The sequence below is a fragment of the Vanellus vanellus genome (genome assembly GCF_965231255.1).
Source record: "Vanellus vanellus genome assembly, chromosome: 13".
NCBI lineage: Eukaryota > Metazoa > Chordata > Aves > Charadriiformes > Charadriidae > Vanellus > Vanellus vanellus.
Window position 1 is genome coordinate 19,316,743 of NC_138918.1, and position 72,089 is coordinate 19,388,831.

Genomic DNA, 72,089 nt, shown 5'->3' on the forward strand with positions numbered 1-72,089 from the left:
CAGAATAGTTACGGCTGAAGGGAGAGGGGGTGTGAAGGCATAGAAGAAATCAAACAGGGAAAAGCCATCTTTCCAAGACATCCAGTGTCCTCCAATTCTCAAATTTCAATCTCTCAGGTTCCCTCTCCTCTTCATACACAGCTCTATTCCCATGTTCACTTGTTTACTTAACATGCCACCACTCAGACTGCATTTATTCACTCAAAATCAAACAGCTTGTTGTTCCTCCTGGTCAAGGATACTCCTGGGCAGGAGAAATGGTGATACGGAGCAAGTGATACAGCTCCTGTGCTGGAAACTCTGTGTTTCTACCACCACAACACTTGCCAGCTCTATCGATATATGTTTAAATATCATCATATGTTATTCAGGATCTATGACATAAGATATAAACATCTCAAAGATATCTTAAGGCTCAGACTTTCAGAAAAAGCTCCGGGGACAGAGCCTACTCTGGAGCTCCCCCAGTCCCACCCCCCGCCAGAGCAGAGGCACCTCCAGCAGTGGCACAGGACACGTCCAGGCAGGTTTGGAATGGCTCCAGAGTGGGAGACTCCCCCCCTCTCTGGGCAGCTGTGCCAGTGCTCTGCCACCCCCACAGGAGAGAAGTCCCTCCTCAGGTTTAGGTGGAACTTCCTATGTCCAAGTTTGTGCCCGTTCCCTCTTGTCCTGTCACTGGGCACCACTGAAAAAAGACTGTTCCCATCCCCCTGGCACCCTCCCTTTAAGGATTTATAAGCACGGATAAGATCCCCCCTCAGTCTTCTCCAGACTGAAAAGCCCCAAGTCCCTCAGCCTTGCCTCAGAAGAAAGATGCTCCAGTCCCCTCATCAGCTCCGTAGCCCTTTGCTGGACCCTCTCCAGCAGTTCCCTGTCCCTCTTGACCTGGGGAGCCCAGAACTGGACACAGTGCTCCAGATGTGGCCTCACCAGGGCAGAGCAGAGGGGGAGGATGACCTCCCTCAACCTGCTGGCCACACTCTTCTTGATGCACCCCAGGATGCTATTGGCCTTCTTGGCCACAGTGGCACATCGCTGCCTCATGGGCATCCTGTTGCCCACCAGGACTCCCAGGTCCCTTTCCACAGAGCTGCTCTCCAGCAGGTCAGCCCCCAACCTGTACTGGTGCGTGGGGTTATTCCTCCCCAGGTGCAGTACCCTACACTCACCTTTGTTGAGCTTCAACAGGTTCCTCTCCGCCCGACTCTCCAGCCTGTCCAGGTCACGCTGTATGGCGGCACAGCCTTCCAGCGTGTCAGCCACTCCACCCAGTTTTATGTCATCAGCAAACTGTCTGATGATACACTCCATCCCTTCATCCAGGTCACTGAGGAGTATATTGAACAGGACTGGACCCAGTATTGACCCCTGGGGGACAGGGACACAGCCCCTGGAGACCTGCAACACCTCCTTGGACACTGGTCTACATGCTCCCTAGCTGGAAGAAAGTTCTTGTTGGTTTGTTGTTTGTTGTTTTTTGTTTCTTTTTTATTTCTTTTTTAAATTTATTTTTGGGGGCTCTGTAAAACTGCCAGAAGGGACAGAGAAAGCAGCTAGTGAGGAGGAAAGAAACACTGGCGGCAGCATGTGAACATTGTGCAAGAGAATCTAGAGTTGGAGACTGTTTGTAGCACAGACACCAAGCGCCCCGTAAAACATTTCAGATCTCCCGAGCACAGCTCCAATAGGCTTTGAAGTGTTGACATCACATAAAATAAAACGCATCGCAGTATCGCAGTCCAAATTATCGCATTGGTTTTGCCCTCCCCCCCTCCCCCCAACTTTGATGGCTTCTACAAAGCATTTTATATGGTCGAATAAATTTGAGTAACTCTTTACAAGTAAATCAAACCAAAATGTTCTTTTTAAAAAAAAAAAAAAAATGTTGGACGGTTGCTACTAGCCTCCTTTGAAAAAATAGAGTGTGTTTCCAAATACGCTGGGTACAAGATGGTGTGATGCAGCCTGATTGGTAAACAGCGATGAAGATGAATACCTCTCAAACGCACTGTGATTTTTTCATCCTCAGACAATAACCACTTCCCAAATTAATGACCGGTTTGTCGATTAATTGACAGCCCCAATTTAAAAATCAATTGTCTCTTCCTCTCGTTTACGTCCTGCCTTTTTGTGCAAGCGGCTGCATGAGGTTTGCAAAAAGAAAATTTGCAAATTAAGATTAATTTCTAACGGGATCCTTGGCCAGATCTCCCTCTATGTTGCAGCAGATGGACTTTTGTGTGAAATATTTTTCCTTAGTTGCTATAGAAACATGCCAACATATTTCTGCTTAAGTGATTTGCTGGAGAGCTGTTTGTTGTGTTGCCCAGCGCTGACAGGAGTGAATCATTTTTAGTCTTCAGTCGAGGCTGATTAAAACCTGGTCTCTGGGTGTCTTACCGCTGCTAACTGCTACTTACGGGAGGGACGTACTGGTAAAGTCATTACGTCTGGGACATTTGAAGCGTGCCTTGAAGTAAACCAGGCAGGTGGAAGGTTAAAGTTACAAAAATGACTAAAAGCGGAGAAAAACCCGAGGCTTGCACACAACTCTAGATGAAGAAAAGGCAGAGAAAAGTTAGGATGACCTTTAAAAATAAATTTTATAAGATAATTGGATCTAGAAGCCAATTGTGATGGAAACAACCCCCCAGGTGGTATTTATGATGCAAAAGGAGAGGTCATGTGCTTTTTTGAAAGGTGCTGTTTAACAGAGTGGACCAAATTCAGCCACGCCAGGTGCCGGCGAGGCCCCTGCCCGCGCCAAACGGCAGCAGGTCCGGTGCCACGCAAGTCCCACATCACAAACACACAGCGCGGGGGGGAATCCCCCCGGTGATTAGAGCTGCGCTGAAATCCTTTGCTGCTCAGACTACATTGAACAACCTCAACACCGCCAAGCTGAAGAGGCTGGAGACACACGGCTCCAGCGGCCTGGGCCCACCCTGCTTGGAGGGTGAGAGCAAGACCCTCCATCTATCCCAGTTTCCCTGCCCGGCGAGCCAGTCCCAGCCACAGCGGCCGTAGCCGTGGCTCAGCCGCGCAGCAGTTGGGCTTTCCGGTCCGCTGCCTTGTCCCTAAACACCAGCCAGGGCACACCACGCGCCCGTCCCCAGACCTGGCAGAGAGTCAACGTGAACGATCAAAGCAACCGAGTTTCTATGAACCTGCATTCCAGGGAAAGGTGGCACAGGAGATAGAGCCTCAGAGACGGAAATGACAAAGCTTTGCCAGGGAGCTGAGAAGCCCTCCCCCCTCCCCCCCCCCCCCCCCATTTCTACAGAATTGGTAACAAAGACCATTTATTTCACCCCTTCTTCTATTCTCAGTTCTTCCACTTGTAAAACCCGGCAGAAGACACCGACCGCAGGCCGATGCCGCCAGATCTGCCAAATAAAGTTTTCTGTAAGAAGCAGATGTAATTGCACAGCGACCGGAGGCTCACAGCATTTCAGGAAGCTGCATGAAAAGAAGCAAACCCTGAGATTAGACCGACGAAGCAATTCCCAATTCCCTCCGAAGCAAAACTGCAGATACGTCTATGTTATTCAATCGCCTGTTAAACTTAAGAGATAAATTTCTCTGTTTTGGAAACAATACGATCTAATTGAATGTTAAAAGGTATGTTTCTTAATAGCATTTTATCCAGAGCTAGCGGCCTAGCCTTCCTCCTTCTGTTAGTTAGCCATGAGATCTGCTGCTCAGTATTAGCACTCGAGCCTGACACTGCTGAGCCTTCGGAGGTGTTTATAACAGGCTCTTTAGCTGGCATTTTCTCTCCATTTTAACATTTTCCTCATTTCTGTCCCTATTTTTGAAGCACAGTCCCACAGTGGCAGCTCTCCAACTCCTCTTACCTCCAAGTGAAGGGCAGGCTACCAGCTACCTTTATAGTTAAAGCCAATTTTTTTTTTTTTTTTTTTGCTTGGCCAGCTTGCAGGGGAGCTTAGTCCACGGAATAGTTGATTCTCTGCCCATGGCAAGCATATGAGTCATCCCTCTGAAAAGTAGAACCTCTGCCATCCCTCACCGAGATGTCTAGGAGGCCTGAAGGGCCAAAGGGCTCTCTGGATATGTCTAATGTTATTTCAGGATGCCCAAAGCCGTATGATTTAAAGATAATTTGCAGGAGATGGAGGACCAGGGAAGTTGACCTTAGAAAGTAGTTTGGTTCTGGGTCCCATGAAGTCATTAAGTACATTCTCCAGAGAAACAGAAGCAGAAGCAGCGAGGACTCTGGTAATCCAGGTTCCTTCACTGCCCAACTTGGAAGCCCTCAATGAGTTACTTGGATTTTCATCTGGTGCCCTCATGTCTCCCAGCACACGCAAACTCGACCCTCCACCCTCTGTGCTAATGAGGAAAGTATATTTTTAGGCCTGAGACATAAGAATCTGGCAGCAGGAGACAATCTCTTATAAATAAATGATTTGATGTGCCCATCACCGCCTTGCTGAGACCGCACGTCTAGAAGAGGGTATATTCCTGTTAGCAATACCTTCACCTCATTGCAGAGTTCGTAAAATCATAGCAGGGCTTCCAACCTGGGGATTCGAGTTCCCGTTGTCCGGGGGAAGAGGCAAGTTTTGGGATATTTCACATTTATTAAATCTATTCTCCAGGTGCTTCTAAAATAGTAACAGTAAAGAAGTCAAAATCCCCTTCCAGCCATCATATGATTTCTGTAGTTGTGGAGCATGAACTTTTCTGGAGGCTCCAACAGTGGAAAGTGTTATGCCCATTAATTTGGACAGGTAGATAGTACTACTGAATTCAATTAGACGTCTCGCAGATTGATGGAAAACACTGCTCTGCTTTCTTTAGCATTGGGCAATAGTTTAGAAGTATCTTTTGAGATTGTTGTTTTTTTAAAGTTGGCTGAATGTCCTATTTGCGAAAAGAAATGATGCTTCACATGTTCTTCCTCATCGAAGACTCCCTCTCTAGTAGAGACAGGGACTAGGTAGACCCTTGGATCTGGGATGGGATTCTCATGCTCCTGGGTTCTTAAGTTTGCTACAAATCAATGTGTCTCTTCCATGAGTTTCAGGGAACACTTGCATTAATAAAAGCGTAGTTCTGGTTTTGCGCTATTTGCCTTTTGGCACTGATGTAGACACAGATGACTGAAGACAGATAAGGGGTGGGTACAAAGCAACAGGCTCCAAATTTCCCATGTATTTAATAGCCAATGATTTGGAAGGGTTGTAATGCTCCTGTAACAGAACACAGAGCATGGAGTAGGTCTTATTTAAATTACCACAGGATTCAGCTTGCTTTTAAAGGCTCTGCTTGTCTCCTAGTGAGGAAGACAAAAAATACCAAGTGGAAATAGTCGTTGAAAACTCTGAGGTTTCCCCTTGGCCATAGGTGATAGTAGATCTTGTGAAGTCAAGTTCTTGATCCTTTTCACTTCTGCTGCTGTGCTTTATCTACCATAGCTTCAAGATGTCGTGAACTTCCGGGAAAGTCCTAACAATTTACATCTCCAGCCCTGGAAGTGCATTATCTTGCTTCCCAGCCAATTCTAGGAGAAAGGTAAAATGGTTTCCCATCTCCTTCATCCTTGCTCCTGCCAGTTCCTCCCTGATTCTCCAAAAGCCCAAACCCACCCCAAGCCAAAACGCCTGATTTATCGGACCTACAGCATCATGAAAACACATCACCTACAAGCCAGTTACTAGGTGGAAGAGGAAGGCACTCACCTACACTAGAAGACACAATATCCCAAGCATTCGTTTCAGTTTGGTAAGTCTCGCAATGCCTTTTCACTGCCAAGAGGAACACCACCTCTTTCGACACCAGCTCTCTGTGAAGCAGCGATGACTGTCTCTCGTCCAGGAATATTTCGGAGGTAGGCAAATAGGAAGCATGCTTCTAGGCTGACTCGACTGTTTTCCATGAACACACAAGTCAGAATTTTTCAAGACAAGAGAATACCATCTTTTTCCATGTTTGTGCCCATCATGGCAACACTGAGCTGCAAAAACGGCAGGGGAAATTTAACACGAGAGAAATCCATAAACAGGAATGACCTTATCCAAGGCAGAATTATTCTTTATGTGTTTTGGAGGGTAACTTCGCGACTCTTTACACCTGTAACTTCCTGAAGGGTCAGCAGTGGCTGTGGGAACACTGGCCCACCACAATACAGCCCACTGGAGAAGTCTCCCTAGTCTACATTATCAGACATAGCAGTAGTCATCTACGACCAACAGAAGGGAATCCTCATTTCGATTTGGGTGGGAGGCTCTGCTATAAATACAAATACTAATAGAGTTTTCAGGATAAGAGTGATGAAGAGGAGCAGTGCAGGAGGGATAGGGGAGCTTGGCAGAAGAGACCTTGGGTTGTAACTACCTGACCCATGAGCTGTCTCTGCAGAGCCAGGGTGACCCACCTCCAGAAAGGCACAGACGGTGTTGCGATGCTTTCACCCTATCTACTACGACCCACTCTGCGTGGAACAGCACCGAGACCACACTGCAGAATAATCTCCAACTCCAGCAACTGCAGGGATGCTCTATTCAGGGGTTTCCGTTGGCCTCTCAGAAGCAGAACCAGTAATGAAACGCATATAACAGAGGAGAAAAAAAAAAAAAAAGGCATTTTAAAGATTGCTGCTGGGAATAGATGATACTCTGAAAAATGCCAGCTCGCTCAGTGCCAAGCAAACCATGAGATGTGCAGCCACGTGCCGAAGTGCCGTGTAGGCAGGTAGATTATTAGAAGAAAAACGCAGCGCTCCGGTGCCGGTGGCCCAGGTGTGGCACTACCTGGGACGGGAAAGCCAACCACCCACCTGCAGAGCCAGTGGCCTCTCTCCCTTCCTCCTCCTGGCGTACCGCGAGACTGATGCGCAGACTGGTGCGTTTGCGCTCGAGCGGTCGGTGCGTGGCACTTAGCCACCTCCCTCCAACTCATTTTGATGCACTTAAAGGCAGGTCGCCGCCACGTTTCACGTATGTCATCAAAATGAACAGCTGACAATCACGGCGAGAACAGCAAGTGTTAGTTACTCCCCCTTCCCCTTCCTTTTCCCTGATTTACAAATTTATTTCGGTTGTGCTTATGCTTCTATTGAGTTTACTTATATTCGCTCAAATGTTAAAAACATAGTTTAGTTTCACGCGCTAATATTCACATGAAAAACGCTACATGAGATGCAACACCGGTTTCACAAACCTACTGCCAGACTCTGACACGGAGACAAACGATCCGGACGGGGATTTATCCAGAGCTCTCCCAACAAGAATCACGGACATACACGCAATTACATTGTGCGAAAGCAAAAAACCGCAACCTTTGTTTTAAGCTTTGCTCCAGCCAACACACTTTATGTTATTCGCCTAATTTTCCTGGATGCCTCTGGGGAAGACAGCCTACTTCTTCCAGTTCTCTTGGTTATAACAACTATGCTTTATCCAGCCTGGGAGCAATGACCCGTCATTTGCATTAACCACAACTAACCAACCTATGTGAAATTTCAAACATACTATGAATCCTCTTAGAAAAGTATTTCCCAATGAGACATATAAACCTGCTTTTATTCACCCCGTGCTTGTATGGCATTAAGAGAACGGACCCCCTCCCCCCCGCCCCAGGTTATAAAAGGGAACTGATGAGCCAAAAACTGGGGCAGTCTCTGCAGCAGGGTACGCAGGCGAGGCCATCGGCATGGCTATAGATTTTATAGGTGACCCTCTCCTGAATATGGACTGAGTAATTGTTCCCAGCCTGGCAAGGAGAGCCCACGCTCCTGACGATGGTTAGGGAAAAAACGTCAGCACCTGATCAGCTGTGGTGATGAAAAACACCTGTGACAACAAAAAACCTGAAGAGTTTTACTGAGTATCTTGGCTGAAGTTTTGTCTCCAGTACCTTGGGCAACTGGACAATGTTCAGCTGTATCCTCGCGGCGGGTTCCCTTCCAGATGTAATCCTTCCCAGCCCAAGCTGCTGGGAACCGCGGCTGTGTCAAGCTAAAAGGTGGTGTTCCTGCTCTTACATATTTTTACAACCTAACGTGACCTGCCGTTCAGGTAGACGCAAATTTGAACCATTTCTGCTCCAACTGGCTGGAGAGCCATGGCAGTGCAGCGGGTATGACACGGGTGTCGCTGCAAGATATGCAAAAGCGAAGTAGGACCCGGTGCCCGAATCTGTGTTGCAGATGTGCTTCCAGAGGTGTGCAGAATAGTTTTCCTACAGACAGCTCAATGGCATCTGTAGTGCTGCCACTACACTTGTGCACAGAAATGTCCTCCAAGGAAGAACAACCTTGAGACAGGCTGTAGTTTCATAGAATCATAGAATGGTTTAGGTTGGAAAGGACCTTGAAGATCATCGAGTTCCAACCCCCCGGCCATAGGCAGGGACACTTCCCACTGGACCAGGTTGCCCAAGGCCACGTCCAGCCTGGCCTTGAACACCTCCAGGGATGGGGCCTCAACAACCTCTCTGGTTGAAAGGTTTTGCATTAATAAAAGCCATTAATTCATGCTTAACATTAATAGGGAACAGAAAATGCTCCCTTCCCCCTCTTTCGCTTCCACTTGCCCCGTTTCCTTAACTTCTGTAACGTCTTGACCATTGCTGCTAGGAGATTAAAACTGAGACGCTGAATGTATATCGTCCATACGCTTTTGGTGTCTCAGCGTATCCAACGCTTCACCTAAGCTGGGGGCCAACGGCACATCCTGCTACCTGCTCTGCACTCCAAAGTTCAGTCGCAACAAACCTTTAGAAATCTGAACACCTTAGCAATTAATTTTCCCGTTTTTAAACTGAAACAACGCTATCCTATTGTGGGAACTGTGTTTAAAAACACAGCGTAGCTTGACACCGTTGTCCACTGGTATGTACAGACATCCAACAAAGAACTCGGACTGAGATGAGGACACTTGTAAAAGGTTCCAGAAAGAAGTAAGTAAAACAAAAAACCCTCTTTTGGAGGTAAACTGAGTTTGTTCGTGGTGGTGCTCTCTCTAGAAAGAGAACAAAAATCACAAAAATGAGGACAATGTCAACTTCCTCATATACAATGGGCCTCAACGCCATCTTGGAAGAACCAGTGCCTCAGATAAGACCTCCATGCTAATCAGCTTCCTCTGTAGGACAGTAGTTAACGTTTTGTCACCACTACTGTGCTAGAAAATAGGGTCCAGGGTCTCTCCTTGTGTGGCTCTATCGCACATGGGGGAAGCTTCTAGCAGCTTTTCAGAGAAGCCACTCCTGTAGCCCCCCCGCTACCAAACCCTCGCCATGCAAACCCAGTAGAGCACCTCAATCCTGAATATTTACCGTCCTGCGCCGGGGCGTCCCCTTGGGTGTGGGAGGAACACCTCCCTACCACAAGATGAAGTTTGGTCCTCATCAGCTGGAGCTGGAATTATACTAATAGTCCCTTAAGTTCAAAGACGGTAGGCAAAGAGGTTTGCATTCAACACGGAAGACAAGCTTGAGAGAAATCCTCAGCTCATGCAAGTGTCCGTGGTTCCCCTGACTCCACCTGAACTGTCTACTCTCTTCCAGCTGAAGATCCACCCCATCGCTTTAGGAAAGCTCATGAGTCCAAGCTGGTGCCGTTTACTCTCCAAAAGCCAGTCCGCCGATGTAAATCCCTTTTTCACGACAATAATTTCTATGAGCAGAAATCTCTTTGTCTTTAATTTACACCTCTCGTGCATGGGTTACCCATGTTACTGAAAACTGAACCCTCAGAGCATCCCATGGTGTTGAAGATAAGCTTAGGGCTAAAGTAATAAAAAATATGGGTTTTTAAACATAAACAGTTCAATAAACTGTATTTATTAGTAGACCCTGAACCTACAATCCTCAAGTATCACAGTATCACAGTATGCTAGGGATTGGAAGGGACCTCAAAAGATCATCTAGTCCAATCCCCCTGTCGGAGCAGGAACACCTAGATGAGGTTGCACAGGAAGGCGTCCAGGCGAGTTTTGAATGTCTCCAGAGAAGGAGACTCCACAACCTCCCTGGGCAGCCTGTTCCAGTGCTCTGTCACCCTCACTGAGAAGAAGTTTCTTCTCAAATTTAAGTGGAACCTCTTGTGTTCCAGCTTGAATCCATTACCCCTTGTCCTATCATTGGTTGCTACTGAGAAGAGCCTGGCTCCATCCTCATGACATTCCCCCTTTATATATTTATAAACGCTAATAAGATCACCCCTCAGTCTCCTCTTCTCCAAACTAAAGAGACCCAGCTCCCTCAGTCTTTCCTCATAAGGGAGATGCTCCACTCCCTTAATCATCTTAGTTGCCCTACGCTGGACTCTCTCCAGCAGCTCTCTGTCCTTCTTGAACTGAGGGGCCCAGAACTGGACACAATATTCCAGATGCGGTCTCACCAGGGCAGAGTAGAGGGGAAGGAGGACCTCTCTCGATCTGCTAACCACCCCCCTTCTAATACAGCCCAGGATGCCACTGGCCTTCTTGGCCACAAGGGCACAGTAGTTTACAAAGAGCACTGAAATAAAGATGGTGATGCTACAAATATCCTTCCCTCAACCTGGTCCTTAAATTCCTTGCTCCATCCTTGGAAATCTTAAACAAAATATTATTTATGAGGTTCTGCAGTAAGAACCCAGTCCGGGTGTAATAAATTACTAGCAGTAAGCTAATGTTTTAATTTATTTTTTTTTTTCCCCCAAACACAGCATCCACTCTCTCCTATTAACTCTCTCTTCTCTGTGGCTTTGTTGGAGAGGGCTGTCTGCAGGAGCGTGTCCCTCCGTCAGCCTCCCCTGGCTGCCAGCAGGAGATGCCGACAACCACGAAGGGGGTGAGTCACAGCCTCAGGGGAGCACCTCTTGTAAGAATATTACGAAAACCAACTTCATAGCGAGAGGGGTCATAAAGCAGCGAGGGAGCAGGCAACGGGAAGGAGGGGACATACTACCCCTACTTGGAAAAAATGTTCTCATATGATGGCTCAATACATCTCTGAATCTGACACACAGGCAAAATCCAGAGGTAATAAACAGAGCTACGGAACACATTTTGGTGGGCACGGCCAGCCCAGCTGCCAAAGAAGCCGGGTTTCTTGAAAGAAGCTCGTACTATCAGCGGTTTATACGATAGGAACAAGCAAAGCGCCAGGATCCGTATGTGCCAACCCTTCCCCAAAGGAGCTATGCCAGCTTATATCCACCGAGGATCTGCACAGCACTTCAAATCTAACGGTAATATTAGAAGTATTCTGCATTCAATACAAATATGAAGCTCTCGTTTGTGAAGTAAAACAAATGTCAGGGCCCTGAATAGCCATGCGTTAAACACTGCAAAAGCATCCCTCCTACTCAAGCAAAGTTCTCACTGAAGTCGTAGCGCGAGACGACAACCAAAGCTAATACTGTTTGGTGCAGTTACGACCACAGGAAGAACAATTCATCACAGTGAATGTTCAAAATTAAGGGCTACTGCCACCTCTAAACTCATTCCGACGCTCATTTTTTTGGCCATTAAGTTTCGTTTGTTCTGGGCCTGAGTCATTTTCTCCCCTAACTGAAAAGGGAGCACTACATGATAATATATGTGGTTTTCACATTCATTTTTTATTATTTTAATACGGTTAGTATCCTATGTGTATATAAACTAGGAATCCAGGTAAGAGAACCAGGAAACTTTCCAAACGCAGACATACTTCATATTTCATTTATTCCGTGTGGTTATGAAGTGGGATTGAATGGAAACGGTACGGGAACAGAACGGGAAGCGCATATTCTGCACCCATGTAATGGAGAATATGTAGGACTGGAAAAGGACAAATCAGACCTATGATGTTTACGTGTTCTCGGAATAAAACTTCGACTAGAGACTACAGAGTTGCACTGTTAAGTTCTCGAGACGACAGCTTAAATCCATTAAGCTCATTAAAACTTTCATGTGTGTAAGACACACTGTAACACAGCTGCATTGCGGCGCAACCCACTACTTCTACAATACCGTTTTCCCCTTCCCTCCAACGACGACAGACTCAGAGTAACAAGCTCCTAATTGAATAATATATAATTGGCATAACTTTCGGCATGAAAAGAATCGGTTCCTATCACTTGAACTATGCAGAGTAACTGGTAGGTATAGATGCAGCTCGTGTTGGACGAGGGACAATATACACTGACGCAGGAGAGTTTACCTGTGAAAGTATCCGTCCTCGCTGAGCCTGCTTCTTTGTCAGCCCCGTGAATGGTGGTAACGCCGGGCTGGTACCAGTGTGAGACACAGGGGAGGAGAATCAAACCCCCCGTTACCACAAAGTTTAAAGAAATTACTTTTTCCTTCAGAGAAAAAAAGTACTTTTCTAGGCGGTCCCCCTTACTCAGACACTGTCTCAACCCCGTTTGGTCAGTAAGAAGGTCAAGTCAACGTTTCTTCTATAAGTATTTTGGGTTAGCAGGCACAGGGGAAAACCTGAAGAAATGGACTTGGGAGTCTCCCGAGGACAAGGGGACCCTACTTGTAGAAGGGGAAGGCAGGACGATGCCTTTGGTTCCAGCACAACTTCCCTTGTCCCTGTCTGCAGGCTCAAGACGAGCCCTAGCTCAAAGGCAGCCGGTGCCAACTGCCTTCCTCCAGGCATCGCGCCTAGAAATGCTTCATCTCCACCAAGTCACCTCCTTGGCATAATATATTCCTCCAAAGGAAGTCAATTGTCCACAGACACGTAGCTCCGCTCAAAGACACCTTTTAAAAGAAGCCCTCACCCCAACACCCGATACTGTCACGCATGGTTGGGATCCCAATATTCCATCTCTATCCAGGTAGATCTGATCATCCAGAGTGAAACCCTTCCTTAAACGGAACTGGTTTTCTCCCAGAGACCAAGAGCTTTTCTGGGAATTCATCTTTCCTTTTACGTTAACTGGGAATCACTGCAAAACCTCTTGAAACGTGAAACACCCTGAACCTGAAAACCTCACTGGACTGCACGAAGAGACCTCCAAGCAGGAGCTGATGTTGGGGAAGCGTGCTGGGCTGATGACAATCCTGGAGACGGGGTCCTCCACGAAGCCACAGAGGTACGCAGCGTGAGCAGCGGCGATTCACATCTGCAGCAGTACTCTTCCCTAATACGGCTCACTCTCGCCCTGGTGGGCTCAGCGGAGCGTGGAAATTAATTCAAACTATTTTTATGAGACTGCTTGTTGCTATACAACATACCCATCCATTAGGAAGAGGAACATCGTAGTTCCTCTTATCCCCTTCCAGAGGCATTTCAAATAGGTGGAGGTTTAGATACCACAAGTGAAAGCTACAGACATAAATTGCATATTTGTTTGTGGGAATCCGCACACGGCTAACCTTACAGAATGTAAACCAAACCCCAATAACGGGACCCAGACCGAAATGGAAACCAGCTCTCCACAATGAGATACAGATTCTCATGTCTGAGAAGTTTGCAGTCAGCTACAATAAATATCAAGAGCTCCAGCCCGGCCAGCCCCCGAGTCTCCGTAAATATCAATTTTCCCTTCTTTTTTTTTTATTGTTAGCAGAAGCAGCTTGGCAGTGGCATGCCACCACGCTATTAGTAAACACACGTTATTATAAACACACAACAGAGATCACAATAACCGTCAAGAAAAAAAAAAAAGAACGAAGAAATTACACAACCAGCCGACTCCTAAGAAAACAATTTCAGGAATAGGAGGCCGCTGGAGCTGGAAACGCCACTGGTGTCCCCTGCACCTGGCGCCTTGTGCCACCCCTCTCCGCACTTTGACGCTACGCGTGAAGCCAGAAAAGAAGCTGTGAAAAGGACCTGCTGGGTTCCTGCATTCTCCGAAAATTACTCCAGATCACGAGACAATTTCTTAATTGCCAGTCTGGAGGATACAATCAGGTTTACAAGAATCAGACTATGATCTTTCTGCCTTTTAACTCCCACAAATAACAACAAGATGCGTTAAGAGAATTAAAATAGGACAGCGCTTCTATGGGATCCATCCACGCAGGGGACCAGAAACTCGTGGCTATCCAAGAGAGAGCCTGATGCTTCCTGCAGAATGGGATTGCACTTCAGGACTCGGAGTCAACTCCCCCAAATTTATAAAGATTAAAACCGTGCATTCCTGATGCTGGTGTGCTCTCCCACCCCCAACCCCCCTCCCCGGCACTGCCAGCCAGAGGCGGCAGCACCGTCACCGCTGCTGCACCCATCGCATCCCTCTCCTGCAAGATCACCTCCTTTCTCTCCATGTGTGTGGGGTCATGGGAAGCATCGAGTACAAACACGTCCGAGGGATCAATGCTGAAACCACCGTACCACCTGTAATCCCGTACCCCATGGCTGTCTTCATCGTGGGCTACAGCTGCACTGCACTTTGCCAACGCGAAATGAAAGGGGAGCTTCCATGTCTTGGTTTGACTTCTTTTAGGAAGGACTACATGTAAGACCACAGACAAAAAAAAGCGAGTACAGATCAGAGAGTACAAAGGAACAGCATGAATTTGTTCATGCGGGGAGACCTTATAGCAGCTTTCCAGTATATGAAAGGGGTCTACAAGAAACCTGGAGAGGGACTTTTTACAAGGGTATGAAGTGACAGGATGAGGGGGAATGGCTTCAAACTGGAAGAGGGGAGATTTAGATAAGATATTAGGAGGGAATTTTTCACTCTGAGGGTGGTGAGCCCCTGGCGCAGGTTGCCCCGAGAAGCTGTGGCTGCCCCATCCCTGGAGGTGTTCAAGGCCAGGTTGGACGGGGCTTGGAGCAACCTGGGCTGGTGGGAGGTGTCCCTGCCCAGGGCAGGGGGGTGGAACTGGATGGTCTTCAAGGTCCCTTCCAACCCAAACCACTCATGTGATTCTATGAATGGTACTACTCACTGCTGCAAGCTGTTGCCCAGCGCACTGATAAGCATTTTTAGGATTTTTGTAAGCGCCAAAGAAAAGCGACTTTCTGGAGTCAGAGTAGGTGTGAGAGGCTGCAGTGTCCTCTAGAGACAAGGAGAGAAAGGAGAGAAGATCCCCACAGCGATCACAGTACGGACGGATCAAAATTCAGTTGAGTAGATGCCAGGCAATAGCCCTACCATGGATATGTTCTGCAGAGAGAAACTGCATGATTTTTGACAAATGTAAATATGGAAACCTGCAGTGAGAACATCGAGAGATCAAGGACTGAGTCAAACGATAGATCATGATGGGTGATGATGGATCTCTGATTCTGAGCTTCAGCCAGAAAGTCACTCCTAAAGATCTGAGACTGTACAGCAAGAAACTGGAACACACTAGACAATGCCCAGGATGAAGAGGAATTCAAAATTTATAAGGAATTTTAGATAGAAATACCCAGAGAAAACTGACAAGTTGAGGGGAAGAAGCATTATCTCTCCCTTTGCCCAAAGGGGACTGAGAAATAAAACTGTATCGTGGAGGTAAAAGGAAGGCTTAGAAAAGGGCGGTAAACTGGAACTCCTATTTCTGAGAGAGCAAAGAAGCAGAAGAGACTTAAAGTGGGAGAAGGAAAGATATCCCAAAGAGAAGGAGCGATCACGCCGTAATTTTTCAGTCGCCTTTTAACGCATCAGTAAGGTCGTGGATAAGAAGGGGAGGGCGAAAGCAGCAAGTCAGAAACACCTAACAAGCGTCTGGGATGATGCAGACGGAAGATGCGGAAAGACACGCTTAGGGGGAAAATCTACAGTGATTTTCAGTATGATAATTAGAACTTCTTGGTATTAAAAATTAGTTGTAAGGCACTAAAGTAACTCGCTCTCACTTGGCACCTGAGAAGCCAGCAAAACAAGCGCGCTTTACACAGCAAGGCAGGGCCAAAAGGGAGCGTAACAGAAAGAAGGGCACGTGAGTTGTACTCTTGGTAGCGTTTAGGAAAGTTTATTCTTACCTACATGTTTCAAAGTCCTTTGGGATCTGTTTTAAATAGATTGCCTTGCACAAATGTAAGTCAATGTCTGTCTTTATTTCTATAGAAAAAGAGAAGAAAATACGTCTGAAAGTCCTCTCTCTCTGCCTGGGGGGGGGGAATATTCCACGACTCGTTAAAGTTCTCAGTATTGGATGCAGATGAGCAAAAATTGCTCAGCAATTTTAGCAACATCCCTACGGAATCTGGAAAAACGGTTAGACGTGGTAGTTCACAAGAGGAATTGCTGGAGACAGCTTATAAAGTCAGCATCTGCAGTTCAAAAAGAATACCACTACCGGCCTCGGCTGGACCGACCCAACCTCTTTCTTACCTCCGTCCTGCCGCTGGACCACGCCGCCAGCAGCAATTTCCTCTGGAATGCCCACTCTGGTGGAAGGAACATCTGGTCCGTCCATATGGGGCTGGACAACAAGTGGGTTTGTTGGACGTTGTGCAGCAGGAGAGGTTAACACTAAGCCTTTAAGCGGTCACAAGGAGACTTTGAAGTTAACAGTCTATTAAGATGAAGGGGGAAAATTCACACCTCTCGGCGCTATTGTTTTAGTTGGTCTCCAGGCTCAAGACGACAGCAGTGGGTTGATTTACATTAAGAAGCCTACAGTAATGTTGGCAACCAAACGAGCTACGGAACTTCAAAAAAAAAAAACCAACCCCATTCAAAATCTGGAAAATAGAGCAAGATCTGCAGAAAAATGCTAAATCGAGAGGACCCGTAACCTTTCCGGTAGAGCAAAGCTGGATGTCCTCAGTCCCTACTAAAAATAAAGGCTAAATAAAGTACACAGTTGTTCAGGGCATGATTTAAAGTTGATATAATGTGCAATAAAGTGGCTGCTGCGGTGTCTAGCTGAGGGGGCTGAAGTAATAAAGGCAGATGGCAACAGATTAGCAAACGGTTTTTACTACTTACCAAATGGTATATACTTCTCTGACCAGCCCAAGAAAACCCAACATTTTTTTCGGTTTCACATCATTTTCTCCTCTCACTCCCTTTGACGACAAAAATACTGTACTCTCAGGGGAGGGGACACATTCGTAGGGCGATGCTTACTCTGAATTTTGATCAAAATCTCAGTCAGACCCTGAGCTGATAGAAACTGATGAATCGCACTAATTGAGCCTCGAGAAACTATTGTTGTTTCACGACATATTTATAGTTGTTCTGAATCTTACCTCAACAGTGCAGTTTAGCATTAATACTGGATTCAAAAAAACTGAATTTTTCACAGTTTCGCACGGATTCAGCTATAACTGTCTGGAACGGACTCACCGCAGAATTCAGGAGACGGTGCGAACAGGGAACAAATTCGGACGTGGATTCTTGTAAGGATGGCTGCAATGTGAGAGAAGAGAGCCGGTAATCAACGCACACATGCCGCCGGCTCCCAAAACGCTTAGGGCTCAGGGCAGATGAAAATACTGGCACAACAAAGGGTAAAGAAAATGGATTAGTGACTTAAAAAGAAAGTATATTTGGCTTTAACACTGTTTGCGGGGTTGGTGAGTCACCCAGAATAACAGACCCAAGACACCATCAGTGACAGGCGGCACGTGAAGGTACTTCAATTTAAAACTCTCTCAACTTAGACACAGAGTGAAGTTGAACCAAGTCAACGTCTCAATTTTCACAATAATTTGTGATTTCAAATGGACATTCTGCACACATTTCCCATTTAGGAGGAAAAAAAAAATAGCATCTACATTGAAAACCTATACTGAAGATCCTTTCCCGCTATTTTCTTATTCTGGCTACCATATATAATGTCAAAAGCTGGAAAAAAATATTTCTGGAACATGATTATTGTGCCCTGTTTTGATAAAGTCCAGATTTCCCAAATGCAGCGATGCCTCAGTGGTTGGGAATGCCGAGAGTGGCTGGCACAGGCGGCTCCCGGCAGTTTTCCCCACAGAGGTGGTGCTCAGCGCCATGGGAAAGATTTTCAGATAGACGAGATGAGCGTCATCTCATTTATACAAGTGATGCTGCGGTAAACTGAGCATAGGACCAACTAAAACCGCATCTTTCCGCCTGGCCCCTTCCCTCTCCCGAGGTCCAGTTGGAGACATGAACAGCATAAGGGTTACTGAGACTTTCGTTTATTCTCTGGCACCCGTTTATTGTTTAATTTCTCTGATAAAGAGACTAAGATATGAGCAGAAAGCTACGTTTCGCTCAAGGAAAAAGGAGTAAAACTAGAGCGGATGTTTGCGAATGTGGGGTTAGGAAAAGCCTGGCAGAGCAGACGGTATCTCTAATGCCATAATGAAGATAAGCAGATGAAAAGGGCCACTGCGGATTGCCACTGGCTCACAGTTAAGTGCTGGGTTTGTAAAATAATTCCTTCTGATTCATTTTCTGGTTACATTATGGTTCTTCAGTCAATTATATTACCACATAGGGTTTTAAACCAGATTCCTGAGTAAACAGCGAGCAGCGGACAAATTAGTTGAAAAACCCAAGCAATGTTCTTTATTGCACAAGTTTTGACGAGCTTTACCACTGATAATAGACAATCCCTCTGCTTCCTACCGGTGTGCCCGTGTCCTTCAGACTTACAAACGCTTTGTGTGCACAGAGCCCGGAGGGGATTTTTAATTTTTTTTGCAACTATTCTCAATACGTTCACAGCTGCAGAACCCCCCCCCCCCCCCAAATAAATAAATAAGAAAAGGAACTAATTTTTTTTTTTTTTTCTGCGGAAAAAAAAAAGGGAGAGGGTGGAAAGTGGAGAGGCGCAACCGTCAGCCTATACAAAAATGTGCTTTGGCATCGGAGGAGCGGGGTGAACTTCTCTTTGGGGGCAGGGGGAAAGCCAGCGAGACTTGTTCCAAGCCCCGAGAGGTCTCACTGGCTTTCCCTCCCCCAAAGCAACCCTTGTGGCCGTACCACCAAAGCTCCTCCTTTGGCTCCTCCTTTGGAGTTTTTTCAGAAAGAGAAATGATCTCATTACTGTAATTCCCTTTGTTTGAAGAACTTTCTCTCCGCTGTAATTAGGACGCTTAACCTGCGTGGTCTTGCCCCGTGCGAGCTCGGTAGTGTGAACAAGCCGGGACTAGGGGGGTGAGACAAGGAATGCAGACTCAGGGAGGGATCTCAGCTGGTTTTTGTTCACCCCCAGGGCTGCCAAGAAAGAGAGCCCGGGCACCTGGGGGATGTGCCAAACCCACCGCCTTCCAGCCTTGAGCATCTCCATCTTTTCGGGGTTCAGATAGCTCCACCTCCCGTGGTACACCCCATGGCCCCGTGGCGGTGAAGGGTGTCTCGGGGGACAAGGAATTTGCCCTCGCAAGTCCTGCCCCTACCCGAAATGAAAGCAAGCACGGGGCAGCCCATCCACAGCTCCCACGTAATGTATTAGCAGCGCTTCCCCGATGAAAGCATTTGGGGCCTGCACTGAAATATTCTGGTTTGCAGCTGAAAAAAAAAAAAAAAAAAAAAAAGAGAAGTTGAGGTTTCCAGGGGTTTGTGTATGAAAAAAACCCAAAACTGCAGAAGGCAGGCAACGCTAAGCGAAATCTTCTCCGTGTTATTCAACCTATTTACTAATAAAGGTCTACCTGGGAGCTGCCGCTTCTCGCCAAGCCTGTGCGAGAGCTGCAAAGCCCACGGTCGAAGCTCCGGAGCTATTCCCTGCGATCGGAGGAGTACGCTGCAGCCCGGCATGCCCAACTGCCCAACGTGTCCCCACGGGGCAGCGGCCGCTCACCCGGGGCACTGCACGGACACGTACAGCCCCGGGCACCGCCGCACCTCGCGCCGCACAGCGCTCTGCCTCTCCACGTACCGGGTCTGGTGGGCGTTATTTCATCCTGTGCTCCCTGGGGAACTGCTACAACGCCATGTTGGAATCTACCCTGAGTTTTTGAGATGATTTTTTTGGGGGGGGGGAGGGGGGGGGCATATTTTTCTTCTTCCTTCTGGGAGTCACCATCTCATCCCTATTAAGAAAACCTTTTAACATCTCCTTCAGTAGGTTTTATTTACGAAGCAGGGGAAGCGCTGGTGCGTGCTTCTAGCTTTAACCCCGTCCTTCATCTCGCTCTTCTTCAAGAAGGCGCTGCCCTTCGGTGGGCCGTAATTATCCGCCTCTAGACCCGAGTCCTGACGCCATCCATCCACCCGGCGCAGAGCGTCCCCGCGGGCAGGCCACGCCGGCTGCCTCTACGCGTGCAGACGCCGCTTCAGCGGAAAGGATCACCGCGTACGGCTCCGCTCTCCGGTTCGTTTGGGAGACGGCAGAATTCATCGCGCCAGCACGTTCTGGCCCCACGGTTTCCTCGCCGGACTGCTCTCATCGTTTGAATTCATAGGAAAGGACATCATCTCAGGACGCGGTGTTGCTTCCTCACAGCCGATGGGCAGAGTTTTACCCCACGGGGCTTAGTCCCGACACCCCAAACCGCTGCGTCGTTAACTTTGGAAATCACAGCTCTTAATTTGTACTGCCCTTGTGAAGGGCGGGACTGGGCGTTTAAAATACCCACCGTAAACTGAAGTCACTGATAAAGCTACAGGGCTGTTTTGCTCGCTTTGCTACGCTCAGCAACGCTCTCGGCGGTTTTCATTACGTCATTTTCACTGCAAAATATGAATTAATCAAAACAGAAAAAGATAATCACCTGGTTTAATGCAACTTTTAATTTTTTTTTTTTTTTTTTTTAAGATTCACTGTGAAATTTCTCATTATTGAGAAAACAAAGGCAGTTTCTAGAATAACCAGCTGCTCCACGGTCCCAGTTGCCACCTGGGAGACAGGAGATCCAACTGCAAATTTATTCACTGCTGTGCATCTGATAACCAGGATGAAACAGCTCTGCTGATATTCCGGGACTGATACTCCCTGTTTTGGTGAACACATCGAAAAATACCGACATATATTGGCCCCTAAAACTAAAAATCAAGTTACAGTAACAGCTCAGGAAGACCCGCAGAAGGTGCTGTCCCTCCGGGGACGTTAGCAGGGATTCCCAGACCCCACATCCAACGTCCCAGCCCAGCCCACTCTAAACATCAGGACGTCAAAGCCTTCTTTCTCTCTCACGGCCACAGGTCCAGCTCCTGTGCAATCCTAAGCAGCCGAGTTTAAATGAGACAGCGCAAAAGAGAACGGGGCCAACATGGCCAGAGCCCCGTCCTGCCTCCGGTCCCTTCCCCATGTGCACGGACCAGTTGATGTATCAGTGTTTTTGCCATGGCCGTCAGTTTTGCCAGGACATCACCAAGCGTACCACAAACCAGGCAGCTGAAAGGTGTCCCAAAAACACACCCTCTAAAGAAACAGGGCTGTGAGCTTTGCAGCCCGGCCACCGAGGCTTCCCAGGGGGCTCAAAGCAACGTATTTTCTGCTGAGTTATTTCCTTAGAAACAACAACAACAAAAATTAAAAATGCAAAATCACCTCCTTTCTCAGAGAAAGAAATACTTCTGCTACTGAGTGGACCTCTCCTCGCCGGGGCCGAGCGTCCAACCTCTCCATCAGGCACCCGAGGGCTGCGGGAGGAAAAGAGGGCGAAGGCTCCGGGAAGAGGGGGCTGCTCTGCCCCTGCTGCGCAAGCGGCCCCACGGGGAAACAGAACGGGGGAAGGGAAACCCGGGTCCTAGAAAGATTTCTGCGACAAGGGGAGTAAAGCCCATAGACGACGTGTGTACCGATTCACAAATAATACGGGTACGCTACTGGAAGGGGATGTCCCTTCAAGCCCTTCAAGAGGGGTACTGTGTTCAAGCCAGGAAGGATCTGAGCGGATAAAAGAGACCCAAAGCGAAGATGGTGAAGAACGAGGGTGGAAGCGTACGGACGTCAACACGTTTATAAGTTACCAGATGACACAGGCCACAGGTTAGGGTTTAGTCCCTGACAACGCCGCACAGTCTGAGCTATCTGAATGTGTTTTAAAACATCCTTGATAAATGGTGCTTCTTCCTTATAAATCCTTTCCCGCTTTGAATGGTACTGAAGATATACAGAGATATCTGTGCTCACGTAAATTATCACCTCTTCCCCCCCTCCCTCGCAGCAATAACTCAAAATAACCTCCCAGTAAAGCCAAGGATGTGTTTTTGTAATTTCCCTCAAGGAGAGACGGCTCACAGGGACAAGAAAGATGGGAACCTCCGTGACGCTGCGAGCCGACGGTATGGCTCACGGCACGAAAACCTGCTCCCAAACTACTCCTGCTTACAGGCACTGCGCCGTGGCTATTTGTACGCCTGAGCCACCGCAGCCGCACAGCGCGCCGCTCCACCAGCTCAGGGATGCTACAGTCCACGGACCACCCCACAGCGCCTTTTCCCTCATTTACATATGCTTTGCATTAACCTGGACGACGCGCACACCCAGCTCTGCTCCCGAGAGTAAACGGTTATTATAACCTCAGCCCCGGCTGCCCGCGCCAGCATCACGGTTGGTACCGACGGGGCCAGAGCCTCCGGTGATGGGATGTGCTTTCAGAGCCACGTTAAGATGGTGCCTTTCCAGGGCCCTTCGCACTCGGCCAGCCCGGGCACCGCACCGTGGGGGCAACAAAGGACGTCAGCCACGGACCCGCGTGGCATCACCACAGACTGCGTCACTGCTTGAGGAGGGTACACATCAACCGAGATTCTGGTTTCTAAGATGTACAGTTTTAAAGCTCAGAAGAAAGGGGTTTACATCCCAACTACCATTTGTAAAAAATATTTTCGTATTTCAAGAATGCTGAAGAAATAAAAAATAGAATAAGAGGGCTTAGGGATGTTACTACAAAGTCGGTATGCCTGCAGCTCCCTTACTAGTTTTTCCACTGGCCCCGTAGAAATTGTTGGGGTTTTTCGGCAATGCTTTGCTGGGCCGAACAGGAGGAAACAATCCGTCCTTGGCGGCTGGCTCTCAGCAAAGGGGTGAGCAGCTATGGCAGCCAAGCCCCGTCCCCGAACCCCTGTGCAGCCCCACGGGCTCCCAAACCAGAGCACAGTCCCAGGGCGAGGAAGGCAATAAATACACACAGGATTGTGTCCATCCGCTGGGTATTAGACTCCTCAAAACTCATTACGCACACGCATCGCACCTGCGGGAAATAGAGAGCTCAGGGAAGGGTCTGGGAAAAGCACAAGGTGGAGAAAACTTGATATTTTTTTAAAAAAAAAAAAGGGAACGCATAAGTAGAGAAAGGTTTGCGTAAGATCACAAACTGGTCACCCAAGCAAAGGTGAGGTTGGCCACGCCAATTTGTTTAGACAGCTCTGAAAAGCTGAAGTCTGATTGCCATCTACTTTAGAAACCTCCCCTCAGTGTGAAGGCAAATTTCAAATAAATAATTAAACAACACTGACGGAGGACACTCAAGTGATATCAAAACTCTACATTAGACTTTGAAGAAACTACACTTGTCTGCAAAGAAGTTTGGTATCGAGAGAGTGACACCAACCGAGCGATGCCCTTTAGAGCACAGGAGCTGAGTTACCACTGACAAACTCAAGTTATTTACCGGGGATCGGCAGGAGGACAAATAACCAACTCCGAATCACTGCAGATACCAAAATCCTCAACTGAATTTGGAGAAAGTCTCCTGTACTCCTTCTGGCCCCTTCAGCAAGTTATCTGCCTCTTTGCACCTTCCCATGCATAAGGCAACTCTGCCTCCCACAAAACAGTAAACGACTTTCTTTGCAATCTCATCTATTTTTTTTCCCCCTCCTTTCAACCCTCTTACGAAAAACGGCTGCTGGCACCTCTGCCAGCCTTAAAGCTCCTTGGCTGACCTAGTGCCACCACTGGGACAGCAAGAACTTCCTAGTAGCACGTACGGGATTCCCAGCTGTGCCCCGCTGCACCGTCCCCAAATTAGAGGCCGTCTAATTACTTCCTGCCAATTTGCCAAGTCAAGAAATAGCTGCCCCACGGTCACTCCATCCTTTTAAATGGCTACATTGGGGAACTTTCTATACAACAACACTTTAAACTGGGTTCAGGAGAAATACTGTAATAAAAAACAGCGATAAAACATTTTAAATGATACCTCGGAAACACTTTTCCCCTCCCCCCCGCTCAGTAATAATTTTTTTTCAAGATTCTTGCCTAGATTCCCTTTATCTTTTCATTACACATTTGAAGTCTTTTACTGATGCCTCATTATTACTAGGGCTTAACAAGCAGTAATCTCACAATGCACAGGCGGGAAAAGTCAAGCAAAGACACGGTGAATAACTTCCCCTGTGTCTCAGTTGCAATCAAAGAAACTTAGAGTCAGCACTACATGTCCTCGGCATGATGTTCAATAAGAAACCCCGAAATCACACATCCTTTACTGTAACACAGTTGAATTTTTGCCTTTAATTAAAACGTTGTGTCCGCATCAGCCAATATCAATATTTGTTTCCACTGCTCATCCAGAGAGAGCGTATTGAGAGTTCCTACCTCCAACATCCAGGACTTTGCTTGGTCTTTGGTCTTGGTCTTTGCTGCTGGAGACAGCAGTCAGAATATTGCTGTAACACGTATCACCAAAACCACAGACATTTGACCTCAATGTCCTTTCAGCTACGCAACTGACTTCAAAAATCCCGGAGATTTTCACTCATCTCTGCCAAATATGGGGAGGAGTAATGAGAACAATAATGAAGGTGGGTGAATCTTTGGGCAAGAAACTAAGGAAATATAGGCTGGTGTCTATCTTCATTTATTTCGCCACAGCACTGTCGTGCTAATAGCTGGATTTGATTTTCTCTGTTGATCCCTGAATTGGAGGCGGTGACGGGAATATACTTCAGAAAACTCAATGGCTGAACTTTGTTTAGACTAAGGTTGGGACAAAAATATCCAGTAGGATTTGTCTTTTAGGGTTTTTTGAGCCTACCTGGTATTAAGACCCATTAGGACAAATAACCGGCGCAGAGAATTAAAAGCCGAATTTTTTTACGCAACGAGATACTTTGGTATCTGGGACCCCGTCGTGACTAATACACTGCCAGCACTGAAGTAACACATACTCATGATCTGAAATCGTGAGAGGATCCAAGCGCTATTCTAATGGAGAAACGGCCACTGCAACGGGACAAGGCAGCAACACATGGATTTACGGGTGAAAACGTACAGGTAGATCAGTTCCTGTTGGCAGGAATTTAGCGTTGGCTGATGTTTCCACTCAGGCTGTCAGGGGACTTCTGACACCTGGTGGATCTAGTTATTTTATTAAAAAAAATAACCCCTCCCCTCCAGGTTTATAGGATTGGGCTAGGTAGAAATGAAAACTTGTTTCTCATAAAACATCAAAATGGGTCTGCCAATGTTTTTTTGATGGCTGATGGCTTGTGATAGCCCTCTATGAGCGAAGGAAGAGGCACGGGCAGGTAGACTGGGACTGACATTAGGGACTCCTTTGTCCTCGTCCTGCCCATGCCCTTATCTTCTTGATGGTTTTGAGCCCATCACGTCAAATTCCCCGAGCTTTTTTTCAAACAAACAACTTCTAGGCAGCGTCTTTCTTAAATAAATATTTTTCTTGCTTTGTAGAATCAACGTTCCTTTCTCGGCTTGAGATTTTGTGACTTGCCCGTATTAGCCTTTTTCCCATGCCAAAGCATTTTATCGCCCCAAGGTTCTGTCTGAATCCTCAAACAACGTTATAAGCAATGACATAAAGGCTGCAGGAATTGCAGAGTGCCTCTGTCATTACTAGTCTGGCAAAGTGACGCTCAAAGACCATTAACCAGCCCAGTTTTGTGCCTAGAAATACAATCTAACCACCTGGAATAATCTGGCATCCTTAACTACACTTTTCTGCCCTAAAACGTTCAGCGCAGAACTCGTCCTCGCGAAAGGAATGTACCTGACAGAGAGAGACGCTCTCGGCTGCAGAAGGGAAAGGACATATTATAGCAGGATAATCCAAACCTCACTGAAATACCGCAGTCACGGAGCCCGGCACTATTGCTGCCTGCGTTTCGGCTGTACAAAGGGAGTGCAAAACTGATGGGGTTTATCTCTTGAACCCACGCAAACGCTTAGAATCCTCTTTTTTTTTTTTTTTTTTTTTTTTTAAGGGGTCATTTAAAGCCAAGAGGGAGAGACACATTGCGATCGTGAGATACGAGTGAGACGTTTTAATCGCTATTGGCTTCTGATTGATCAGCGTTATTCATACACACAGCGTTTATTTTCCTACGGCCCGTACTTTTCTGGCGAGCTGGCTGATGCCGAGGGTAGGCTGGGAGCGACGAGGCCAGGGATCCGTTGGCTTTAATGCACAACTGAAAGATGCTTTCAGTCAGCCGCGGGCCCGGGTGCCAGGTTTTATTTTTTCAGTGCTCTCACTTTGGGGCGGAGAGGGCTGGCCCTCTCCTTCCTCATGCTTCCTTAGCTCTCGCACAATCTTCGCGGAGCTGCAGAAAAGAATTTTCCCATAAATAAACAAAATATTGAGTTACACACCATGTAAGTGACGACAGAAGAGAGCCCCAAGTCATCTTCTTAATTTCTATGCACAACACGACGTGCCAACTCTCAGATAAAAGATGCATGAAAGAAAATTACACTGCTTCCAAGTCCACATAGTTTTCAACTAAAATCACCAAGGCGTCATTTTCCACGTACTCATGTGCACGTTAGGGTTCAGCCATCTGCCTGCCGACCTCCACCTCCGCCGGCACGCTCCGAGCACGCTCCCGCGGGCTTTCCCCTTTGCTTCCACCAGCCGTAGGGTGCTCCGAGGCTTCAGCGCGCTCACCGGCCTCCAGATCTCCCTAGCTGAACTCTCGCAGGCTTGCAGGTGACTTCTTTTTTAAGGGTCAGATGGCAAAGTGGTAATTTTGAGATCCGGTGCAGGGAACATCCACGTCCTGCCGGAAGCGCAGCTGCGGCTTTCCTTCCCTTGGCGGAAAGCAGAACGTGGCTCTAGAAACTTGAATTGGGAATTCATTGCTGCGAAGGTCTTCATAAAGCCCTTTTGCACAGAGGTGGTTTCTTCAGATTCTACCGGGCAAGCTACAATTAGGCTACTTTTTCAAATAATTTGATAGCAGAAACACTATTGAATAAGTTTAAGGCTCACTACTATTACTCATGAGAAACTGATTCAGAATATTCAAGACAGAAATATAACATGACCCTGGTGGATTTAATTGTCTACACACGTCTTGCTGCTTCGCTTTGGGGCTTTGATGGGATGGGGGACTCTAATATAATTCGGCTGTAAGCGACCATCCTAAAGGTCGACGTTTTTTGCAGTCAATGTTGTTCTTCACAAACCTTTGTGGCAGGAGGGTCTGGGGTAACGCTTTGTACAGCGTTAACCGCCTGTCATGGGGATGCCTCCAGGCGGTGGGCTGGGCAACACAGGACAATACCCAGTAAGAACGTCACTGCACTGGAACGTCAGTGGAAAGGTCCAGTATGAATCCTGGCTGGGGTGAAAAACGAGTATCTGGGAAATGAAACCATTTTCAAGTGTTCCTAGAGAGCCTTTGGAAAGGCAAAGAACTCAACCGCTGCTCCAGTGCAGCATTTAAAACCCATGCCTCATTACACCTGACTGTATTATACCTAAAATCACAAACGGTATTGTAAAAGCTTTATAAAAGCTGCCCTTATTAGGAAACTCTCACATTGCTTATGAAATATCAAGTATCATATCGCTCTCTTCTCCGGAAGAAGCACCGCTACCAAGCACTTAGTCCCTGTCTCCTGAGCGAGCAGTTGGGAAGGTGGTGCCGCCGTTCCGCGCTGCTGTTGCTGCACGTGTCCCCTTCAGTGCACACATGGCTTTACCAGGGAGATAAAACCCCTCACGCGTGCAGGCCAAGATACTCATCCAGCCCAGCACAGCTCCACAGCAGAACTTCTGAAGGGTTTTCAGTGCCACGGCTCCATAAGCAAAGTCCAGAGTGACTACGTAGGCATACACCAAGCAGAAGGTGGAGCAGGACTTCCCTAGGTTAAAGTGGTCCCTGGGATGAGAGTTTCACGTTCTTCCCAAGGCCCTACACAGAGATGAAGATGAACTTTTGACCAAACAGAGAAAAGGTTGCCAAGCACTGGCACAGGCTGCCCAGGGCAGTGGTGGAGTCACCATCCCTGGAGGTATTTAGAAGATGGGCAGACGTGGTGCTGAGGGACGTGGCTTAGTGGTGGGTTTGGCAGTGTTACGCTGACGGTTGGACTCAATGGCCTCAAAGGTCCGTTCCAACCTAGATGATTCTACGATTCTATAAATACACGTGGTCTATTATCCCCTGTGTTTACTCGCAACTCGCTCCTTATTAATTTTTCGGATTACTGCTTGAGTTCAGTAACGCTTCGCTCGGTAGTCCCCTGTACATATATCACAGGACTATTTGAGAAATACGTTGGCTGTGTCTCATCTCCAGATGACCACAGATACCATCCCACGGTGGCATCAGCTGGAGAGGTCAGAGCTGCAGCACCCACCAAGGCAAAACCGGGAACCGCTGCCCGCTTGCACAGCTCGGGGGCCAGACTGCGAAGAGCTGGTGACCGATGAAATAAAGGAAAGGCAAAAGAGTAAAGCCCAACATTTTTATTATGATTTGTTCTAACCGTCTTGGAGCTTTCAAGACCTTTTTTCTTTTTTTTTTCCTTCTCTTTAAAACTTCTTTTACAGCAATGAAGAATGGGAATATGCATGTTAGGGGGGAAAAAAAAAAAAAGAAGAGTGAGATCTGTTGATAAACATACGAATCCAGAAATGGGGATTTAAGCTGTAATTTTAATGAAATGGTGCTTACTGTACTTTGTGAAAATACTCCCTTTATAAATTGTTATAAGAGAAATGACACAAGACATTCATTTTTAAGGATCCTTTACACAGTCAGTCAAGTATAAAAAAGGGCTTAGTGTAAATGAAGACCAGTCCCCCTCTGTATCTTTTGATGGATCACTCCTGACAGCTATGGGGGGATCTCTGGGTCTTGGGGGGGGGGGGCAGATTCACAAGAAAAGATTAAACAACAACGGAGCTGGGCCAAAACAGCGACTAAAGAGCTCGGTTTAGCAAGTTGAGTAATTTCAGTTGCAGAGCCACCCAAGACAGAGGTGGAACCGTTTCAGATGGTTCGAGGAAGGTTACATAGCAGGCACTGGACTCACCCGAGTCTGAGTTTCCTATGCTGGAGGTCTATTAGACACTGAAATAGTTTTTCCAAGTCAAAGGTAACAGAAGCACCAGGGCTTGAATTATTCAAAACTAGGCAGGATCGGGCTCCGGTGTGAACACAGCACCGGGAATAATTCTGTCAAAAGCCAACAAAATGAATGACCTAATAGGTCTCTTTTCCACTTCTGATTTTCGGTGCAGGAAATGCAGTACTATGGCTTTTGCATCTCATAGCAATGTGACCACGTGCTCCAAGACCGAAAAAAAGACCCTCATAAGCCTGTTTTACAATACAAGCATTGTTTAGGAATGGCAGTCAACTGCATCATCATGGGTTATTATTATTTCTTTATCTAGATGTTTAATTGAGATCAAAGCCTCATTGTAGCAAGCACTGTGCAACTGCACTCTGAGATACTTCCCGCCCCAGGCAAACAGTAGAGATAAAAGAAAGTTAAAATGACTTCTCATGCAATGTATTAATCGGGAAGCCCGAGAGACAAACTAAAGTCTCGTGAGACGGTGTCTACCTCCTTCATCACACCACCAAGTCACCTCTCACCCCACCAGAAGAGCATCCGGGCTGCGCTCTCCCGACCCCTACCACGAGCTTTAATGCCACAAGCTTTAAGTAGTCACATCTACCCAGAGCTGCCGAGTGCATTTCCTGTAAATACTGGCCTTTTTTAGTAAAAACGTCTTTTCAGAAGTGAGGGTTTTCTTTCTGAACAACGGGCTTCAGGACATTTCTTAACAGCTTTCCAATGGCTCCTCCTTCCACGTCCATGAACGTCAGTCATGATACACCATGTGTGTTACATGTTCCCATAAGGAAATTGGCTGCATGGGATATACATAGTCCCAGTAAGACAGGTTTCATACATTAGCACAACTGCCAGCACATGCTCTGACAATCCTGAGTTTCCGTTTCCCAACACCACAGGAGCACCGACAGCCCCAAAGGGCCCAGGGAGCCTCCGTCGAGCACCCCAACAGCGCCCACCACCCAACTGCCATCTAGAGCTGAGCTACCAGTACACGTACAGCTAAATATGTGCCTCCAAACCAGCATACAGGTGACAGTAAGATGCTCCAAGCTACAAATCAAGACCAACTATGTCCCCACTGGAAAAGAGAGCTGAGAATAATTAAAATGAGCTTGCAATAAGTCTGCGAAGCACTCAGTGCATCATGGACATTACCCTTATCACCGTCGGCCAGCCACAGTCGTGTAAATAACCAGGGTATTGCGCTCAAACCAACTTTCTTAAGGGCTTTTCAACATTGAGGCCAACCTTCTGGGTTTTTTTCAACAGGGCAGACAAAGTTCTAGAATTTGTTCTCTCTTTCAGCAGAACACAGTTAATTGTTGGACAAAAAACGATAGGCAAATTCTCACAGTTAAAAGAAAGCTGAAAACAAGATTAAACATATATAATGTACATACAATGTTCTTCCACCCACTCTCGGATGAAAGCTTAAAACTTGTAAAAAACTTCTTACCGTGTAGCTACCCCACGTATCAACAAATAGGCTTGCTAACATCAAAGCGCTGTAAAGATTTGAAACATCTCAGAACCCGTGGGTCATAATTACACACCAAAAGCATTCACCCACGTTTACAGATAGGAAAATTAAGATATATAGGGCCATACACTTCCTCATTTACTATATCAAATGGAATTACAGGAGCAATGAATCTGGCTCAGAGAAGTTCAAATGATTTGCTTAAGGTCACAGAAGAAAGTCAAGGACGGAGCCAGAAGGAGAATTCAGGAGTTTCCAGTCCTATTTGTAATCCACTTGATCATACTGACTTTGTAATTTGTCAGAGGGATGAATGTTCAGTGCTGCTGTTAGTACTCAGAAAAACCTTCTGACATGTATTTCCTTTAAAAGAGCTGATACTACCCCAGACCCGGGCTCAGCAGACCCGCGGTCCCATCTGGTACAGTCGACCTCATTCAGTACTTGCATTTAGACAAACCTCCCTGTTCTCTCCTAACCTGACATGGTTTCTTAGCATGTTCATCAAGCCTCGGCGCTTCCTCATTCTGAAATACACCTTCTCCAAAATTACCTGCAAAGGAAGGTTATAGGTGCAAAATGGTTCATAATTAACAGTCCGGCAAAGTGACACTCAAAGATCATTAACCAAATCAGCCCTACACCTAGAAAATGAACGTACCAGCCTTGACAGCTGTATTCCATGTCTGATGATGCCCTCATTACAAATGCCGAATATCCAACCACTTTTTCCTGGCAATAAAACCTTGACACAAGCTTAGGAAATCTACTGTACTTGTGAGAAAAGTGAGGTAAGAATATGTTTCCATTTACTCTCTGAAAGAAAACAAAAACAAATGACCTGCTACTGAATGTCCTTTTTATTCAGAAAAATAAATCAGCGGCAGTCGTTCTAATTTATGTTTCGCTAACTTTTCCTTGAGATTATTTAAAAGAAAAAAAAATGGCCGTTTCTATGGTTAGCTGGGAGAACATGAAGGATTTTCTGGTCCTGTTTGTTCTTGTTAGGGGCCATAAAGTTCTACTTCTTGCTCAGTTCCAGTTCCTGCAAGCCCTTCCAAATTTCAATGATATTTCATAAATTAAATTTAAAAAGAATATAGCTCAGTATTAGTGACAACTTCACAGCAGAAAAGAAGGGGCTGGGAGTTAGCTTCATCCGGGCTTCTCACTCCTACTAAATCAATAGGCTTCGGTTTCCTTTTTCAATTAAGTCAATACCAGAATTATTTTTCCTCTCTTTAAGAAAAAACTGAAAGGGGAGAGAGAAAACTGAAAGAGGGGGTAGGATAAAAAACCCTCATACATCCCATTCAGCTGCTGATGTATTGCGAAGAACAAATGGATACTGGGAGCATGTTAACAGGGTGTCAGTGCCTTTCGAGAGGAAATTTGGGGGGGAGCAAGCCATGGGGCAGTGATGCTCCTGAAGGACATGGGGAAAGGAATAGCACTGTAAATTAGACAAAGAAAAGGAAGAGAACATATTCGTCAAGAGAAAATGATGGTTCAAACAAATAGAATAAAAGAAGTACCGAAAATGAAGTAGCTTCTTTCTATTCTTCTTCACTTCTTTCTTCTTCTATTGGGGGTTGGACTAGATGATCTCCAGAGGTCCCTTCCAACCCTGACCATTCTGTGCTTCACCGTTATGCAGCAAATGCCTTCCAGTCGACGGTGTGATGGGACCCCGTGCTCACAAGGATGCCCTCCCTACCAACTCGGTGGACTGGAAGACAACCACGCACGTTGAGAAACACGTACCAGATACCAGGTAAAAGGCTCAAAGCTAGAGAGGGACTCCTGACGCCACAAGCGCTGTGCAGAAGCAGGCAGCTCAGGGGAACATGCAGCCAACACCTCCTTCTTCTCACCGAAGCCATTTTGCTCTTTCAGGAGAGAGAGGTGCCCCCGACCACCAGCAGCCAGCCTGAAGCGCCTGTCACCGACCACATTCAGAGACACACCGTGATGGATTCTTGGTCCTACAGCTGCTAACGGCAATTTTCTCATAGCTCCAGGGCTCGGGGTCTGTGTTTTCTATCACCCCCCCGTGGTTTCCACCGAGGTAAGCAAGTGGTAGGGGGCTGCTGGCAGCCCACCAAGGGGACCAGTCCTGAAGCCTCATTAGGACACTGAAGTCTAACGAGGAGATTCGTCCCTCATCCCAGTGTAACAGCAGACATGCAGCACGAGGCTTTAACGAGAACAACATGCCGTTATTCATTGGGAGGACTCTACACACTCTGTGTTGCTGCAAAATTATTAGAAATGTGTAACTGTTCCACCTTCGATGTAACCAAATGCCTCATTGCTTAGGGACTTAGCTCAAGCCCTCCAGTCTATATTCTGTGCAAAAGCCTTTTATATTTTATCACTTTTTTAATTTATTTTTTTTTTAATTTTTTCCCTTTTATTTGTCCCTACACTATGGACATGACCTAAAAACATCTGAAGCCAGGAAAACCCTCTGTGACTAACTATAGGCACTTCTTTTTGACAATTTTTCTACAGATAAAATATTAAATAATATGAATAAAATCTTTCAATCTGAGAGCATTTCGGTAAGAATATTTGAAGCGGTGGAATTAGTCCATTTGCAACTATACGCATAGTCTATAGGTTGATTTGTCTATCAACCTTTGTTAGTTGTTTTTTTTCCCCTTCTAGCTTGGGTTTGGTTTTTTTCCAAGAATATAAATTAAAACATACGCAGTTAGAGGAAAATAAATTCCGTACTATGCAGCATGCATATTTTGGATATTTAAAACTTAATTGTATGAATACAGCTTGCGCCTTTGCACTTCAGGGTTCAGGTTTAAGCCCCAGACTTCCCTGCATCGCTGTGTGATACCGCATTTTTTGCTTTTTGGCCTCACAAATGCAAACAGATCATCTGCAGTTGGGACTGAATATGGCGGGACTGAATCAGGCCACAGCCAAAATTCAGCAGGGCAGACGATGTACCCGTACACAAATTTTTTATAAAGAAACTAGAAAACTGTGTTGTAGTGCAACACGCCATTAGCTAGGCTGTTCGAGAGACAGCAGATGCTCTTAAAAGAAAAACAGCATCATACTGAAGGATACCTCCCAGGTGGCATGTACAACTCTATCTTAAATATTCAAATGTAATTTTTTTATTTGAAAATGTTAATCTAATTACAATGAAACAATTTCCTTTATAAAAAAAAAAAAGACAACCTTAATGACTGAAAAAAATACTGCTTTCTTCTACGTTTTTCATACAGGGAAAAAAAAATAATTTCCTTATCGGTTCTATTTAGCAGCTACATATAAGGTGTATTAATTGGAAGCATTCAGTGTGGAACTGGACTAACAGCCCCCATACCAGTGGGGAGCTCTGGCAGAGCGGCAGGGTGCTCCAGGAACCCTCCCTGCCTCTGCTGGAAAGACGGATTCCTAGCCCAACCTCCCAGCTCCCAACCAGCCCCTGGGTCTCTGCCTCAGACCGGAGCCTTGCTTAGACTTTCAGGGAGCCCTACACCGCAGCGGGGCCCTACCCATAACTCCTAACAGCACTGCCGGCTCGGCGTCACACCACAGAATCACAGAATGGTTTGGGTTGGAAGGGACCTTGAAGATCACCTCATTCCACCCCCCCTGCCCTGGGCAGGGACACCTCCCACCAGCCCAGGTTGCTCCAAGCCCCCTCCAACCTGGCCTTGAACACCTCCAGGGATGGGGCAGCCACAGCTTCTCGGGGCACCCTGCGCCAGGGGCTCACCACCCTCACAGGGAAACATTTCTTCCTCATATCTAATCTAAATCTCCCCTCTTCCAGTTTGAAGCCGTTCCCCCTCATCCTATCACTCCACGCCCTTGTAAAAAGTCCCTCTCCAGCCTTCTCGTAAGCCCCCTTCAAATACTGTGAGGCCGAAATAAGGTCTCCCTGGAGCCTTCTCTTCTCCAGGCTGAACAACCCCAACTCTCTCAGCCATCACTGGATAAAGAAGCGGGAACAGGTTGAGAAGCAAGAGCCAGGACATGGAGACCCTCATCTCAGTGCGTACCTTGGCCAGGCTTCTGCAGTCAGGTCTCCAGCGGCCACTGTCCTTCGGGCTCGGCGACTCTGGCATTTCTGCTCACACGCAAAGCTTTCCAAGGAGGAACGTACTTTGCCACAGAGCACAGCCGAGTCTGGTTCTAAGTGCCCTCTCCTGCAACGTGGATCCAAGCCCATGCCGACATCCTAACAGGGCCATACGGCCTTAGTTTTAATTAGCATAAAGTTGTGCCATGCCTTGTTACGGTAACGCATGTAAAAAAGGTGTAAATTAAAAAACAGGCCATCAAAACGAAGAGGATTCCCTGAGATTTACATCCTTTGTTAGGTGCGCCTGAATTTATTAGAAAATCCAACCTCTGGCATCTTGACTTGGGCATTAACGACACCCAAAATGGCAAAGTTTTACAGCAGCAGCAACAGTTTTGTTCTGCGTTTCAGCAGCTGGGCCGCGGAGAGGCGAAGAGCCGCGGCTGTGTGTGGGAACATGGGTTACATGCTGTTGCAGAGGGTTTCACGTCCCTCCTACCACTGTTCCTTCCCCATCGGCCCCGGTTGGCGTCGAGCGGCACGACCCGGCGCAGCACCCGACCTGCGGCCGCCCATGATTCACATAATATATAGCCGAGCGTGCCCGAGGAACCCTTGCCATGGGATGTCAGCTGGCCACCTGCCCCACTGCTGGCTTCTTCCAGGGGAAAGCACTGCAGGGAAATGGCAAAGCTGACTTCATTTGTTTTTGTACACGAGAACAGATGATTTTTGGGAAATGGCGGCTGAGGAACGTTTCGAGCACACATTAACGAGCCCACCGTGGTGATGTACAGCGTGAGACGCAGCCCCACGATTGCACGCGCAGGGCTGTTTATGATCTTACGGCGTTTACCTCTCCTTTCTTTCTTCACCTTTGTCTTCAGCCTCTTTTAGAGCAGAAAGCAAAGGAACGCCCCGTCCCCCAGGCCCCTGACCTTTAAATTGAGCTCTCAGCAGCGTTCCCCCATCCCAGCTCCGAGGAACGCTGCATTTCCGCTTTGAAGGGGGAGATTTGAAAAACAGAAAATATATTAAATGGAAAACACAACTGGTCAGAAAAGCCATTCTATAAATTATGGGCCTGGGCAAGAGAGATATTTTTCTTTGGGAATCAGTCACTCGCGGTCTCCAGGCTACACTATGTGTAAGAAACAAAAAAACCAAACAAAGAGAAAAAGTGGAGGATTTTTAAGCTGGCTCAGGAAAAGATATTTTTTTTCCGAAGTGGGGAAAGGAAACTTAAAATGCAAGTGAAAGATCAACAGCGATCGGGACCATCTGGGTACTGAGACACGGCCATGGAAGCGAGCACCCCTTGACCCTTGGGGGACACGGAAGGATCTCCATCCCACTTCCATTGCTTTGGTGGAGACTATCTCACTATAACCCAGCTATAAACCATACTTTTACTGATACCGATGTCATCCCGTTGCCGTGAAGGAGATCCCCATCGGGCCTGACAGCATTACCTCTACTCCACATTGGCCATGTCCACCTCTTGCAGCAGAGCCCTCTGAGTCCGTATCACCATGCGTCTTCACACAGATAAACCAGCTGGAGTTTAAACCCAAATTAGTTTTGCACGGTGCCAAAACTAATAAGCTCTGCCAACAGCAAAGCCTGTTCTTTTGCATATAATCCTGTATGAATATTGCTAGACAGCTCTGGATGGGAGGGAGCTCATGGAGAGCCTGCTAGGTGCCCCTGCAAGCATGGTGCAGACAGCCTCATAAATATAACAGCACTGGGGCTTTCAAATGACTTAAAGGAAGTCAGACATTCAATTTCCATTAGATTTTGGTGTTATTCGGATACGTAGCCCGTCAGGCTTCTCTGGATCACTTAGCTTAGTATTTGGCTCCTGGAGGCCACCCCATCGCCTGAACCAACTGGCAGATGTTTCGGAGCATCTCAAGACTCAAGTTGCTCCTCAGCTTTTCTGCAGGAATTTGCTCAGGCCTTCTGAACTCAAGTCACCTGCACCGTTCAGCAGTGATTAAACTGACACAGGGATGAAGACAACTCAAACAGCAAAGTGCAGTCTGGCTGCATGTATGGCTTCTGATGGTGACCAAGGCAGGTTTGAGCCCCCAGGGCAGAAAGCAAAGAGTATATCCCATTTACAGCTGCAGCTGCTCTCTGGCAATCCGTGACACCACCCTCCTCCTCTGGTGTCCTCTCACTTTGGTTTATGCCCCTCCACAAAGTCACCAGCATCAGAACAAGGCCAGTAACGACCCAGCAAGTCAGACACCTACATAAAAAAAGGCCTCCTCACAGTACCACTTCTGAGTGCTGTCACAAGGCTTGATTGGAAATTATTTTATCCTAATATATGCTGCTTTAGATACTTTTCATCAAAACTCATTCACCAGAGGTAAGAATTACTGCTTGGGTTTCCTCTATCTGGTCTTGAAAATGGAACTGAATAAATCCAAAGTGCATCAATTCTCTGTACGTGCCTCCGTGTGACCACCGTTCTCCTGCAACAACAGTGAGAGCAAACGCTTTGTGAGCAGGAAGTCAAAAAGGCTCTGAATTATTTAACCGCCCTGAAGTCACATCGCAATTCAGCATCCGAACGAGAGGAAAAACTTGTGTCTGTTGATTTCCTCTCTAGAAATTCCTCTCCGGGAGCACACCGCCTGCCCCCGCCATTATCGACAGCCACCACAGCGTCTCAGCTCTGAGCAGCGCCGCAGCTCTGCACCAAACCTTCCAGTGGTTCCCGTTTACCGCACACGAGCTCACTGCGAGTGCTGCCACGGGGCAACCACGCTGGAAGCCCCATTGCAGGCATGCTCCAAACGTGCTCCGGCCTGCAGCAGGCCCTGAGAGACCACACCAACGCCTGGTCCTGCCGGCAGCCTCAGGCCACACGCTTGGCTTGAAGGAAGCCGGGCTAACATTAACCCCCAAATACATTCAGTGGAGGTTTAGGGGGCTGAACATCAACTGTTTTTATCTAGTGGTGTGCTTCTATTGCACCAAATCACCTGCAGACATGGCCACTGCTTCCTCCCCACATACCGGCCTCCATGCCTTCAGCTGCCGAGATCGGAGATTTCACTTCGGCTCTGCCCGACAGCAGCCACCGTGCAATCCATCTGGGAGCTCTGCTCAGCACCGGCACCTAAATATTCCCCCCACGGCTGGAGTCCACCCTGTGGCCCTCAGCTGCGGTATCTAACCAGGCTCTTCTCCGGTTCTTCCAAATGCAGCTCAGGGATCACACTTTGGAAACACTCAACAGCTTCACCCAAGTTTTGTGATAAAACCACATCAGTCTGTCACTATAAAACTGGAAGACAGTATAGCAATGGATCTGTGCACAGGGAGAACCTCAAGTCTCCACCAAAACTGCAGCTCCTGGTGGAGAGAAATGATTTTTAAAGCTTTTCTTGCTATTTTTTAAGAGATTTTAAGGTGGTTTGTTTTTTTTTTTTTCATCAGAACTTTACTTAGCTCATCTCTGTGATTTCGAATTTCCTGGATAACAAGACAATGATGAGTCAAAGACAGACTGGACCTCTTGACGTGGTACTCCTGGCTTTGCCGAGGAGAGCACTTCTCCCAGGTAAGGCTTGCTTTGCCGCAAACGCTGGATATCGCAGCCCATTGAAAGCAACTACTGTCCTCTCGGATAGAAGCTGCAGGCCTGAAGACAGCTGAAAGGCGGACCCTTGCTTCCATCCTTGCATCCAGCAGCAACGATATCAATACGAACGCTCCCTTCTCACCGCTGTCTCGCTGTATACATTTATAAAGAGGACACAAAGAAAGAACTTAAGACAGTAGATGCTTCTGGTTGAGCTCTCTTCCCCACGACAGACGAGCTCCTCAGAAATTAATGCTGGCACGAAACCGGAGTAACACGGTAAAAAAGGGGATCCCTTGAGTTGTATTTTGTGTCAGTTACCCCCATGGAACCTCATTAACTTCACTGAAGCTGCAGAAAAATAACATATTGCAGAATTTGGCCTTATTTTATTTTTGCAAATGCATCTTTTCAAATTGCGCATCTGGAATTTAAGTTCTCTTCCAAATGCTGCGTGTGATTTGTTCTTGCCAGAGCAGCACACCTGGGACTAAGAAGGGGGTTTAGATAAGTGCCTTTCCATATGGCCCACTGATAAATGATTCATTCTGCACAGCTTAACTTTGAAAATAAATTCAGTCTCGTTAAGATATTAAGATACCAGCTTCATATTTCACCTCATAATTGCACTTCACATATCACAAAAAGAGCTGGCCTGTTGTTTTCGCTGCTGCTGTTTGCAGACGCAGCCTGCCGACCCGAAGCGGGAGCTCCTGGGTATTGCATCACAGCCTCGCTCGCCCTGTCCTCGCGTTCCAGCACACATTCTGCTCTTCTTCGGAGGGTAATTTTTTTACGTGGATTAAAAAAAAAAAAAAAAACCAACCCTTTTCTTCTCATAAAGTTCAAGATTCAGTATCCTCAGATGAAGAACCAGCTAAATACAGTTTTTAGGATAATGCTTAATTAAATATGCTGATGTGATTAAAGATCACTGGGGGTGAAAACACGATCAAACAATGCAAAATGCTTCCTCAAGAGGTGAGGAGCTCGGCTGTCCTCAGCCCAGCCTTTTGGCACTCAAGGCAACAATGACAGGTTTGTAAATCTGCTATCCCATGCCCAGTGCAGGGTTGTCATCTTCATCCTCGCCGCTCTTTTGCCCACGAACTTCCAGCGTCACCACTGGCACGCTACGGTCCTCTGCTGGAAGATTCGAACTGGTCAAAAGATTTTCCAGTCAAAACTAGAACATCATGACATGTTGCATTTGACCCCTAAACACAAAGGAATAGGCACGCCCAGCCCTAACAGACTCTAGGGTTGAAAGGCACCTGGGAATGCAGTGGGTGATGTTCTTGTCCCCTTTTTAAGGGAACCGTAATGGGAACTAGTAGACAAAGAGAGACACTGGGGCAGGAACCTACATCTCATCCTAAGCCCACCTCCTTAACCACCAGAACAGCCCACCCCAGGGACAGCGTGTAGTACACTACAGTCCAGGAAAAATAAGGCATCGTGAAAACTTCACACGTAGATGAGAACCATCATTATGCCACACCTCTGGACCGTACCTGAGTACTACCATGACCAGCATGACATGGAAACAGGAGCACTACATCAAATTCAAAAGTGCAGTTGGTCCGTTGGTCTCATGAGACCGCCTGGGTCTTTACAGGCAGCATTTACCTACCATACACAAGTAAGGACCACTAACGGACTCCTGCTATGGATGAAAGGACCCCGGTGTAAATCAGCATAGCTCAGGTGATGTCAGTGCATTTATACTGGTTCAGGTTGTGAAGAACCAGTTGTGTGCAGAGGAAAGAGCACGGACAAAACCCAGGAGATGGGCCGAATCGCTGCAGTGCAGACAAGTGGTTTCTGCTTTTTCATCGGATTTAGGAGCCAGACGAGTGGAGTTTCTGTACGGGAGGAAGAGCCAGTCTCCAAGTGCTTCCAAGTCCTTAGGGACAGCAATTCCTCCCCAGGGGTTTGGTTTTTTTTTTAATCTTCAGCCATTAATTCTTTTCGGAGCGGGTGAAAATACTTCCTTTGGTCCTACCAGGCTGCACCACTTTTGCTTAAACCCATCTTCCATGAAAACCATACTCAAAGCAACTGGGCCGAGCGAGGAGCAAAGGGGGAACGTGGGGGGCAGCTCAGGCTGCACATCTGGAAAATATTCCTCCTGGTAAGATCTGCTGGAGCGGGGAAGGGGCTCCCCAGGGAGCGAGAGGCGACCCACGGTTGGCGTCGTCATAAACTGGACGAGGCCAGAGCCCGGAGGGAGCCGTGGCAGGAGCAGGAGCTGTTTGATATAGTAGGTGCTGTCTTCCAGCTTTTGCGGGGGGATTAGAAAGCTGCCCACGGCATTTTTCTTGCCTGGCGCACGGGGACGTGTACGGTTTCCCCGTTAAGAAGGATCGTCTGAAGGAAAGCGGGGAAACAAAAGGCGGCGTGCCGCACGCACCCTGGCTCGGGGCGCAGCGGGGAGCGCGCCGGGCACAAGATCAGCGGGCACAAATCAGCGTCACCCCGAGAAAAGGGGATCTACAAGCGGCACCCGCAAGTCGTGTTTTTCCAGTTGTCAGGAAAAATAAGCGAGAAATGGCTATTTCATGCATATTCCAAGTGTTTACTGTAAACAAAATGCTAAGTATTGTGTTAATTACAAACGAAAGCCCAAGGGAATAAAAATACGACGCGTCAATGTTTGATCTTGAGAGCTCCTTTCAGGGACAGACAACTGAGGAATATGACTAGAGCAGAAATCTACTTTCAGTTCCAGGTGCAGTCTATAAACATTTGGGCTCATGATAGTTTTTTCTCTATAAAAGCAGTCCCAGGTGAGAGTTTGTACATGATATATCTAGAAAAAAAAAAAAAAAAACCAACCAAAAAATAAAACCCACCAAAAAAAACCTTGCTGTCTGTTCCAAAAAGCCGTCTTCCTTCTTAATTCTATCCATTTAGATTTATTGCTGCTGAAATTCCCTATGTCTGCCAAAACGTAAGGAAAGTTGCATACGGACGAGTGTTACCAGCACAACAGAGAAGCGTTCAGAAAGGAGCCGGGAAAGGAATACTGACAAGGACAGATCCGACATCTTCGGCGATTACAGCAATTCCCGGGAAGTGCCTTTTTGAATTACCAGTAGTAAAAAGAAAAAGAGAAGACAAACCGGGAAAATCCCTGCCACGGGAGCCCGGATCAGGCCAGTGGTCCGTATGACTGTTATTTATTGTAGTAGTCAGAAACTGGAAGCGTGTGAAACTGGGGGCTGTAAAGGTGCACTGAAAAAGACGTTTCCGTCCAGAAAAATTTGCCCTATTTCAACACGCATGGAGAAGGAAACCGAGAAGGGAAACGCAACGGTGAAGCGATGCAACTCAGGTAAAGACACTTTTCTCTGAAGCCCACCCCTGCGCCCAGCTACCGGCAGCAGTCACGGCCACGCTCGCTCTCCTGCTCCTTCCAGGCTCGCCCGTGTCTAACCTCCAGCTGGGACCCGCTTTGGCGAACCTGGAAGTGATCTCCATGACTTCTACTCCTCTCTCCAGCTTGGCTGGAATCAGCCAAACGGTTCAAAGGTGAAGGGGAGAAAGGGTAAAGCGGCTGAAGATATTTTGAAATGGTTGATAATTTTAAAAAACAGAGCGCTCTGGGAAGCCTGCAGTTTTCACGTACAGAAAATTGCAGTTGAATGAAACAAAAAATGTTCAAAAGAAAAAGATTTGAAATACTTTAACCCTATTAACATTAAAAAAAAAAAAAAATCCTGAATGTTTTGCCACAACAGGAAAATTTGCAAAATGGACATCTTACAAGTATTTAGAAGAACAGCTACATTAGAAACATATCCACCAGCCCTGCTCTACCCCAAGAAATCACGCCTGCTATCTGGCTTTTTATATAACAAGTAACACGCAGAACATCGTTCTGCAAAGCTGGATCCCGAATGACCCCATTTATTAAACGTACGCTGAAAGCAGTATCTCCATACGCTTACTTCCATCGCTCGTTTTACGTGGCTTTTCAACCACAGAATTTAGCAAGAGCTCTGTAAAGTGCTATTTTCCGGATGCTGTAGTTCCAGGAATAAATGGGCATCCAAGCAGGTGAGGGAAAGGCAGTACAGCCAGAGGCCCCAGTTGAGTCCTTTAACGAGGACGCGGTATCCATTTCTAGGAAAGCCACGCTAACAGGAAATGTGGGGGTTAGAAATAGCTCTTGTAGAGAGGTCTTACGCTCCAATACAGATGCATCTGTATTTTTCCATTATATTGAGAGCTTTGCCCATATTTACTGCTTGGGGATTGTTTTTCTCACTGCTGTTGTCCTGCCAGCAATATGTACTTACGGCCGGAGCCTCTGCGGTCCATTGGCACGGCACTTTGGACCTCGTAGTTGGACCTCACTCTACTTCTGCGCTTGGGCTCCGCTCCGCGCCTCACGTCATCTCGAACGCTGACACGCACGGCTGGCCGGGAAGCGGATGCTTCAGCACGTAGGTCTGAATCCACCCTGACGCTGATCTTACTTCCACGCAGCTCAGTCAGGCACGGCAGTGGGGACGGAGGATGTCCCAAACGCCCCGCAAACCCCGTTCCTCAACCGCTGCAGACCTCAGCACGAGGTAGCACGAGGGCATCAACCGCTCTGCTGGAGATCAGGTGCTCATTTAATCCCTGAGCTCATACACCAGAGGGGGGAAAAAAAAAAAAAAAAAAAAAAAAGAAATGTCTGGCTGAAAGAGAGATTTCCAGGCAGCGGGACACAGAGTGCCCACCCGCGCGGGAACACCTTGCTGGCAGGACCTGCTGATCCCCAGCGGAGCTAATTACTGGGTACCGGGATGAGTGAGAGCTGCTCTGAGCTCACGCACCGAAGTCTTTTCCCAATCATCACTCAGGGAGTTCGTGAGATGTTTGGCCTTAGCTGCAAACACAGTAGGTTGTTTTTTTCTCAGGCAAAATCTGAGAAATGCGCAGAAATGGATTCAGCGACATCAGGAAGGGGCCAACCAGTGGTCCCCAACGGCCCCGAGATGTGTGAACTGGCGAAAATCAGAAAAGTATCATAGCACTAAAGCAAAAACTCATTAATAAAAGTGACAGAAAAAGCTCCAATACGAGGAAAGTTACCCACAAGCAAAACTCCGTAGACTCGGGAACGGCCTCCCCCAGGAGAGCAGCACAGCCCTCCTACTTGAATTGTTTTCTAAGTAGGCTCATTAATATTCTCAGGAAGACACTTTAGGAAAAGCACTTCGCTGGCAGGGGGGTGGACAAGATGACCTCACAGGTACCTTCCGTCTCTCAATTCTGTGAGTCTGCTCCATTTATACCAAAGAGCTACTCGGCTTTGTGTCAAAGAAAAGAAAATTTGGCATTGCCCTTCTTCTCTCTGCTGAAATGTCCCCAGGGACATCTGTCTGAGTGCAAGAATTTTGGAAACCAATTTTTTTTTTTTACCTCTTGATAGGAACCACAGTCCAGGGAATCAGGGAAATGAGAAATTTCTGCAGAAATGGAGGAATTACTCAAGCACACCCATGGAAAAGCTCTCTAGAGGTTGATACACAAAAGAGATGAAGGCCAGGCTAAAACACATGTCCTCAGCAAAGTACAGACGGGGCACAGCTCAAGGCCTGGGCTGAAAGAACCAGATGTGGGTGTACCTCCACAGGGGTGACCTCACGGCATCCAACAGGAACTGTGCTAGAAGTTGTTAATCCCAGACTGGTGAGGGTTGGAAGGGCCCTTTGGAGCTCTCCCAGTCCCACCCCCTGCCAGAGCAGGGGCACCTCCAGCAGTGGCACAGGACACGTCCAGGTGGGTTTGGAATGGCTCCAGAGTGGGAGACTCCCCCCCATCTCTGGGCAGCTGTGCCAGTGCTCTGCCACCCCCACAGGAGAGAAGTCCCTCCTCAGGTTTAGGTGGAACTTCCTATGTCCAAGTTTGTGCCCGTTCCCTCTTGTCCTGTCACTGGGCACCACTGAAAAAAGACTGTTCCCACCCCCCTGGCACCCTCCCTTTAAGGATTTATAAGCACTGATAAGATCCCCCCTCAGTCTTCTCCAGACTAAAAAGCCCCGAATCCCTCAGCCTTGCCTCAGAAGAAAGATGCTCCAGTCCCTTCATCATCTCTGTAGCCCTTTGCTGGACCCTCTCCAGCAGTTCCCTGCCCTTCTTGACCTGGGGAGCCCAGAACTGGACACAGTGCTCCAGATGTGGCCTCACCAGGGCAGAGCAGAGGGGGAGGATGATGTCCCTTGACCCGCTGGCCACACTCTTCTTGATGCCCCCCAGGATGCCATTGGCCTTCTTGGCCACCAGGGCACATTGCTGGCTCATGGGCATCCTGTTGGCCACCAGGACTCCCAGGTCCCTTTCTACACAGCTGCTCTCCAGCAGGTCAGCCCCCAACCTGTACTGGTGCGTGGGGTTATTCCTCCCCAGGTGCAGCACCCCACACTTCCCCTTGATAATGCCACACTGCATCTCCCACTTGTTTACCTTTTAGAGAAGTACGTGAGTTACAAAACCCAGGGCCGGGTTTTCAGCATGAAATTGAAGACAACCAGCGCCGGGTTTCCTGGAAGAGCGGAGGAGGATGCAGTGTTTCTGGGTAGCAGAGCTGTCATGAGAAGCGCGTTCCACATGGTAGGACTGTGATGCTTTCCAGTCCCTTACACCATTACTATGATTATGTGTGGCTATAATAAATGCAGTGTATCTCTGCACAACAGCAAACACTACACTGCAATTGTTTGGCTTCGTTATCGGTCATTATCTGTGTCCAGCAGAGTCTAAGGCCCATCCCGATATGAGGGAAAGCAGATGGCAGGATGCACCCGCAGCGAAAGCAGTGTTGGCAGCTCTGAGATGTCGGGCGAGAAGGAGGGATGAGTCCCACGTCTCAGCACCGCGACCCCTCGTTCTTGAGCATCCCGGCCTCGGTGCAACCCACAGCCCCAGGGCAGAGGCTGAGAAAACGCAGATACTGGGGCTGCCCGGGGCTTTTGGACTTGGGCCCCCAAGTCCCTCTAGGAAGCCAACCCAGCTGGCCACCCAACCGACCGTGCGCCTCCCAGCTAGCCCTGGACACACTACTGTCCTATGGCTACTAAAGCAGACTTTCCAAACAGTTTCCAGTCTTGACCCAACAGCCTCATCGGCTGGAGAAGACATCTCTGCCTTGAGTGATTCTGCGGAGTCAGCCGCTCTTGAGGTGTAATGAGATTCTGAACATCACTGATGTTCTGGCCACCCAGCGGAGCCAGGGGCACTAAGGAATTTGCATGATTTGGCTCATATAAGGACTCCAGCCGCTGTGCTGCAATATAACTTCACTATTTCCCTTTGCCAGGCTTTGCTATTTAAGCTGAGTAAGAGGCTTGCAGGAAGGTGATGCCGGGTAGAATTAAGGCAGAAAAGATACGCAGGCTTGTCTGACCGTCAGTGCCATTACTGGAATACACTGCCGTACCATCTAATGCTTCTGGCTGCATGGCATAACACGGAGGAAAAAAAAAGTCTTGGATAGAACAAGCAAAATACCATTTCACTCTTTCTTCCTATGTGTCATTTTTGCCATCTCTTTTAAAACTTATTTCTCAAGTCAGTATTTGACATTGTTATCTGCTATGCTCCGAAAGGAATCTTTTAAGCCACAATTTGTACATTAACATAAAGCTGGGATGTCTTTTATGCTTGAAAACTAAGTTTACCAACTGCCCCAGACCTGCACCTTGCTTCAAAAACAAGTATTTTCTCTCTCACCTCAACGATTTGAAAAGGTTTGCACTTGCTTTTGCCATTAAAGGAGTTCATAATTCCATTTTTACTGTCATTAGAGGGAAAGAGGGTGGCAGCGCCAGAACACGACTGTGGTATTCAAAGTCATAAACTCAGTAATTTGCTGACTAATGCAAATCCCTGCTTGAAGACCACCAGAAAACCCTGGAAAACTTTTGATTCAATCCTTTGGGGCCCTCTCTTCTACTAACATCATTTTCTACAGCCCTAACAAGGAATCAGGTGGCGCAGGAAGAGAGAAGGGATTTTCCCCGAGATACCCAGGAAAGCTATAAAGCTCTGAGTTAGCTGGTGCTCTCCAGCACCAGGGTCAAGCATGATGATCTTTTTTCTTCTGTATTTAGAATAAGTCTTGGAATGACCCACTCTACACTTGATCTTTTTATAAATAAAGCCGGGGACCCTGCATTGCTGAACACCGAAAATTCCCTTCCGTGGTTATATGGTTGCTATCACCTGAACTGTGGGTTGAGATAAAGACAGGGAGATCCCTTACCAATTACTGTCACGGGCAAAACAGACTCAACTTGGGGAAAATTAATTTAATTTATTGCCTGTTAGAACTGGCACTCCTTTTTTTCCCCTCCTCCTCTGCCTGTCCGGTGGTTTTGCCTTTTCTTAAATGCGCTTTTCCAGAGGTGCCACCAGCATCGCTGCTGGGCTCCGACGTGCCCTGTGAAGCTAGCTGGAAGAAGCCAGAGCCGTGCGAGTCTGGCACGGGGCAACCCCGACCTCTTCTAACAGAGGACCCCCACCACCCAAACCTGGACACCTCATTTACCAGTCTGCTAGCCTGGTGGCTGGTTCAGCCATGCCAAGTGAGAATATCTTCCTTTTAGCCAAACTTTCCATTTATAAGAAGAAATGATAAACCAACCTTGGAGAAATAATAAACTAACCAACAAAAAGACCTTCAGCGTTCCACCTGGAGTATAAGCAACTGAAATGCTATTTTTATGACAGTAAGATGACTTGAATACGCTTCCATGTACTAAAAAGACCAATTAATACTTTTCTTGTCTGAGTGACTTGCAAATGTATTTCTGCTTTGCACCTTTGGCAGCAGCGTTCGATGGCCAAGAGTTTTCATAAAGCTGAAAGTTTTCCTGACCTTTCCTGCAGCAAGAAGTCACCGGCTTCCTCCTGCTCTGTGTTTGCACAGGGAACGCTTTTAAGCCAGCAGCAGTCAAAGGAGAGTTCAGTAGTTGTGTCCAGGACCGTATCCTCACCCGAGAGGTTAGTTCTACAGGAGCTCCTTCAGCCCAGCTCTATATAAAGCCTGGAGGTTAAAGATACACTTTTATTATATATTAATAACTTAGATTAATATATGATGCCCGGAGATTAAAATTTTGTAAATTTGGGGGTTTTGTGGGTATGTTCCTTATCCTTTTGTAACTAAATTCAAAGTTGCTGTCACCTTTAACCGGCGTTGCTCGGTGGTGTGGCAGGAAGACGACCCGCATCACGCCACACTCGGATGATGAAGCGTCACAACTCTCAGCCTCCTCCCGTTGACTTCTCTCCACAAAGCCTGACCATGGATAAGCCTTCTCTCACATCTTGCAAGGCTACAAGCACCGAAACGCAAACTTCAGCTTGATTAGCGCTCCTTGCTAACCTCCTTTACCTGAGTGGTCTGCTCTTTGCTGTCTAATTTTTCTAGAGCCAGGGTGTGAAGCGGTAATTTGTTACAGCTTTTGTCATTTACAAATGGCTATTTGCGTGGTTTTTTTTTTTTTTCATTATTACAGCCTCTGAGTCATATACTAGTCTAGTTGCTTCTAATCATTTCTATAACTAAACAGTCGACGGCTTAAAAAGCAAAACCCGGCCCCGCGTGAAGCATTCACCGGTGAACGGGGCCATAAATCACGGTGGCCGAGTTCTCAGAAGCGGCTGGGCACAGAGAAGTTTCCTAGCTGTAAATCCCCCCCCCCCCCCCCCTTTTTTTTTTTTGCAGACTCTTGGTCTTTTGATAAACATGAGCAATTAGCACCTTTGAAAAAAAAAAAAAAAACCACATCATTTTCCTTCCCCGCTGCTGGAATATTGGATCCCCAGAAGGAAACTGCGCCTTGGGGAGAGGTTCCAGGAAGGTCTTCGGGATGGTGCGTGGCATTATTAACACTGCTTCAACTCATTGAAGGAGCGATGTGCTAACACGCTCCTCTCACCCACACCTCCCTGCCCCTGGAGTGACATGTGCTGCGACAAGCCCATTTCTGTCTGATGGGAAGAAAAACAAACATTACGGCGGATAATTAAACAAATGCGGGCTCTTCAGTTCTTGGATGGGAACTCGCTCTTAGCTAATGTCATAAAACACGGGAAGAATGCTCTATAATTAAACCCTTCTCTGGAAAGATTTGACTGGGTTTGGGATGAGCTACAGGAACAACACTGAAGTCAGCAGCAGCGGCAAAGGCTGCGTGAGACTGGGACTGAGGGATTTCCATCGAAATATATACCGGGGAGAAGCTGGAGGTAAGATGCTGCTAAAAAGGGGAATTTAGTGCGGGATTATACACACAGCCCAGCAAACCCGGATTTCCTCCTGTTTACACCACTGCAGCCACTCTGGGGGGAGCTGCATCTGCAGAGAGGAGCCAAGTTCGCACCACTGCAGTCACTAGCACACGGTTTTCATTTTTCTGCTGCAGGGTTCAGCTCCCGCGTCCGTGCCGTCTTCCCACAACCGACTCTTTTTTTTTCTAGCCACAACAGTAGCCGAGCCATTCTCAAGAAAACCACAGACCGGTTTAAGCGCTGCCGCGGTAGATTTACGGCACAGAGAACAGAAGCTCTGATGTGCGATCTGCAGCAGGCGTAACAACGGACGCCAAGGCTGGAGACCTACAGGTAACAAGATGGGAATTTCACAGTTATTAAACCACCTGCCACCAAAAAACGCCGGCAAGAGGAGGAACAAGTCGTGAATCCTAATGGCACGCGGAGATACGGGAAGCTGAGCCCAAGGAAGCTCTCAGGCTGTTCAATTCTGGATCCCAGGAAGACCCCAGCAATGCTCCAGAAGCACGGGGAGCCCACACAGCTCTATTTTGAATTTCCACACCACCAGAGCAGCTTCTTGTGTGGGCAGTGCCGGTTCTCCCTGCAGATCTCAGATCTGGACTGCGACCTCCCCTTCTCCCCAGCATGCATCGTTACACGTTTCCGCTGTTCATCGCTAATTCCCTTCCTCTCCACACGGCTGACATATGGGCATTCTCCATCCTTTGCCTCTATTCATGCTCCTGAACATGGATCCCACCTCACAAGAGCCTCAGAGGTCTACGTTCAACCTACAAAGCGTGGCTTGCCCAGGGCAGGTTGTTCAAGGACCTTCAGGCCCGTCAGGCCCAGGGAAGCGGAACTGGGCAGCACACGCATCCAGCAGATACCAACCCATACACCGCTGTATGTCGGATACGTTAACATATTAAGTCAAGATTTGTAGCAACAGGATGCTGAAAATACAGCTACGAAATCTGGACCTGCCTGGATCGTTTTTTAGGAAGTCATAAAGAGCACACAAACCCCACTGAAAGTTGGGAAGGGTGACTGAAGGTGCACGACAATTCCTGAAAACCACTTGCATTTTACAATTTCTTCCTATTTTCTAAACATTAAGAATTCACACTGAGCTGAGAAGCTTAGGAATGAACTTCACTGGTAGAAAGCCTTTGGTTTCACTGAAAAGCGAGATAAATGGAGGGGAAGGACCAAGCACAGAGGTTGGAAGAAGTGCGATCTGCTAGTAAAACAGAAGAAATAGGAGTCCTGAGCCTCCTACATGCTGAGCTCTGTTCTAGGTTACATCCCATCATCTTGAACACCACCAGCCAAGCTAAAGGTTCCATGCCTCAACTTGTCACATGTTGAGATGGATGAGCATTAATCACATTTGCAAAACGCATGGAAGTCTTCCGAGGAAACACACAAGAGATGGTAATTCTAAATTTCAAACAGGGACCTCAGGAGTCTGCGGTCTGCAAAGGAGTCAAAGCCACTGCGGAGCGGATGCTGTCAGCAGAGTAGCAGCACCACGGGAGTTACAGCTCCAACGGCCATCAAACCCAACCAAGGTCACACAACTGAAAGCTCCGTTTCAAAAGAAGGAGAGAAACAGAAAAGACCAACCTTTTCCTGCTGGAGCCATCAGATGAGCACCCAAAGGAAGTCTTAGAAAATCGTTTGCACAACTTTATAGGTTCATCAGAAAAGACAAGGTAGATGGGAATAGTCTTTTTTCAGTGGTGCCCAGTGACAGGACAAGAGGGAACGGGCACAAACTTTGACATAGGAAGTTCTATCTAAACCTGAGGAGGGACTTCTCTCCTGTGCGGGCAGCAGAGCACTGGCACAGCTGCTCAGAGACGGGGGGAGTCTCCCACTCTGGAGCCATTCCAAACTCGCCTGGACATGTCCTGTGCCACTGCTGGAGGTGCCCCTGCTCTGGTGGGGGATGGGACTGGGGGAGCTCCAGAGGGCCCTTCCAACCCCGACCATCCTGCAATTCTGTGACAATGTCAAACTTGGGCTACTGAAACAGGTTTCCAACTGGATTGCAAAGCAGACAAAACAACAAAAAATACAAAAAAGCCGATGTGGTGACCAACCCCCAACCTACTTCCCTCTTGGTTTTGAAATCCAAATCCAATTTGCAAACTAAGTGTCAAATTCCATCATCAAAAGACATAATTCTTACAGCTGTTGGGCTACGGGAGAAGGACTCAAGCGCTGGACAAGAAGAAGACAGTATGTATTGGCAATACTTCTCATTACATATTTCAAAGGAAGAATTGAAACCACATTTCCAGCCTGCAGAGTTGGATTACCAGGAGGGCACCGGCATACACAACTATCGCTCTGCCTCCCCTCCTCATCCTCCCGAGCCTGCCCTCCCACGCGAGCCATCAACCACCCCTTACCTATCGCAGCACGGTACGGCCGCTGGCGTCTGCGTGCTGGTTTGAGAGAGGATATACCTGTGCCGTGAAAGGGATAAAGAGGACAATAAAACACAGCAGGTGCAAGCACACACGGAAGAAAGAAAGCAAAATTCTCTCCTTATGGGAGCAATAGAAATGATTGAGAGCGCGGACTCTGTAAGCTGTAGAAACTGGGGCGACACTGCTGAGTCGAATTAAACGCGCAGAGTGGAAAAATCCTACCCCGACGATGTATCTGTGTCGTGTCTCTGTGCGTAATTTACTACCGCAGTTGGAGTCTGCCGTCAATAGATTCAGGGGAGAGAATTAATGTGTGGGGCTTGTTTCCCTACAAATTACGGACACGTGTGTACGTCTGTATCTGCACCGCAGAGTGATGAACAGGACAGTAAATTTTTTGCGCTCCCCAATCCCCCCATCATGGTTAAGAGCTGTCTCCACCCTGTCACTGCGAGCGTTGCGTTTGCTGATCAGGAGGCGGTGAGAAAAATACGGGGGGTGAAGCCCTGCAAGACAGGTAATTGCTCAGGGCAGGAATAGGTGGCGAGGCAACGAAACCGCTACAGGGATGTGCTCTCCCAGGAAGCAGCTGAGCTCCTGCATCCCTGCCCGCAGGCACCAGCCAGACCCCAGCACCGCATTCCCCTCCTGAACCCTTTCCCCGGTCTCCTCGAGAAGCCTTAGGTGCCGTCACACAACTCGCTTTGACGAAACCGGGTTCTGAAAGTACACAGGCAGTAATGGCAGGACTCGGGGAGAGGCGATGCGCGGGATGCTGACGTGTTCGCCCGCATAATTCCCGCCCATCGTCCTGTGCACCGGGCAGGGTAAGCGCAACTCCTCTCCTGGCTACAGCAGCTTAGTACCACTCAAGGAAAGGAAATTCCCTCCCAGAAGACGCGCAAATGACAGGAGTGACGGCAGCACCGGCAGCTCTGCACAGCCCTGCCTTTAACCAGAGTCTCAGCCAAAGCCCCCGATGTAAATAATCCAAGAAGACAGGTCCATATTAGGTACCACCACACTTTTTAGAGGAGTCCTCCTCCTCTACAGTGGTTTTTCTCTACCACCTATCAGGCTTTAACTTGCTGTCAGGGTTGGATTTCAGCTCAGAGATTTGCACTGCAGATGCTGGCCGGGTTCACCTCCTTCTGATGGGCTCGAGGAAAATTTCAGGGTAAAACACAAAACTGGGTAGTTCTGGTGCATTACCAGCGACGCTCTGGCATGACTTCTTGATAGTCGTTAATGCCAGGCAAGTTTCAAGTGTCTCAGAGCTAGCTGTTTTTTTTTCTAGTGAAGAGACGCAAAGCAACAATCATTGTCTCCTTTTTTTTTTCTTACATACACACAAAACCCAGATCGCAGAACTAAGCTTAAGGGGCTCAATTACCTTTCCTTCACTGGTATAAATTGTAAATCATGGAATCCAGAATGGTTTAGGTTGGAAGGGACCTTAAAGACCATCCAGTGCCACTTCCCCGGCCCTGGGCAGGGACACCTCCCACCAGCCCAGGTTGCTCCAAGCCCCCTCCAACCTGGCCTTGAACACCTCCAGGGATGGGGCAGCCACAGCTTCTCGGGGCAACCTGCGCTCACCACCCTCAGAGTGGAAAATGTCTTCTGAATATCTAATCTAAATCTCCCCTCTTCCAGCTTGAAGCCATCCCCCCTCATCCTATCACTACATGCCCTTGTAAAAAGTCCCTCCCCAGCTCTCCTGGAGCCCCTTTAGGGACTGGAAGGGGCTCTAAGGTCTCCCTGGAGCCTTCTCTTCTCCAGGCTGAATCCCCCCAACTCTCTCAGCCTGCATCAAAGCCGTAACAGCATCAAAGATGACATGGAGCCACAAGCGTGTGAGGGGAAAGGCTAAGCCACAGGAGTTTGCAACGCATTTCAAAAATAGATAGACTGTTTTTAGATAAAATTACCCCGAAGCACGCACAGCTCCGCTGGCCCTGCGTTGCACCCCGTGCCGCAGGTGGCACGGTCCCCTTCTTCCCGCGGCACGTCTCCTCCATCCCAACGGAGGGGCTGCGGGAAGAATGGGATCGTGCCCAAAACGGAGTTTCAAATTCCTCTAGTTTCCAAGTCTTTCTTTCACCTCCCTTCTTCTGTTGAGTTGTCATCAATTTTGGAGAGAGAACAGCAGACATGCCTTTTTTTTTTCCCTGCTAGTAATTATTGGATTTAGTTACCTGCCAGCAGCAACCCAGGCAGCGCTGGGAGGGGGGAAGTAAATACTCCCTGGCTCCTTTCCAGCACCCGAGTATTATTTCATACTCCAGTAATCATACAGAAGCTAATTAGGTATCTAAAGAGGCTGGGATTATTTATTCTGCAATTTAACGGCCTGACAGTTGTCACAGGACATTTGTTCGATGCTGCTGACTTCACTTTACGACCTTTCGGCGGCAAACCGCGCTCTGCTGCAGAATGGGGTAGGTTTTTGAGGGGCTTTAGCCTCTGCAAAGCACCCCTCGGGGCAGAGGGTTTCTCTCCGAGAAGTTGGGTCTCCAGAGCTCCCTTGACCGTCCCCATCGCTCGCCGTCTGTGTCCCCAGAGGACCGCAGCCAGGACAGTGCTGAGGGAAGGAAGCCGGAATAGAAACTCCCAAAAGCCTTCGACAAAACACAAACCTGCTAACGTTGAAGGGTCTTTTGAAAAAGATGTAATTCCTCAGGCCCTTCCTTATGTCCCTCTAAGAAAACTATCTGGAGGGAAAATTCAAATGCAATTTTATCTATATTTTTCGTAACAGCCAGAAATCACGTTGGAATCTTAAGCGGCGTTTGATTTCATTCGCCACCTGCAATATTAAAAGAAGATCAAACTGAATGAGGCAAGACTTTGTTAACAAGTTTACAAAGCTCAGAAACGTCCTTTAAAGGTGTGATTTTGTTTAGTAAAATGGAATTTGAAAGTATGTATGTACAGAAACCTAACACAGGAGAATTCAACTGGCTGGCCTGCCTTCAGAAACAGTCATTCCGGAAGGGAAAAACACCGTAAAGAATTATTATTGAAGGTATTTACAGGAATTTGGAAACTCTGAATATAGACAAATCCACTTCTCCAGACAGGAGCTTCGTCTTTTCAAAGACCAGAGTGACTTCTCTGCCCTCTGCCTCCCCACCAGCCTCACCGCTACAGAATCACAGAATCACAGAATCTCCGAGATTGGAAAAGACCTATAAGATCATCTAGTCCAATCCTTAACCTCACACTGCCAAGCCCACCTCTAAACCGTGTCCCCGAGCACTATATTTACAGGGCCCTTAAGTACCTCCAGGGATGGGGACTCCACCACTGCCCTGGGTAACTCGTCCCAATCCCCCCCCCCCCCCCCCCCCGCAGCAGCCGGGGAAAGGGGAGACCTCAGTGAGACGTCTGCGTCTGCCAGCGGTACTTGCTATTGACCCTCCCGAAAACTCATAAACACCAGCTCAGCAGAGTACGGCTATTTAATATATATGACTTATGTGACTTATACGATATATAATGCTATATAAGATACACTGCACGCTGGTTAAACTCCACATTCCCACACTGATAAAACCACGTCGGGTGATGATCAGGGCACAGAATCAGACGCGCTTTATCAGATGTCAGAAGAGCTCGAGCATCCAGACGCTGGGGGACTCCGCAGCTTCAGAAGTGCACTAGAGGACACCTCTGCAGCTCACGGCCGTCAATTAGGATGTAACTAATGACCACAGTGCGTCATCTGCGCCGTGAAAGACCAACGGTGGGAGAAGGCCGTGACCCTAACCATAACGGAGAGACGTGGACCGTCCTACAAGACGAAGTGTGCAGAGATGCAGGGACTGTATCAGCCTAAGGACTGACACCAGGACGAAGAGTGTTTGCTTGGACAAGAGCTCTTTGTTGGGCAGCCCATTGAGGGGGTTGAGTTTTGAGCCTAAATAGGTGTCTGATTACTCTCTCCCTTGGAGATAAGGTACCTGAATGTCCTGTGCAAACACGGAGAGGCCAGAGGGAGAACAAAACTCTGTGGAAAAGGCACTCGGTTGCGCGTTGTCCAAAGTAAGAATGTTCTAAGGAAAAACCAAACAATTCCCTCTGACTTTTGTTAGCACTGATGGAAAGTGGCAACGTATAAAAATGAGCTTTACGGCTTGCCAGACCGTCGCTGGGAGTGGAACAGATGGCCAATTCATCTCCACCGAACTTGGCACTTCTAACAAAAGAAACAATATGTGTTTTGCTACCCTAATTTTTCCCCCAGGTATCCCAGCAGGTGACTGGGATGTCTGATGACAAGAATGACTTGACTTGTGCTCCCCAAGAGCACAAGTTGCTTGTTTCTGGGGCCTTGCCATTGTTTTGCCCAATTACCCACTCCTCTGCAGCGCTCCGGTGAGGTTTCTCCAGATCCAGAAGACAACAGCAATCCTGGATGACACACGCACGCTCGCATACACGAATGTCGCCGCGTACAGGGCGCTCGCATTTGCACATGGAGATTCATTTCAGTATCCTCAGGACTGGGCTGAAAGCGTCGATTTTCTTGCACACAACACATTGCAAAGACGCTTTACAGAATGTAACTGGCTGTAAAAATTCCAAGATTCAACCAAGGGATCCAAAAAACAGTTGGCTACCCCAGTATGTTTTCACATTTAATATAAATTCCCAGGCATAACCTTGATTTCAAGATTTATATTTTTCGGCAGAAGGGATAAGCTGCTTCATTTTCCCACAGACAGAGTTTGAGGGCTCCACTGGGACGGCTTTCACACCAGAATGCGGACAAGGGAAGGGGAAAGACCCCGCTCACGCCGGTGCAGCGCGCATGGGGCACACAGCCGTACGCCCAAAGGATGGGGACATGATCGAAAGAAACACAAAATGACCAGTGTCTCCAGGTGAAACCCACCTCCCACCCTACAGGTGAACCGCTGTGTGGAGACCCTTAAAATCGGCAAGTCTCGCGAACACGAAAGGGAGTTGCAGATAAGCAATATCTCTAATATTCTCAAGCACGGGCAACGTATGTCCATTAGCTACCGGCATGACTCTCAGGCTTGACAACTGTACTTTGAGTATTTTTCCTACCGTTGCTTTGTAACAACGGTAGATGACATTACCAACCAAGTCTAAAAGGCACTAGAAGTTGCCTGCCCGTTCAGGAACGGAGGAAGGGTGTTCTGATGATGTCTGCAAGGCACAATGTTTTGTGGAAAACACACACCATAGCTCTACAAGTAGTTCATGCTCTACCTAGAATTTGTCCGGCCGCATGAACGATACTCTATCACAGGTTAACGAAGTGGCCAGATCATTAAGACGATGTAAAAATCGTTGACGCTGATTAAAAAAAAAAGTCATTCACTGGAAAACTTCTAGAGAAATATTATCAGCAGTAGATCAAATTTAAACGATGCTTTAAAGAAACTGATTTTTGTTCGTATTAGTGATGCATTAGGAGAACCTCTAACGGGTTAACTAAATACATTATCCATAAGCTATTATATTAGGAAATACAATGTTATATTCCCCACAGAGCAAAAAGTTGTTTTGTCTTGCTAGTAAATATTGACTGAAAAACACTGATTAAATGAGTATTCCCATCCTGCTGACTCAACCCCGGCAGTGTTTCTTCCCTTAAGAGAGCACTACACGCACTGAAGATACGTACAGAGAAATCAATCATTCAACATATGTTTAGGATATTATCTTTTCCAACTGAAAATGCTTTCAGTGAGAAATCAAAATCCGAGACAAGTTGGATTTTGGACCAGCTTATCTCACAGAAGCACGGCAGAACGGGTCACATCCCAGCCTTACGGAACAGCACTGCCACATTCCTCATTTTTTCAAGGAATTTGTAAAAAGAATCATCTCATTATTTTTTCTTCTCGTCTCATTATTTTTCCTTCTCATCTCGTTATTTCGTTTCGTGGCTATCTACGGGGAAATGGAATAGTCTTGCAGTTAAAGATACAAACTTGGGTCGGCGCGATTGTAGGCAAATAATCTCCAGCCTGATTTTTAAAGATACTCAATGAAGATGCGGAACGGGGATGTTTTAGAACATGCCTCAATGTCTCCCTGCCACCGGTTTCAAAGGGAATTTAAACCTATAACCTGTCTCACTTAAAGTCTCGCAATAGTGAGTGGAACAAGGCCTAAATATCTTTAAAATGCTTGAGTTGGACAGATTTTCAACACAGCTCAGCTCAAATTTCCCCTGCTTCAGCAGGATCCCTGCACATGAAGTCAGTAGGACGGGTCTGGGGCTCGCCGGCGCGCAGGGCTCGGAGAAGGCTGCCGAGCATTTTTGGGACTCTCGCCCCTTTCTCATGTTCCCGAGTGAAAGATGAGCTGCTTGCAAAAACCCTAGCTTTCATTTCTGTAAAAGCAGGGTTGCAACACACTGCTGATTCACACAGCCTTGGGAAAGCAATAATTGTAAAGAGCTCAGACGTTTTAACGGCACTTAAAAGATGAAAACAAGGTCAGTCAGTCTCGCGGCGCTTCCCATTCCCCCAAGTCACCTTTCATACTCCTTATTCCACCAAGGCACAGTCTCTGCTACGTTTCCACTTGTTGGCTTCTAAGACCAAGCAATTTAATTCAAAATATTTAAGACTATCGAGGGAGAAAAGCTGCTACTACCCTCCAAGTGACAGGCTGGGAGCAATCCGGGAGGTCACTTCTTGCAACTCTATGGTAAACTATTTCAGATTATAGCGAAAAAAGTGGGATCTAAAGGTCCTCAGCTCTACTCCCAGTTTTGAGTAGAGTGGAGAACAACATTTAGATGTATTCAGACTGAATTTTTCCAGCCTAAAATTTCCCAACACTGTTAGTTCCCAGCAGGCTTTTGAGAAAGAAAAAAGAAGTACTGAAAATGGGTATTAACTAAGAATTCTATTCTTGGTTCTGAAAAATTGTATGGCGCTCACTTTTGAAGTTTGACGTGTGTGACGGACCAAAATCCAACTTAAGAAGGGAGCGCGGGTGGATTTTGACAAAACTGGATGGTCTGAAGGGTCAACCCATCAGTGCCGCCACCAGATGTGGAGCAGAAGAAGAAATACCACAGCTGTAACACCCGAAAGAAACAGTGCAGCAAAGGCTGGGTGCTTCTCCAGCGCTGCCGGCCTGGGCAACAGCAGGAACGGTGTTGGGGGTGGGATACTCTTCCTGTAGGTGAACATTCAGGGAAATCGCTCTGGACCGTTCCCATGTGTTCCCTTGGGCTTTTTGCTATAACTTTGAGCTGCTTTCAGTCCTGGTCCTCTGCATCAGAGGGCGCCTGAGCAGACACCCAGAGACGCTCCGGCAGATGGGATAACGATGGGCAGTGCAGAGCTCCTGCTCCTGCCCTGGCGGCCACACAGCTCATCCATCACCCGGACCGCCAGACTGGGCCAGACCAGTGGGCTACCCTCCTTCAACATCGCATCTGGCAAAGTTGCCAGTACGAGTCTCAAAGGCCATAAAAACTATATGGTGTGTTTTGTTAGAATGATTGTTCTGTCATCGCCCAGACGTTGTTGTTATAGGTGCTACACGGGGCAATAAATAAAATGAAATTAGACAGTGTCACGCAACGGAATAGGCAATCCACGCTGGCAGCTCTCCCGGTCAGATTGTACCCAAGCTCATTAGATATAGCACATATTATTTCACTGATGAAAATACAACTCATCGCATGTGTGCCTGTCTGCTGTTTTCGCTCAGTGAGACCTAGACAGGGACCCGAGCCATCAACCCGCGGCTCCACACTTTTCAGCCACATCCAAATGTTCATTTCATGTTTGATTCCCTCCTTGCTTACGTTAGAGTAAGGACCGCGCTAACAGACCCAGGCTGTGTCAACCCCCTGTTAGTACGAGGAGCATCAGTCCTTGACACCGCCAGTGTCACAGAACTGCTTTGGGAAACATCTTAGCAGAAAGTCAAGCGCCAGGTACAAACACCACATTTTAAAAGGTATTTAAAAGGAAACCATGGGGCCTGTAAAATACCAGAATAGCTCTACAATGCCGTTTTGTTTAATCATTTAACAACCTCCCATTGGTCAGTAAGCAAATTCCAGCCTTTCGCCTGGTCCAAGATGCTTCCCGAATCCAGAAACTGCACAAACCCCTTCGGTCCTGTCCCACCTCTGTAAGCTCCAATGCGGAGAGGAAACACAAACGCTCTCCCTTCCATGCAAAAACCCGCGGCTTCACACTGCTGACCTCCGCTGGAACAACATCAGCACCATTTTTCACAAGAGCTACAGGAGCCATCCAGCTCCTTGCCTGAAGGCCAGTGGAAGGCTACTCATCTGCGACACAAAATTTGGTGACTCGGGACACTCTTCTACCCTTCTCCGAGTAGGGACACGAAAAAAAAAAATATTGCAGTTTGTTGTTTTAGCTGCTTCGAGGCAATTCTTGTTGGACAAATCTGCGTCTCCTCCGCTTGCGAAGGATGGCTCTGCTCCCTGGGCTGCAGCCAGCCCAACTGCCCCCCCGAACGCTGCCCCAATGAACGGAGTGCTCATGGCCCTCACCTACCACGTGGGTGACCCTGGCAGTAGTCTCTACCATTACTCCAGCAAAACAGACTCCCACGTAGCAGCCAGCTTCTCTTCTTGATCTCACATGAATTTGGGGGAGGTTCCCTTACCATTTTGGGGTTCAGGAATGTTCAGGTCAGTAATTTTAGTCATTACAAATATTTGAGTTCTGTTCACGGTGAAATAAGTAAATTTTGACATCAGGGTTGCTTTTTTTTTTGTTTTCCAATCAAATGAGAAAACGCAAAACTGAAAATTACAGCAAATCTGGAAAACGCCTTTTTGAAAAAGGATGTTAAAACATGATAAGCATTTTCCAATGAAACCTATTACTAATGCTTCTTTTTAGAGTGGCTGAGCAATGCTCAATGGTTTCTCAACCATGTATTCCCGTGACATCTTGCAGTTCCCCAGACGCGCAGCGATGGTGGCAGACCTTGTCTAGCTACTTGCCGCAAGAAAATTATTTGTATCGCTAAAAGGGAGTTACAAGAGGCCAGCTTTTCAGCGAGCATTACCTGCCAAGAAACGGAGAGGGATGGAATAAGCAGCGAGACACGGCCGGTTCGGGTGACCACCGCGAGAGCCACAGCCCTGCGTGCCAGCCAATGCGCCACGCTTCGCTCACCGCTGCTTGAACACGCTCATCGCTGGCCTCCTGCGTAATTACAGGAACCCTGGAAAGGTGACGGACGCGACACGTACAATCCCCTGTAATATGTCCAGGCTGGAGCATGACATCTCAGCTACAGATCAGCCTGCGGTCCAGACCAAGACGCTCGTTAAGACTCATCAGTGGAAGGAAACGAGTTCTGCATGGAGCTGCCATAGGGAGGTATCTGCCGAGAATTTCTTCGTGGCTTGGGAGGTCATCAAGTCTCTCTAGAACATTTCTATTAAAAAAAAAATAAATAATAGAGCAGCTTCCCTCCACCAGTATGTGAAATCTCAGGAGCGGCTCCCGAGATAGTTAATAGCTGGGATTCTTCTTGTACAGGCAGGCAAACGGAGACACAGCACGGCTGAAGGGTGACACTTGACGCTATCACCAACTTTGGCAATTGCCTTTACAGATAGATATGATTTTTAAACAAACATGCTGGTTGGGGGGGTTTTCTGTTTCCATTTACCCACCATATAAGCCATATAAGCAACCACATGAATAAACTCATATAATCAAGTATTAAGGGCAGCAAATACATAGGGGAAAGTAAATTATAAAAGCGACTCTACTGAAGACCCAGCACAGAAAAAAAAAAAAAAAAAAAAGGCATTTGACTAATAGCAGCTGAGCTACGTAGCTTGAAAGTTTTCAAATTCAGACAGCAAGCCCTAAAGCATACGAAATACACACACACACAAACTAGCATTTAAAATACAAGTTTTAGACCATGGAGATCTCCTGAGCTAAAGTGGGGTTCAAAAATAATGTACTATCTTTGGCAGTAATTAGAAAAAAATAAATTACAACATCTTGTCATCACTTTGAAATCTTTTGGTATGTAAGAATATTGAGAAGAGGATCTAGACCTGCAGAACTTTCTGCCCACATCAAAATCACCCCCATCACAAAGAGGACCCCCGAGTCCTCATGCAGTTTCTCCTCTCTTGCTCTTTCGCACGTTCTCCTGTGCAGTTTCTCAGCCCGCAGGCGGGAGCCGGGACACGCGCGCAGGAGGGCAGTTGTGCCTGCACGCACCGGGTGGCTGCACAGTCTCCTCACACCCGCACCGGGATGCATAAATCCATATTTTGAGATACTCCATTACGAAAGCATTCCCATGGTTGTTAGCAGCCTCCCCTCTGTGTTTTTACCTAACGGTTGCGATGGTGCGGGATCAGATGCTGGACCCCAGACACCGGCACCTACCGGAGCAATGTCACATCCTCCCATTGCTCTGTTTTCAGCTCTGGGGCTTGTTCACCCACAACCCACTCCGGTCACGCAGGGACTGAGATTCTCAACCTTCCAGTAACAACTTCAAAGTGAGATCCAGCTTTTTTGCAAAGTCATAGAATCACAGAATGGTTTGGGTTGGAAGGGACCTTAAAGACCATCCAGTGCCACCCCCCTCTGCCCTGGGCAGGGACACCTCCCCCCAGCCCAGGTTGCTCCAAGCCCCGTCCAACCTGGCCTTGAACACCTCCAGGGATGGGGCAGCCACAGCTTCTCTGGGCAACCTGCGCCAGGAGCTCACCACCCTCACAGGGAAACATTTCTTCCTCATATCCAATCTAAATCTCCCCTCTTCCAGCTTGAAGCCGTTACCCCTGATCCGATCACTACACTCCCTTGTAAAAAGTCCCTCCCCAGCTCTCCTGGAGCCCCTTTAGGCACGGGAAGGGGCTCTAAGGTCTCCCCAGAGCCTTCTCTTCTCCAGGCTGAACCCCCCCAACTGTCTCAGCCTCTCCTCATAGCACAGGTGAGGTCCTCACCATAGGAGGTCCTCACCTCCTTCTCTACCTTAGTGGGATGTCAGTTTGAATGGGATTCAGGAGCGAGAGCTTAGGTTCTTCATTAAGTAAGTTTGCTGTTGAAGGTAAAGCATTATAATGTTTTGTAGGACACAAAGAAAAGGTTGGATGCAGTGCAAAAATTATATCAAATAAAACTTGGAAATGTTGCAAGCCCAAATAGGAGTGACCATCTACACGTACGTACAAAGGTTGGGCTGTAAAACGCTGTCCCGACTCCCAGCCTTTTACAAACTTGTCCCCTCGCTGCAGCACGTGCAGCCTCACGCTGCATTCCAGTCAATCACCATAAAATCCCGTACTTCCCTCCTAGATGTTATCCTTCGCGTGTTGTATTAGTTACAAGCTCCGTGTACTCCAGTAGGCACTGACAGACGGCAGTAGATGATGTAGAGGTGCAATCATATCAGACTATTGAGAGTACAAATCTATACAGCATAATGAGTCTTCTATTGCACATATCAGAGCTTTGAAACATTTTCTCTTTAAATATATAGCCTGAAAACTTTCAGCATATATCATATCATCGAAACAACAGACTTCCATTGTTCAAACAGCATAAATCTATCACAGTCTTGTAACAGCATATGATTTCCACCAGCTCCAGGCTTATATATTGTCACACCAGTAGCGAAGGGTTTGTACATGGAAATCGACTTACACTGTAAGAACAAATTTTGCATTGTTCTGTACCTTAAACTCACACGTTTCCATGATGACCAATGAACTATTACACAGATTGCTGGCAAGGGTAAATCGCGCTGAATAATCAGATGTGTTTTGCCGAAGGGGGCTGCTCGAGCGAACCGCGGCTCGGGGCTATTGCCCCATCTGCTCCTTGTGCATGACCCAACCGTGACGGCAACACACCAGAACCGTCCAACTTCATGCAAACTGGGATGCTCTTGGGGATGCTCCTACCCCACCGGCCTCACCGCACAGTCACAGAATCATAGAATCGCTGAGGTTGGAAGGGACCTTTAAGATCATCAAGTCCAACCATTAACCTACCCTGACAAAACCACTTCTAAACCATGTCCCCAAGTACCACGTCTACCCTTTTTTAAAACCCCTCAAGGGATGGGAAATCCACCACCTTCTTGGGCAGCCTATCCCAATGTTTAATAACTCTTTCAGTGAAAAAAGTTTTCCTAATATCCAATTGAGTCGTCATACTCCATGCTGCACGGCACACAAGATCCCCCCCTGCCCCCACAGATCTTGAGGCTCCCCAACCCCCAAAATGGATTGATTGGTGATAGTAGGACACTGCCTACTACTCAAAGATCATTTCCAACTTACAATCCGGTATCAGGCTGAGCAGCAAGCGCAAGTAGGCATTTAGTGGCTTGCTGCCAGGGGGAAGATACCTGCTCGCCTGGAAAATGTCCACATCTCATCTTCACTAGCTGGAGCTCTGCAGATGGCTGAAGGACAGCAGGTGAAGAGGGGCCAAGAAGAGCTTGGAGTTAGGCCCTCCAAAGGAAGCGTTCCACTGGTAGGCAGTGGTCCCAGCCAGCCAGCCTGCTGCTCGACCTCGCGAGGGCTCCTATCAAGGGTGCTCTTTGGGGCTGAAGAGCTCTGTTTTCCACCAAACAGATGACAAGACGCACAACCTTACTCTGCAAAAAGGACACGCTCCTGCATCGCAACAGGCTGGCTGGAGGTAGCTTCCTTGTCTATGCTAGACAGGAGTGTTTCTATCCTAAAACAAGACATGTTCATCCTCAGCCTCCTTCCCTGTCCCACAGCTTTGTTTCCATTCCCATACCTATATCTCTGGCCACTCGTCTCTGCAGATCGTCTTCTCATGACGATCACATCATGACTATCCGTACCTCCTCCAGATGAAGATCGGTAAAATTTTCTCAGGGCTCTTGTGGCAGCTGGCAAAAGCACCCGAGAGAGATATTGCAGCAGATGCTAAATCTGCTGGGAACGTTCGGAAAAGCCACCCCTGCCTGAGAGGGTGTTGCTGCAGGAGCACCCTCCCCTGCTCAGGTGCTGCCGGTTGGCCTGCTGGGCCAGGTCCCCATTGCCTTGCCTGGAGTGCCCCCAAGAGCGGGTCTCGCACATCACACGCCGAGGTGTCCGGAGGTCACTTTAAGGGCAGGATGCTCTCGTATTTCCCCTGAGGATGTAACAGATGGAGTGCTATGGAGATGCTCTCTAGGGCACTCCTGCAGCAAGACAGTGCGAACAATGGACAAATTTGGCCTCAAAGGCATGCCCACAGAGGAGGGGAACGCAGCCATAAAGCCCGATTCATAAAAGGGAGGTAAAATACATTGTCAAAATATTCCCTTCCAAAGCTACCTGGAGAGGGGATTAAAGTCTTTCTGCACTTACCACTGAACCGTGTCCTCGTATCTCAGTGACGGTACGTACGGAGCTGCCCATCACGCACAGAGTATAATTCTAAAGGACGGTAGGAAATGACTCACTTACTCGCTTGCTGTCGGAGGACTACATCGTAAAATACTGGCTGCGGCCTCACATCATACCACACAGGCAGGAGAATTCCTATCAGCACACAGAGGCTATAGAATTACATTTTCTCATCAAAGCCCAGACATACACCACAGATTACAGGCGCTCTACTGGCAACACGCTTGGCCGACACAGGCTTGCAACGCGAGTTCGGGAGGAGATTGGCTTGCAACATACACCTCTTGTGTTTTGCCGTCACTCTGCTATACTTTATGAAATTTGAAAACAAGAGGTCATGAACTACAGCCGAAGCAGGAGCCAGAGTATAATCATCATCTTCCTGGCCCACAAGCAGTTTGGGATAAGGAGCAAACTGCAAATACATTAGGGAGGAGGAGGACTGCGTGTGTCGGGCGATCATTGGTGGGTCAACACAGTAGCATTAAGTCAGTCGCTTCCACATCTTGTCAAACTTAGCACCAGGATTGCTGGCTGGAAGCTGAAACTCGATTAGCACGGATAAATTATTATTTAGACCCAAACAGGCAGCATGTGTTACAGGTCTCATCCTGGGAACAGCCTGCTGAAGATCCAGTTCATAACAACGCCAACTTGAGAGTTCGGGCTCTTCCACGCAAGACGTAGCAGTACAATCCCCGAGCAGTCCAAGGCAGTAGCTGCTACGTTAATTACAGCTGGCTGGGATTTTTTATTCTTTTGGGTTTTTTTTGTTTTTTTTTTTTTGTTTTTTTGTTTTTTTTTTTTTGTTTTTTTTAAACTAGGAAAACCCAGAATGTTGAAATTCAAACTGGCTGGGACAAAATCTTTCACCTTTAAAAACCTTTTCTATGGTTAAATCACTCTGTTCTCCTTCAACCATTTCAAGCCTAAAAGCCTATTTTTGCTTAATATTATCAGTAAATACGTTGCACAAGTTTATAATTGCCAATGAAGTATTTTAACTCACTGAAAAACTTGAAAATTTTAATGGGAAAGGAAAGAAATTCCTTACCTAGCACAAACACGAGAATTTTCCACGCAGAGTCCTAAAGAAAGGTACAACAAGAGAGAGCCACTGACCAAGAAGATTTTTGGTCTACATGGACGAGACAAAAAAGGGCAGAGGAAGAAGCACTCGAAATTGTATCTCTAGATTACTTCTGCCTTCCAATCTAGTTTATTCCCTGCATCAAAACACCTCAAGCTTGGCCCAGTAAGCCTGCACCGCTACAAATTTTCTATTCTATTGAATATTTCACATGTGACAGTTTATCTGTCCCGGCAGTAGTCAGCGCTGCTGCCATGTACACCACCTTTAAAGCTGCTAATCCACACCGTTACCCGCGGTCCAGGAGGAATCTTGCCCCACGCCAGAAAATGTTGCCACAGCGATATTAAAATCTGCATTTTGTAACGTGCTTTGCAACCGATTTTGTGGATTATGAGAACGTTACCTAAATTACAGTTCTTTCATGTGTGTAACAAGGATGTTAATACAATTTTTAGCACGCTAAAGGGCAGCGAGATTGAAGTCACTGTATTGAAAGTACACTGAGATCCTTAGGAGAAGGTACTAGAGATAAGAGGGGCAAAACATTATTACCCGAGCAACTGTCATACGATAAGGTCAATATATCGTTAGCTAATGAAATACAGACTTAGTGTATCTTCTGTCGGGTATGGAACGGGCAGGATCTCAGCCTATTTTATTAGAATAAAGCTAATTTGAAAATCAAGATATAAGAGGTGATGGCCAGACCAAGCAATGTTTTTTTAACTAACCCAAGAGGGATAATCGGTGCATTTAACGTCTCAGCTCCAGACACGGACAGAACCAGCGCTGGGACACCTTTCACGGGCTTAGTCACCCTTCCTTTAATTAAATAGCAATAGCAACAAACACGTTCAAAGGTTTAATAAAACTAAGTATCTCATTATATTAAACATACAACAGGCACCACAGTGCACAAATTTTCCACTCCCCTGGGTCCATGAAGCCCTGATTAGACTATTGCTATTCCCAGGAAAGGCAGGAGAAAGCCTTTAATAGAGGTTTGATCCATGTTTCCAGAACAGACCTTAACTGATGCTGTGTCCTCATTTGAATGAAAAATAGAACTTTGTAAAAATTCAGATCTAATGCTAAAAGGAAATAACGCTCTCTGAGTCATGACTCATTTGGAGAAAAAAAATATCTCATTTGGTGTATTTAAGCTCCCACTTACTTTCTCTCTCGCTAGTAGCTGGTTGTTTCTTACCACTGGTACCTACCTTTGATTTTGACATAGTTCCTAGGTATAACTGAGGGGAAAACAATTTGCAAATAGTTGAATATTTTTGTCTTCACATTTCTTTCTTCCTTCTCTTATTTCTGCTTATCTGTTGTTCCTAATAACCCCAGGCTTCCCTGCTTTGGTTCTGTCCTGGGAACTAGAGACATATATATTTTCCTACTTGATGTTGAAATCAAAGGTTCTTTTCCAGCATGTTTTCCCCCCGGACTAATGTGGATATCAAAGAGCAGTGTTCGTACGCACGGTACAAACTAAACACAAACGACCTCCAGCCTTTTTTTGACACTAATAGATGATATTACTGACTGCGAGATTATCCATCGCGTATATTCTCTGTAGCGCCTCGATTCCCAAAGAGTCTGCGTCCCCTAAGACTAAAAGCCTTTCCTGAGATCCGCATTTATTCTCTACTGGTAACTGAGAGGGGTCCCACAATACCCCAAGGCAATACAGAGCTGATGTATTTCAGTGAGCCAGAAGAAATGCAGGTTTAAGGACCTGACGCAACAATTCCACGTCTACAAAATACTCCTTGAATCAACCGATCCCTTACCTGGGTCAATAGAGTCCCTGTTTTTTAAAGAAGAGGAGGACACTTGGATTAACCAACTTCTTGAAGGGCACAGGCTGACAGCAGCCTACCAAACCCTGCCGCGGCAAATCTAAAACATCTGTTTGAGCTCGCCTGTATTTCCAGCTTTGATTCAAAAAATTCAAGAGATGGAGCCTCTGTTGTGAGAAAGGGGGAAAATAACCCATTTAACCTGCCTCGATCCCTTGGTGGACAGATCCCTCACAAATTTCATGTCGCCCACAAAAGCTTCAGCTGGAAGCGTACCTTGCAGGCAGCGACATCCATCAGCGCCATGGCACAAACCTGCTGGAAACTGGGATCTGGTCGCTCCAGCTCTGCCACAGCCTGAGCCGCACCACTCGCCACCGCAGCCACCGCGCAGTCTTCCTCCCCCGGTCCCCGGATGAGCTCCCCATCATCTGCAGAAAGAGCACATGCAGAACTCCGTCAGGGTAAGTAATGAGATGCAAATGTATTCCTTCAGAGGTTGATCCGAAGCCCAGTGAAGTCAATTATTATTAATGTAATTAGTACTGTATAAGCAGCTCAAGATATAATTCAAGTCAGGTCTCCATCAAGCCAGGCTGTGGATATACGCAGAGCAGAATTCAAGGGTTTCCAACCTAAACAGGTGCGACAGACAAAAAGAGCGAGAGGAAGGAGACGCGAGGGGATATAAAAAGAGCAGATAAACTGCCGCAGAAACCCAATCTTAACCCTGTGCTTTGTCTGTCACACCCTGAAGCCTTCAGCGGGAATCCTCAACAAATGTGCAATCAACAATGTGTTCGTTAAACAGTATTTCGAACCTTTATCTGTAAAGAATTTTCTCTCTCCTTATATTTTTTTATTAATTTCACCTTGCCTTTAGCAAACATAAGCACGCTGCTTATTTCTGTAGCGGTGCTTCGACATTCAGGGTCATTCAAGCCAAGTCAATGGAATGACCCGGTAGTTACAAGCATGAATGAAGAGCTGAACAAAACCCCACCGTGAGCTTCGCTTTATTCTGGATCAGTAATTACAAATGCCCGAGCCGCACAGTGCACCTCCCGCGCTCCTACGCAGCCTCCTCCCAAGGTAACTGGTTTGCTCCAGCGTCGCGGCCAGATGCCAACCCACCATCCCAGCGCCGCGGGCTGGCACTGGCCCAAATTCCACCCCCCCACCCCACCCCCCTTTTTTTATTTTTTCCCAGTCCAGAAGGGAGAGTTTACATTTGCGGAGGGAGGGGTTGAGGAGAAAGCGGTGAGAAAGGCAAGGCGGCGCGATGCGGAGGAGCTCCCGCTCCTCCTTTGCTTTACACAACACCCTCTCCCCGAGCTCCCGGCCGCTGCGGCTGGTGCGGTGAGAGCACCCTCTGCTGCTCTCCTCCCTCCTGCCAACAAGCCCTTGGCATCCTTCAAACCCTACCCAAAGCCGGACGACGGGGCTGTTCCTGGTACCCCGGCACCCGGTCTGCGCCGCGGCGGGCTCCCACGCTGCGCGCCAGGCTCCGGGAGCACGCGGTGCGGCCGTACGGCTGGAGAGGGAGCACGGGACAGGGATGCGGCGTGCCTCCATCGCTGATTCTGCAAAGCTGATGGTTTCTAAGACACGGGATTAAATACAAAAAAGGAGGAAACTCTCCCTGTGCCGTAACTCTTGCGTTCGGGTGTAATTAGGGATGCCGGCTGCATCAAAGCCCTCAGCGATGGTCTTTACCTTGATGTTTTTGTAACTGCCATTGCTATTAGACCATATGAATGCAATTATAATATTCCAATGGAAATCAGGCGAGTATGTGGTAAACCAAGGGAACATACGAGGGAATGCGCGTAAGATAATCTCCCTATCGTGCGCCTGCAAGGGCAGCGGGATTTCATCCAGAACCCAGCCGTTGCCCACACCTCCCCGCTGCTCCCGGGGTGGGGGGCACAGCGAAGGCCGGTTGAAGCTCCGCTGGTGGGGATGGAGGACTACCAGGTCCCCCCTGAAACGGCAAGCCAGCCAGCCACGCCGGGGCAGGCCAGGAAAAGAAGCGGGAGGAAGTTCTTTTGTAACTGGAAAAGGCAAGTCAACATGTAAATCCTAGTTAAAATATCTTTATTAGCAGCATTTTAATCGCTTGCAAAATCTGGACTAGGATCAAACCAAACATAAGGCAGCAGCTGCTGTAAACAGCCGTTGTTGAAATGGAAAAATGATTAGCACTGAGGGAAAGATGTCAGGCGTAATGAGCCTGACTGGAATGCTGCTGGAGCCGAGCACTGGGCACACTGGGCACTGCTGGGCACCTCGGCATGGCATGTCCTGCCCTATGAACCTCGGCGGGGGGCAGAGGTCCGAGACCCACAGCCCCTCCGCCTGCCCAGGGAACCACCCCTGGCCGCATTTACAGCGTTCTTCATCCTCCGCTTGGAGAAGGGAATGGCCACAGTGGTGGAGGAGCCTCTCTCCTTCCATCACACGCTGGACTGTTACACTGAAAGCCACTTAAACTACCGCAGAATTAGAGAAGAGTAATTCTCCACCAAAACTTGAAGCAAATCCCAGACACGTACAAGATGTATTTTGGCTCTGGCTGTATTGCGCTATCTTCCCCTCCTCCAGGAGGAACCACGTTGCAACGCGTTACCTCGTGCGACTGTGCCAGTCGGAGATTTATTTTGCGTGCCGGTGAGAATCAGGTCTACGAAATAAATTTTACTTAAATTGACCCAAACTAAATAAATATATTTTAAAACACCAGTAAACAAAATGCAAAAAGCGTATCACATTGACAGCAAAAAAAAAAAAAAAAAAATCCTCAAAACTGGAAGGAGTTTTATATGTGTATTTCAATTAATGTGACTAAGTTAACAAAAATGGGAGAAGTGGGCAAAGGGCTCTGAAAATCAGAGGGTGTCCCATTTCCGCAGCACAGAAAGCAGGTGGCACATCTTATGCAAGTTCATAAACATTTTAGTGTCGTAAAACCATTTAATTAAAAAAAGTAATTGAAAATCACATAGTTTAGAAGGCACGTACAAATGTTTGTCCTGTTCCAGCTCTCATCCCACCTTTAAGCAGACGTGGAAGCGCCAACGGCTCAGCTGGACCTCGGCATAACCAGGTATTATTACATCCATCTCCACATCCCCTCCCAGCAGCTCAAACCAGCTCTGCTGTTGCCCTCAGTATTTCTGAGACCATCAGAAAAGTACTTGCCTAATTTTGATGGTTACTAGCGCAAGCCAAGAAGGCGTAAATGGCTTTGGCTGGGCTCAGGGGACCACCACGGACTGTCGTGGTTGCTGCTCCTGGGGCTTCTCCACCACCTGAGCTTCAACGTAACTGGTGATACGCTTCTCCCTCCCTCGTCCCAGGCACGTTCTGTCGTGTCCGTGGGTTAATTCCTCACCGAAGTGAAGATACGTACACTGGGAAGACAATTTTTTTCCAGGAGGGCCAACTCGGCAGTGGAAGACACGGCAATGGGACCAGACCTGACCAGAGAGCTGGCGCTCATTACAAACAAACTCACCATGACTATAAAGGAATGGGAAGCATGTATTTCGGCGAGTATTTTTTACGGTTGGTATTAGTATCTCTTTTGATACTTGGCAAGCAAGAGAAAGCTCAGGCAACGTGCGAGAAAGCTGTAACGCAACACGCGCAGCCAGCGTCAAGGTGGATTTTTCGTCGTTTCAATAAAGACCGCTCAACCTGCTTTCGCTGCACGTGCCGCTGGAGCCATCGGAAAGGTGCAGAAACCAACTTTTAACCTAATTTTCAGGTTGAACTACTCTACATAACTGCATTGTGTAAAAGACATCCAGGTCACCCTGAAGAGAAGTTCGGATAGACCTGCCGCTCTTGAATGTTGCAGTCTCAGCAACATCCCTCTTACGCCAGCAGCGCTTATCACGATGTTCTTGATTTTTCTGATGAATTTTACATACTCCCTTAAAAACCACTGGACCAGCTCTCCCAGCCCATCAAAATTACTGAGCATCGTCCACGCCACTGCAGCACACGCTGGCTGGCTGGATCACCGGGAGAGGGACCAGCGCCAGAGCGTTCAACAGTACAAAGAGCCAACCAGTTCCTCTGTCCTGGTCACACGCGTTCCCTGGTATTTCTGGCTCCATTTCTCCATAACATTCAACCTGTCCAGAAAGTCCAAAAAATGGGCAATGAGGAATGCAACAAGCTATCTTCAGCTGCCCCAGACCACCACAAAGAAACATCTTTCCTGCCCATTTCCCCAGTACGGTTTCCCCCTTCATTATCTTTAATACTAACAATACTATTTGCTATTACTAATAAGATATCTTTGCTCAAATTAATTTGAAATAGTATTAATCTCCTCACCCCTCCAAGGTGACTGCCTGAAGCCAGATGCTTAGCTCCGGTGTCAAATCCTGCAAGGTGCTGAGCGTATGTGACTTTCACTGACATTAGTGGGCCAAGAGGACCGTTCAGGTATCAGTTGAACAAACCCCATCTAAATAGCTCAAACCAACCGAAAATTGGTTTCTCAAGAGCAAGAACGTTTCTGGTCAGGTTCTTGCACCAGAACAATTCACACGAGCCATGAGGGCATCTCGCCGAAGCCCCAGACATTGGTGGGATGATACTGGTTGGCTTTAGCTCAAACTGTGGTTCTTCCAACACCAGGAAAGGCGGGACTTCAAAACCTTGCCTGGTGTTGAAGAACCTCTGTAGAAATCACAAGAACAGTCCCATTGAGTCGGTGCAAAGGTCCATGCGGGCTACTGTTGGCATTCAGACGTGCTAATGGAGAGTGTGAGAAGATGGTGAGCATAGACCTGTAATTGCTCTCACGCAGGCTTCATTAGGACAAGTTACGCAGTAAAGCCACCATGTAAGGATGCAAGATTACTGACC